General features: G+C 40.5%; 3 protein-coding genes across 3 annotated transcripts; all 3 read left to right on the forward strand.

Annotated features, from left to right (window-relative positions):
- Positions 1–7,696: 7,696 nt before the first annotated feature.
- LOC147882370 (putative pentatricopeptide repeat-containing protein At3g01580) lies at positions 7,697–11,204 on the forward strand. Its single transcript, XM_087401094.1, has 3 exons — positions 7,697–7,916; positions 8,053–8,120; positions 8,202–11,204. Exons 2-3 carry the CDS (start codon positions 8,066–8,068, stop codon positions 10,478–10,480), a joined length of 2,334 nt encoding a protein of 777 aa, XP_087257220.1. The 5' UTR covers positions 7,697–7,916; positions 8,053–8,065; the 3' UTR covers positions 10,481–11,204.
- Positions 11,205–24,544: 13,340 nt separating this feature from the next.
- On the forward strand, positions 24,545–25,126 carry LOC147882371 (protein RGF1 INDUCIBLE TRANSCRIPTION FACTOR 1-like). Its single transcript, XM_087400230.1, has one exon. The coding sequence runs from the start codon at positions 24,545–24,547 to the stop codon at positions 25,124–25,126; it is 582 nt and encodes a 193-aa protein (XP_087256356.1).
- A 13,447-nt stretch (positions 25,127–38,573) lies between these two features.
- LOC147882372 (oxygen-evolving enhancer protein 3-1, chloroplastic-like) lies at positions 38,574–39,964 on the forward strand. The gene is made up of 3 exons (XM_087400927.1): positions 38,574–38,953; positions 39,274–39,569; positions 39,657–39,964. Exons 1-3 carry the CDS (start codon positions 38,662–38,664, stop codon positions 39,753–39,755), a joined length of 687 nt encoding a protein of 228 aa, XP_087257053.1. The 5' UTR covers positions 38,574–38,661; the 3' UTR covers positions 39,756–39,964.
- The last annotated feature ends 32,125 nt before the right edge of the window (positions 39,965–72,089 follow it).

A 72,089-nucleotide genomic window follows, 5' to 3' on the forward strand; every position in this document is an offset into this window, starting at 1 on the left:
CGGTCTGCGCCAAACAAAAGAGCAATACGTTGTTGAAAGAAGATCTTGCGGCTCAACACGACATGAACTGATATATATCAAGGAGTTTGAAGGGGCTGATTAGGTCAGATGGGTAGATTCCGAGGAAACATTGCACCTCCTTCATAGACACCTTTATACTTAGCTCAAAACACTCTACAAACTGTCATTAGACACAGAGGCCTATAACTTTCAGTAGAGACATGATATCAAAGATTCAAGTACACAAAGAGATGCCCTTGAGATGAGCTTCGCGCTGATATAAGTTTCATTGAAAACAAACAGACGGTTGAAGAGATATGGACAGTTTACTGGAAGGGGGTAAAAACTGTTATGAAAACAGACTGTCAGATACAAAGACTCATAACTTTTTGCAGCAGTATTTGATTCAAGATCTAATTATATAGGAACATGCGGCTTGAAGAGAGCTTCGTTCTCATATAAATTTCATTACAATCGGACTACCGAGCAGAAAGTTATGAGCAAAATACTAACAGGGGGTCAAACTGTCATGAAAACTACCCTCCACCCAGGCTAATTTCGCCTGAGCAGGATGCTCCCTCAAGACTCCACCTTCATCAACGATCCACCCCTCATAGATTTTGCCTAGAAGAGGGGAAGAAGTTTGTATAGTGGCTTGGGAAACAAATGGACCATGTGTGCACAGTGAGCAGCCGAATAGAAAGAACTTTTAAGGCTTTGAAAGAAAGAAAAGGGAAGAGACACTCTAGAGAGAGAGAGAACCTGAAGTGACCTTCATTACAAATAGAGTGAGAATCCACCTCAACAATACAAACACAAGGGAGAAGAAGAGGCTTCATACATACAAGAGGGAGCGGAAGCTCCAAGACTACTCATAGAGAGAGAATAAACTAGAGAGACAAGGACTCAAGAGTCTACATAAGAGAATATCTACAAGAGGAAGAGAAGGCTCATGGAAGAGGAGGCTCATGGAAGAGGCTTGGGGAGACTAGAACTACAGCAACATAAGGCCCAATGATGGAAGAGATTCTGCTGAACAAGGGAGAGGAGGGCTCCTTTTATAGAGATTTTGTTACCCTCCTTCACCCATTTACAATTGCTGCCTGTAGATTCCTTTCCCCATCAATCACATAAGCACGTATGTCACCATCCATGTCCTTTTTGGCTACTCTTGCCATGTGTCCCATCAAAAGATGCTCAAGACTCTTAAAATATTGAGAAAGTCAAGAGTCTCCTCACATGGAGCCCATAGGGACCCTCTCTTTTCCACATGTCCACATCCTTCTTATTCCACATAGGAGTTCTAGAAGGATTCCTCTTGACTTCACACTCCTTCACATGCCTTCCACACGCTTGGCATGTGGCCTCTCTTATATTATTAGAACACATGGACATGAGCCCACCTCTTTATATGACTCACTCTTCCTATTTTCTAAAAAACTCATAATATCCCATACACAAATAACTCTCACCCCATACCAAGGTATTTATAATTCATACCTATAGTATTTACAATGAGCCATTCCACTCATCCTCTCCATCCCATACAATATCATAGAAAATAGAAATAAGTGAGAGCCGCTAGGCTATCACTTGATACTCAAACTCTTATCAAACATAGAGAAAAACAATACCAATGCCAAATTAAAAATATTTGGTGTCACAACACCTCCAAAATCACAACACAAAATGCAAGGAAATCCATTAAGATCCAAAAAATAGCCACCCATGAGCTCCTTCCCTCTCTTCTTAGATCAAGTGCCCTGAATCGTCGCTATATAGCAACGCTTTGCCCTGTTTCGTCACTATATAGTGATGCTTTTAGGGTATAAGTATATAGCAACACTTTTAGGGTATAAGTGTCACTATATCGCGACCTTTAGGGTATAAGTGTCTCTATATAGCGACCTTTAGGATATAAGTGTCGCTATATAGCGACACTTTTAGCGACCTTTAGGATATAAGTATCGCTATATAGCGACACTTATACCCTAAAGGCCGCTATATAGCGACACTTTTAGGGTATAAGTGTCGCTATATAACGACTGACTAGTGTCGCTATATAGCGACGCTAGGGGACTAAAACCCGAAACCCCGCACGACACCGTCTTTCACAACTCTATTGTGAGAAAAGTGAAATTCTCTCCTCCAACGTTATATTTGGTGATCTCGCTTTCCTCCTCTATTCCCCACACTCCTCACCCCTACCAAGCCCCTCTCCCATTGACACTTGTGCTCCCTCTCCACCCTCCTCTCTCTCTACTTGTGTGAAAGGAAGTTTTTCAAGGTGTGTCTCTTTAAGCAATGTAGGTTCATTTTTTGTGAGATTTCATTTTGTGAGTGTTGAAGCATGTTTCTCCTTGCATTGCTAAGCCTATGTGCTAATTTTCATGCTTTATTTTCAGAGATTAAGGACAAAAAACGAGATTTGCTCTTCTCTTTTTGGTATTTCTCTTTCTCCTCTTTCCCTTCCTTTCGGTGCTTTCTCCTTGTTTGTAGGCTTATGCTTGTCTCCTCCATCCAATCCTTTTGGAAAGTTGCTGCATGAAACATTGTTGACCGGGACTTTTCCAGGTAAGAAAGTGCTTCCTCTTTTTTCCTTTTTTTGTTTTCGTTATTTGCATTGGCCTGTAGCTAGTGCTTTAAGTGCTAGCTGCAATGATAGGCGTAGGAACCCTTTCTTCCCCTCTCTTCTCTTGTTCCCTCTTCTTCCTCTCTTTTCTTCTCTTGTTCCCTCCCTCTCTTATTTCCTCTTCTTCCTCTCTTTTTTCATTCTCTTTTCCCCTCTCTTTTTTCATTCTCTTTTCCCCTCTTCCTTCCTCTTCCTCCTCTTCTTTTCCCCTCTCTTATTTCCTCTCTTTCATCCTCTTTTCTCTTCTTTTCATAAGCATATGCATTTGCCTATGCTTATGCTCATATCCTTATGCTTATGCATGAGCATATGCTCATATGCTTTTCCCCTCTCTTTTTTTCTTCTCTTTTTCCCTCTTCCTTATCTTCTTTTCCCCTCTCTTATTTCCTCTCTTTCATCATCTTTTCTCCTCTTTTCATAAGCATATGCATTTGCCTATGCTTATGCATGAGCATATGCTCATATGCTCATGCATAAGCATATGCATATGCTTTCTCTTTTTTTCTCTCTTTTCTTCTTTTCCCCTTTCTTTCTTATTTCTTTTTCCCCCTCTTCCTTCCTCTTCCTTCTCTTCTTTTCCCTTCTCTTATTTCCTCTCTTTCATCCTCTTTTCTCTTCTTTTCATAAGCATATGCATTTGCCTATGCTTATGCATGAGCATATGCTCATATGCTCATATGCTTTTCCCCTCTCTTTTTTCCTTCTCTTTTCTCATCTTCCTTTCTCTTCCTTCTCTTCTTTTCCCCTCTCTTATTTCCTCTCTTTCATCCTCTCTTCTATTCTTTTCATAAGCACATGCATTTGCCTATGCTTATGCTCATATGCTTATGCTTATTCATGAGCATAGGCTCATATGGTCATATGCTTCTCCCCTCTCTTTTTTCCTTCTCTTTTCCCCTCTTCCTTTCTCTTCTTTCTCTTCTTTTTCCCTCTCTTATTTCCTCTCTTTCATTTTCTTTTCTTTTCTTTTCATAAGCATATGCTTTCTCTCTTTTTCTCTTTTTTCCCCTCTTTTCAATCTTTTCTCCTCTCTTTAGAAAGGGTAATTTTGTAACAAACAATGTTGTATATCTTTAACATGTATATGCTTCTATCGCTCGACTCGTTTGAGTGATTTTGTATCACCCTTTTCACAAAGGAAATTTTGTAACAAAGAACATTCTTTTGAATTACCTTAAAAAAAACATTAGTGGGGCAAAACAGGGCTTGCTGTGGCCCTATTTAGCCTCACTAATGTTTTTTCTTAGCTTCTGTTAATCGTCGCTATATAGCCACATTTACTAGTGTCGTTATATAGTGACGTTTACTAGTGCCGCTATATAGCGATGTTTATTAGTGTCGAGCTATATAGTGACGCTTATATAGTGATCGTTCTTTTTCGATGCTAATAGCGACATTTTTGCTCCCGTCAAAAAAAAACTTTTAGTGTAAAAAAGGTCGGTATTTCCGTCGGAAAAGGGCCTGTTCCTTGTAGTGTTGGCATGACTTATGGGATAGGATAGAAAGAACTTGGAAGAGTGAAAAGGAGCTGAGGGGAAGGTTCAAAATCAATCATTTTGACTTAATCCTGATCAGAGAAAGACAAAACCTTTGAGAAAATGAAATTCTAGTGTGGATGGAGGGTAGGAAAAGCCTTGATATCAAAGAATTTAGATGGGTGGGTAGAAATTAACTATATCTTATACCTATCATAGATGAATGTCAAGACAAGTCTGCTTACCTATCTTAACTAAAAGTGGTTGAGAGCCTCCCCCATTACTCTTGAAGGGAGCATCCCCCAGATTAAAGAATTTAGATGGGCGGGTAGAAATTAACTATATCTTATACCTATCATAAATGAATGTCAAGACAAGTTTGCTTACCTATCTTAACTAAAAGTGGTTCAGAGCCTCCCCATTACTCTTGAAGGGAGCATCCCCCAGATTCTGTATAAGAGACCAGTTCTTCCAAGTGATCCACGAAGTACCACATACAAAGAGTAGCTTGTCCTGCAATAGGAAAAGGAGAAGATGGCCAGACAAGCAACCAGTCTTCCTCCACCTGCATCTACCAAAGACCACCTGGTGATGCTACCTTCTGCCTCTCCCATTACCCATGATGGGAGCATCCCCCAAGTTCGGTACAAGAGATTGGTTCTTCCCATGGACTCAAGCGGTGCCTCTCACAAAGTTCTAATGTAAGCATGGAAATAGCATTTTCACACTGTGAACCTGCGACAACACCTCGATGGAAAAGTTTTCCAAAATACATGTCTCCTTCTCCTCCCAGTACACTTTTAGTGTTTGTTATCTTCCAATCAAATATGGTCATAGCTAAAGAGGAGATTTAGATTCAACATGCAGTCAATCTCAAGTTATATCTTCCCATTTTGGTGTATTGGGGCAGAGAACCTTTTGATGTAAAAAGTATGAGCTTTGGATTTATTAATATAAACCCTCATTTTTTAGAAAAAAGAATTGCCTACAACAATGAGGCCTTTCTTACAAGAATTAGCCTTTGCTGAAGCCCAATATAGTAGCTACCAAGCTACTCCTATCAAGTAATTGTAGTAGCTTTGCAACTAGGGTGTTGCAAGCTTTGCAAATATTATACTTCATACATACCTTCGTGTTACTTACTAAGGTGTAGAAAAGGTGCATGACTACCCTCGCTTTAGTAACACTCTACATCTCCTATCATCTTATGCTCATGGTCTTGCAAATATGATGGTTACTGATGTAGAGCTTTTAATCTACTAAAAGGTTTCCATTGTATTGGCACTCAATTGTGTGAACTTCTCACATGCATTTTTTTCACACTAGCTAGATCTTTCATGGCTTGAAGAATCAAGATTTTAATTTGCTAAGCTGAGAGGACAACACTTGTGCTTTTGTAATGCCCATAAGGTAATGGTAATAAGACATTTTGAGTTTTGCTACGGTATTCCTTAAGGATTAGACTTTTTGTCCCACATGGTTATTTTTTGTCAGTTCATTATTGGGTTGCATTTCATGTGCTTGTTTTTGTATACCTTTAAGTCTTTTTGAGAAATAGGAGTGTTGCTTGCACACTATGCCAACTCATTTCATTTGAACTTTTTGGGACATAGTAGTCTTTAGGCAAAAAGTTATTAGATGGCATAGGAAGGCCACTGAACCTAGCTGGGTCCTTTGTACAACCACTTAATTGGGCCCTAACACATGGATGGGACTACCATGGGGTTAGGATAGAATCTATTTGTCATCATTACTCCCATCCTACACCAAGTAGCATAAGATGGGTTTACGATGGGAACATCCATTTTTTCTCCCATTGCCTCAAGACCCATCAACCACATATGAAATGATGCATGTGTCACCTCCCATGTAACCCATCCCCTGGTTCTTTTGTCTAGATCACTGATTCCCCACCCTATTTCTTCACATATGCTACGTGTCTTATGTCATAGGGGGGGGGAGGGGGCTATGTTTATTCCCTTTTGATGTGCAAAATGCGCCATGGAAAATAGAAGGGAAATAGCGTGGACCATGGACAAGAGCACTCCATGCTCTAAACCTTAGGGTGCTATTTTGTATATCCTTGAGGACCATTGGATTTGCAATTCTGTTTATAGCCCTCTCCCATTTTTTGTCAGATCATTATTTAATGAAGAACTTCCAAAATATGCTCTTCCAAAGAAAAAACATCCAAGAAAGCCATCTTGGTCTCTCCTCTTTTTCCTCTCTAGCTTATAAGTGAGGCTCCCCACGTTCTTGCTAGGGATATAACTCTTGCATTAAAGTGCTCAACTCGCATTGCAAAAAAAACGGGTCTACATGAAGGGTTACTCTAGTTCTAGAGAAGGATTAATGAGACTTGACAACTATTCCCTATGTGTTACCTACCCATCCTTGCAGGTTGTTTTAGCCAATCAATTGGAGAATCAAAGTCTTTGGGCCAATAAAAATGCTTGGGCATTGCAATGCTATGCTAGCAAGCCTTCAAATGGAGTTGTTGGTTTGGCATTGTAGAGCTGGGAAAAAAGAGGCTGCAGTAGTGTAGGTGCTATGTGCTATTTCCACGCAGCCCAGATGCATGTTTGTGTGAGCATCGATTGGAATTCATGCAATGTTCATCATTGGCCTCTGGAGCATGTGGGTCCTACAAAATTTGTTGGCTTGTCAGCAGCAACAAAAGAAGGCTTGGAAAAAGTACTTCAAATCTTTGACAATACTCATAACTCCAACTTGAAATTCATACAGGATTCTTGGCCAGAAGGATGCAAAGCACTACAAATAAACAACTCCACTCTACGTCGGATCGTCTGTAATACAAAATCCAGTCTTCAATAATTGCCACATTCACTTCCATGCAGGAACTTCACCAGAAGAGCAAAGAAAGAATAGGATTTCAGATGCATACTCCAACATTACATCAGACTCCACTTGTTTTGATCACTTAGCAAGTTTTTGACAGTGAAAACTTTCATAGTTTTGCCAGTTTCAGACGATGCATACTTTTCATGTCACACCATTACTAAGTTTGCATAGGATTACAGTGAAAACTTTTGAAATCTCGTAATGTAATCGTTGGTAACAAGGTTCCTTTCAAAGTTTGTATCATGTATTCTAATTTCAGTAATTCCAAATAAATTTCCTCTCATATTGAATGTTTGTTACTTCTGTCAAGACTCAAATTTCGACGAACATAAATCCAATCTCCCTTTGATATAATGAAGAGTTCGTTAATAGTTTCCATCGATAAGACTCCTCACGGACACCAAAAAAACTCATAGAAAGCACGTATATCAACAATAAGAAGCACACATGCAAAACGGTGCACAAAGACAATAGAATGCCATAGCCAAAGCACATAGCTACACACCACTCATAGAGAACATGCACAAAACCAACACACGTAGCCAACGTAGAAACAAACATGGCACACACAACTAACCCCAAGGGTCCACATAAACCAAGCAACCCCAACCGGGGTTGCATTTTCTGGGGACGGTTGTGCCCCGAAACAAGGTGCCGGCCCCTCGCCGGATTTTGGGCCCCGAAAAACGCTCCCCCGGCCCATTCTCCTATACGTATGCACGTAGTCCGGCGTTTGGGCATGTGGTCCGAATGGCCACCTGACGGCACCATCTCATGATCAACGTTTATATTGTCGTAGTCGTCACCCGGCCATAACGAAACTATATACAGCCCTATCCCCTGTAACCCAGGGCTTTTGCGTAGCGGAGATCCACACTTCGCGCATCTGCGCAGTCAATCAAGCCCTAACCTTCTGATGGCTTCTGGAGCTGTGGCGGAGCCTTCAGGTATTGGCCGTATTGACAACATCCGCCTAAGATTTTTCTCCGTCTTTGATGGGTAACTCAGTTAATAGAGGGCTGTTCTTACTTTTATTAATCGCAGCAGACACTTAATTGGGTTCTTTGTGGTCACCCTTCGCAGTTGCTGAGTTATTATGGAAGGACTACTTCACGGATCCCTTCCGCTGGCGGTACAACCGAGAGAGCAAAGTAAGTGTGCGACTTTCTTGGTATATCCGTAGATTGGCTAGTCTGACGCTTCTTAACAACAGACTAACCCAAAATCTACAGATTTCAAGCATAAGGTTACCAAAGAAGCGCTATGGAGAGACGGCTTGTACAATCCCGGTTGGGTTAAAAATACGCTCGAGAAAAGCCTCAAAGCATCCACTGGTCAGTCCCAAGTACGTGGTTTGATGGAGGATTGTGGCAAGGTCAGCTTCAGGTGTGGAGTAACGATGAATGCATGTGATGTACAAGAACTGAATAAGAACAGTGGCCGGAAAATCCTAAGCTTAGAGGAGGCACTCATTTCTATGGAACAGATGCCCCAGCTCCCTTCAGCTCAGAACCTTACATGCATCTTGCATAAGTGCAGAACAAAGAAAAGTCTAGCGTATACCAAGCGCTTTTATGCCTACCTGTGCAAAAGTGGGTTGGAAGATCATAGATCTCTTGGGAACTACCTTGTCCCAATGTTGGTTCAAGTTGGAAGCATGTGTGACGCTCAGCATGTTTTTAACAAGCTGGTACATCGGAATGTGTATTCTTGGACTTCTCTCATCTGGGGTTATATTGAATGTGGGGATTCAAAGCATGCCCTCGACCTCTACTGGAATATGCAAGAGGATTGTGTACCCCCTAGCAAGTATACCTTTGTGGCCGTACTGAAGGCTTGTGCGAGGCTGAAAGATGCAGAGACAGGCCGAGAGATACATGCTGAGATAGCCAGGAAAGGGCTGGAAAGAGATGCGTTTGTTGGCAACACCTTGGTGGATTTGTATGCCAAATGTGGCTTGCTTGCAGAAGCACGTGAAGCCTTTGACAAGCTGCCAGTTCGAAATGTGGTCTCGTGGACTGCATTGATCACAGGATATGCCGAGCATGGGCTTGTTGAGCAAGCGCTTATCTGTTTCAAACAGATGCAACTGGAAGCTCTCTCTGCAGATGCTGTCACATTTGTGTGCTGCTTGAAAGCTTGTGGCAGCATAGGAGCCATAGACAATGGCCGAGAAATACATGCCGAGATTTCCAGAAAGGGGCTGGAAAGAGATCTTTCTGTCGGCAATACCCTGGTGGATATGTATGCCAAATGTGGCTCGCTTGCAGAAGCGCGGGAAGTGTTTTACAACTTGCCAGTTCGAAACGTAGTCTCATGGACTGCACTAATTGCAGGATATGCTGAGCAAGGGCTTGGTGAGCAAGCGCTGTTATGTTTTGATCAAATGCAATTGGAGGGTCTCTCTCCAGATGTTGTCACATTTGTTTGCAGCTTGAAAGCTTGTGGTACTATAGGAGCCATAGACAAGGGACGAGAAATAGACATCCAGATTTCCAGTAAGGGGCTAAAAAGAGATCTTGTTGTTGGCACCACGTTGGTGGAGATGTATGCCAAATGCGGCTCGCTTGCAGAAGCACGGGTAGCATTCGACAGGCTGCCAGTTCGAAATGAGGGATCGTGGAATGCACTAATGGCAGTATATGCTGAGCACGGGGTTGGTGAGGACGTGCTGAACTGTCTCAAACAGATGCAAGTAGAGGGCCTCTCTCCAGATCCCGTCACATTTGTATGCAGCTTGAAAGCCTGTGGGAGCACTGGAGCCATAGGCAAGGGCAGAGAAATACACGAGGACATTGCCAGAAGGGGGCTAGAAAGAGATCTTTTTATTGGCAGCACCTTGGTGGATATGTATGCCCAAAGTGCTGCACTTGAAGAAGCACAGGAAGCGTTTGACAAGCTGCCAATTCGAGACGTAGTCTCATGGAGTGCACTAATGGCAGGATATGCCCAACTAGGAGAAAGTGTCATTGTTTTCCATATGCTTGAGAGGATGAAAGCAGTAGGGGTAAAGCCAAATGAGGTCACATTCTCTATTGTGCTTACTGTTTGCAGTCATACAGGTCTCGTGGTTGAGGCCCATAAGTACTTTGAGGCCATGAGCAAAGATTATGGCATCACTCCCACTATTGAGCATCATACTGGCATGGTTGATCTACTTGGCCGTGCAGGCCAATTAGACAAGGCGGTAGCGATGGTGAAGAAGCTGCCTTTCCATTCTAATATTGTGGTGTGGCTTATAGTGTTGGGTGCTTGTCAAAAGTGGGGTAATGTGGAGCTTGGAAGACTGGCCTTCGAAAATGCAGTGCAATTGGATGAAAAGGATGCTGCAGCTTATGTTTTAATGTCTAACATCTATGCAGATGCTCACATTCAGAAGGAAGAGAAGGTCAAGGCAATGAGTGTGAAAGAACACGCATGGATGGAGCCAGAACACAGTTGGTTGACTGACAATAGCAGGATTGTGCATTCGGTTTTGGTGGGGGATACACGACATTCTCTATATTTCTAAAAAGACATTTCCCTCCAAATGAGGAGGGGTCTATCCCAAATTTGGCTTCGGCGTCATGAGCCATATCCATTGAGGCAAAGAAAAATGGGTTGTGGGCACAGCGAGATCCCGCCTTCATCAAAACACCCCAGGAGACACCTGTATGGGTGGTCAAGAATCTCCGGGTTTGTAATGACTGTCGTGAGGCCAATGCAATGGTATCAAACATTGAACAGCAAAGTATCCTTGTCAGAGATGCAAACTGCAATCAAAGACTCTGCTCATGGAGACTATTGGTGATGCTATTGCATCTACCACAGCCAGTGTCTCTCATGTGAAATGTTTCTGCTGGAATGATGGAAAAATTGTTGAGATGTATTCAGAGGATGATGAAATTGAGTCTGATCGTGATTTGTGCTACAGTGAGTTGCGTTTACAGATGGTGAATCTCCTAAAAACAAGGTGGTGTGAATTCTTAATCTGCAGTTTTTGGAATCAAGTGTATCTGCGAAGGCAAGTAGTCACTCCCAGGTCTCTAAACCTTCCAAGGAAAGGGAATGTGTGGGTGATACTTTTGTACATGACACCACCCCATCTTTATATTTTGATGGAACATGGAAGAGGAAGTACTTGAACTGTATGAGCTTGGCATGGTGGCTATTTGTTGGTTCATAGGTCCACCCTTTTCACAGAGACATTTGTCTTACCTTGCAAGGCTTACAGTTTTTTTTGGTATCAGTCAGTTAGTTGGCCTCAACTGAACTTTCATTTGGATTTCTTGAATTTGTCTGAGGCACTCACAATTTGTACGACATATGCCTGTCAACTTTTTTCCTTTTCTTCAGTTATGAGAATGAGGTTGAAGAGTTGTCCACTATGCAACTTGCTTGTGCTGAGCATAACAAATAGTCTCTTCAAAGATTATGGTCTTTGGACATCAACCTTGCAACTCTCTGCTTTGCTCTTTTGCTTGCCAATCAGTGCATTAGATATCTGCACTTATTGAACAGCCTCTCCATAAAGACACTTTTTTTTTTGGGACATGAGCCGGGCCGTCATTCTTGGGCCCTCGTATGTCTCCCCGAGTATGCTAGAGAGAGCAAGGATCCACACACAGCAACACAATTTTACTATTTTGAAGGTAAACATACAACACACCTATGCATATGTTTTCCTATTGCATATGCATTTCTTTCACCATAAGAAGTCCCCAATTGAATCCTCATGTCAATCCTCATGTGAATTAAAAACGTTCAAGTCGTTACGATCGAGACTAGCATGTACAAAATCGGTCAAGCATGCTGGACAAATTAATGTATATGGGAATGAGGGATTAAGAGCCTTGGAGCCTTGCATGTCTGTGCGATAACTATGGTGTGTGACTACCTCTCGTTTAGTTTGTGTGTGGTAGGAGTGATTGATGGTAGGTGTGATTGAGACGTGGAGTGTTAAGCAACTACAATCCCCACTTTAGGGGCAAACATACCACCTATCAGCAATCCCTATTTTAGGGGCATTAAGGCCAGCCAAAGGCACAAAAGGCACCAAACAGGCCAGCCAAAAGGACAGCCAGCAGGGCCAAACAAGTGGCCAGAAAGGCCAAAAATGGCCGACCAGAACTGGCCGACCAGCTGGCCAGCCCACCGACCTAGGAACTGACCGACCAGCTGGCCGACCTTCTGGGTCAGGCCTATAAAAGACTCCCTACTTCCTCACTCTCAAGGACAGGACTTGCAGCTGCTCCTCACCATCTCCATCCTTTGCTGCAGCCCCTCCTGCTCCAGAACTGGCTATTAAGCCTGCCCCAACTCATTCTCTGCCTCCTCTGCTCCAATTCTGCCCCAACTCTGTCTCTCTATTCCTCTCCTCCAGATCTAGCCCTGGACCTCCCGTTGCTGCTCCAGATCTGCTCCTGACTGCTGCTTGACAAGCCTCCACATCTCCTCATCCTCTGTTGCTCATACACCTTCAAATCTACAGCCGGATGAGCTCCTTTTCTTCATCATCTTCGTCATCATCAAGCTACACGGAGGACTGTGTTTCGCTCCCTCTGCTGCTATCTTTTCTACAGTTTCTCTACATGGAATCATCTTTCTGATTCGCCTCAGCCACGGTCCTTGAGACACGACGACTTGAGGTTCTTGTATTCAGTTTTTCATATTACCGACAGGCACTATGTTTTCTGAGTTTCGTTCTTCAGTTGTGTTTGAGTATCGTCTATTTTGATCGCTCCACTGCAAACCCTATCGTTCCTCTATATGGAGGCATGAATCAAGGGGTGATGCAGAGATTCAAGGAGGGAAAGGTGGATTTTGAGATGCTTTGCAGATCAAAGCAATGATGCAATATACATGTAAAACCTTGCTTACGAGGCTCTCAATTAAATAAACTGGGTGAGTGTTTTGTGTAATTGACGTGCTCTCTTCAACTCTGCATGTCTCACTTGTATACTGGCTAACTAAGCTCTTCTCTAGCCTTGTCTTTCTAACAATTTATATCTGACACTGTAGGTTAGTGTTTCTTTTCAGCTGCACAGGCTTAGTAGGTTAGTCGCTTTGGGTTAGCCTCAGTTGATGTGAGTGTTGAGGTGGTGACTGTATTAACATAAGGAAAGCTGCGCAGGGGAGCTGGTCATCTTCAAAGTGGGCTACACCAAGTGAAAGCTGGTCTCAGCTTCAGCAGCATTATGACCAAGAGCAGCTGGAGCTCTTGCATTCCTTTGTCTACCTTAGATTCACCCCCTCTACCTTCCTTTTGCTAGGAAAAGGAGCCAAGTTGAGTGATTTTTATGTGTGTTTTAGTCTGGTGTGTCCTATAGATGCCACGTGTCATATTGGGAGATATCCCACATGCATTTGGTATTCTAGCATCTAGTGTCTAGATTATATGAGGGTGTACTTGTGTTGTGTATCACATCATAGGAGTCATCAAGCTTTCTCAATGTAAGTCTTTTGTTGATTTAGTTCTTCCATTTCTCTTTCAATTCTTTCCATTTCCATTTCCATTACTTGCATTCTTTGCTTTCCTCTTCCCCTTCCTACCCTACCTCCTCTACCTACTCTATGCTTCAACATATAGTATCAAAGCCAGCTCTCCACAATTGTCTGGCTCCCTCTACCCTAGCTACTCCCGCTGCCCGCCAATCCCACCCTCGCCATCCCGCCTCAGCCTTCTCTCTGCCCCTGCCTCGTCTCTGCCTCCGTTGCCTCTCCGCCCTCGGCCTCCTCTCCGCCTTCTGCCCCCGCCTCGACCCTCGCTTCTCGTCGTATCCTCTCCATCTCTCCTTCATCCCTCGCTCCGCCCTTTCGCCTTCCTCACCATCCCTCTCGGCCTCCTCCTCACCCTCCCGCCTTCTGCTCTGCCTCTGCTCCCTCCTCGCCCTTCTGCCAACCGCTTTGCCTTCTCCCCCTCTCTGCCCTCACCCCGCCCTCCCTCCCCGACTCCACCCCCTCCCCCCTCTCCACCTCCACTTCACCGCCTCCTCGCCTTGCTTTTGCCTTCACCCCTGCCTCCATCTCTGCCCTTTTTGCCTCCTCTGTCTCGTCCCCGCTCCCCTCCGCCTCCCTCTTGTCCTCTTGCGCCCCCCTTTCTTTACCCCCCAATGCTTTTCCACCCGCCTCATCAGGCTGCCCCCCGCCTCCTCGTGCTTCTTTTTTTGCCTGCTTTCCTTACCTCCTTTCCCCTGTCTTTTGCATTCACCTCTTCTTCTCCTTCCCCTACTTCACTCGCAGTAGGAGCATTTGTGTTTGTCAGGAGGAGGAAAATCTTGGTGGTGATCTTTGGTTTGGCTAGAGGGGCTCTATGGTAGCACCCTCGAATCCCACAGCCGTTAAGGTCCATTCTCCTGCTGACAAACAACAGGTACAACAAGCAATTCAATCCCTCCAGAACAAGGTGATCGTGGGCAGAATTGTGGGCCTCACACCCACAAGGCGACAGGTGCGAGAGTGGATCCAGGCAAGCTTGGCACTAGAGGGTGACCACATTCAGGAGGCCACCATCTATGGAAGAGATGTCTTCCTTATCAAGCTGAGCTTCCCCAATACTGCCTTCACACTTGTGGAGCAGAGCCCCATCCTCCTTGGACCGCATTTGGTGTACCTCTTTCCTTGGTATCATGGCTTTACGATAGAGGACATGGACATGACACACCATGTTCCCCACGTCCTGGTTACGCTCTGCTTCCCAGGACTCCTAGAGAAGTATAGAGCCATCCTCCCCTCCATTGGTCGGGCATTTGGCACCATGCACGAGTCTCCTCCAAATTCAACCGCAACATTAGTAGCAGATGACGGGGTCCCCAGGATCAGACTGGTGGTTGAGAGCCCAGAGTCTCTCCCTGATTTGATTCTTCTAGAGACCCTTGAAGGGGGTACACTTCGCCAGCAAGTGGAGATTTTTGGGTTACCAGGTCAGTGTCTTCGGTGCAGACAGATGGGTCACCTAGCTAGAGATTGACCCCGTGGCCATGGCTGAGCACCTCTCCCCCCACCCCCGCACAACAGGCAGAGTCAGCAAGCAAGAGTCTAGCACCCCCTCAAACAGGAGTAGCAAAAGTCTCAGACCTTCTGGGTGACCTGCTCAGAAGGGGACTGGACCTAGATTAAAGAGAAAAAGAGACCAAGCAAACAATCCTACAAGCGCCGCAGGCAGAGGGCCAGACGCAGAGAGAGAGAGAGAGACAGAGACAGGGTTATCCGAGAGACACATGAGGAGGAGGAGCAGAGCAGGAGCCCTTACGTGGAGACCCATCTCCCCTAGTGGAAGGGGCCACCGCCCAGCCAAATGATCCTCCCGTGTTGGAGGTTTAGTGTCTGCATTCACCCTTGCATCAGCAGCGAGCCCCATGAGCTCTTGATGCGGTGATGGCGGACGTTAGTTAGGCAGCGGTGGATGAGGAGGAGCGGATTTAGAGCCTCGACGAGCCTGATCAGTAGGGGGGCTTGTGGTCGCCCCTATTCCCCCCCCTCCCCCTCTTCCTCTCCACTCTCCCCCCCCCTTCTAGGTTCCCCCTGCCGCCCCCTCCCCCCCCTCACCCCTCTTGCTATGATCACTCTCACCATCCGCCCCTTTCGCTCCACCTCCCTCCCTCCTCCCTCCCCCACCACCCCCCTCTCCACCTCCGTAGCAGGTTCTTCAGCCTCCCTCCCCTACTAGCAGGCAAGGGTAAGACGACCTTCCCTTCTGTTGCTTCATCATAGCACCAGCTCCATTCAAGGAGGGAGCCAGAGGGACGGGGCTCGTCATCCTGGTGAGCAGTCCCCAACCTCCAGCCTGGGTGTCCCTTATCATAGGACTTCTGAAGGTTGGGATCCTAGATCTATCTGGAGATTTAGGACTCTTATCCTTTACCGCTCAAGGTAACGCTTATGGTCTTGTAGCCTCGGAAGGGGGGTTTGATCAAGTGGGCTCTCAGACACATCCCATTTGGAGATTCTAGTTTGCCTCCACAGGGTTGGAGAAGTGGTCCCCAGAGGTGTTTGATCATTAGGCGAATTTTGGACTTAAAAAGGGCCTCATAAGGAGTGGATTAGCAAAATGGATTAAGAATGAATAAGGTCTATAAAGGGTCCCATCACCCCCATATGAGTCCAAGAAGTACACCTCCCTAGGTTTTGATGGTCCCAAAAAGTGCACCTCCCTCTCCCACTTGGAGGATCCCCACCATGTGCAAGAACTCCACCCTCTTTGTACCCCAAGGTGGTCCCCGCTCCTAAAAAGTATCTCACGGGTATTACTCCCCTAAAAATTTAAAATTTTCAAAAGTGCCAAAAACGACCTGAAACCCTTTCAAACCTTCCCCCAAACCATGCATATGCACCCAAATCTCTTTCCAATCCTTGAATCCTTCTTCTACTCACCACAGTCACTTTCCAATGCCTCAATTCTTCTTCTTCTCACCTAATGACTTTCTAACCCTTGAATTCTTTTTCTTCTCACCATAGTTATTTTTAATCACTTTTCTAACCCTCTCATGGCTCCATTGCAAGATTCTCCTATAATGTGGTGCTTGGTAGTTGATAGTGTAACAACAAAGCTATTTTGTAATCTAATTTTTTAAATTACTTTCACTCAGTAACTCAAATCTATTTTCTCACACCTGTCATTGTTCCATTTCAATGTTACCAACAAGAAGTAGAAGTATTCCCTGAGTTACAAGTGCATGTGACAAAATGTGTTCTTGGTAGGTTGCGGTGGAGCAAGCAATCAATCAAAGGGTGCAAGCTACATGGTGCATGAGGGCTACGTCTAGGGATTATGAACTACCTTCTTTTTGCAGCTTATTGGATAAACATTATTCAAATCTTTTCAAATGTGGAAGTAATCTCGATTGGATTCCCAGGAACTTGAGCATGGATGGATAGACCATTGAGGCAATCAAAGGTAGAGGGAAGAATCTTCTTCAACGTGATGGAAGTGGTCATTCTTTAGCATTTACCGCTATACCCATCAACATTTATCTGTCTTGTATGTGCTCTTTTCCTTTAGAGGACACCTATTATATTATAGTGTGTCCTTTTGTAGACACTATATTTTGGCTCCCCAACGGAGGTTGCTTGTACTTGAATCCTTCTTCTACTCACCACAGTCACTTTCCAATGCCTCAATCCTTCTTCTTCTCACCTAATCACTTCCTAACCCCTGAATTCTTTTTCTTCTCACCATAATTATTTTTAATTTTCTTTTCTAAGCCTCTCATGGCTCCATTGTAAGATTCTCCTACAATGTGGTGCTTGGTAGTTGATAGTGTAACAACAAAGCTATTTTGTAATCTAATTTTTTAAATTATATTCACTCAGTAACTCAAATCTATTTTCTCACACCTCTCATTGTTCCATTTCAATGTTACCAACAAGAAGTAGAAGTGTTCCCTGAGTTACAAGTGCATGTTGCAAAATGTGTTCTTGGTAGGTTGCGGTGGAGCAAGCAATCAATCAAAGGGTGCAAGCTACATGGTGCATGAGGGCTACGTCTAGGGATTATGAACTACCTTCTCCCTGTAGCTTATTGGATAAACATTATTCAAATCTTTTCAAATGTGGAAGTAATCTCGATTGGATTTCAAGGAACTTGAGCATGGATGGATAGAACATTGAGGCAATCAAAGGTAGAGGGAAGAATCTTCTTCAACGTGATGGAAGTGGTCATTCTTTAGCATTTACCACTATACCCATCAACATTTATCTGTCTTGTATGTGTTCTTTTCCTTTAGACGACACCTATTATATTATAGTGTGTCCTTTTGTAGACACTATATTTTGGCTCCCCAATGCTTTCTATGGTGTTTGATATTATTTCATTCTAAAATAAATAAATGTTATCATTCTCATGAAATAAAGTAAAATCATATTCTATGTTGTTTTATTATTGTTGTTTTATTCTTGCTACTTGTTGAAGTTTACCCAAAACTCAATTTCAAAAAGGCCTCTTGGCCTCAATGTGCATGTGGGTGTGCAATTGGATCAAACAATGTAAGTTTGGACCAAATGTGTGCTTTACCAAGAGTACTTTGTTGTGTTTTATGACATTACTTCTTGCCCCTAATCAGCACCTTCCTGGTGATTAGCAAGTTTCAATGAACACCAGTACACCCCATTAGCCACACATCTATACAAAAAATAAGTTGAGCCAAGAAGAACAAGTATTGTGTAAACAAAGAAAGGCAACCACTTGAACTAGGCTTCAACAAGATTGAGCTCCAAAATAGTGGTTCCCAACAAATAAAAGAGAGAAAAGATGATTTGGAAAAATATTAGGTAATCTTGACCCCCAAAAAAAGAAAAAAAACTATTTGGGGCATGGAGAGACATTCCCCCCAAAAAATTTTGAAAAAAATGGCCAGATGGCCTAGGTGTGAGCATGCGTGACTTTGGGCTAGTCGAGGTCCCCGTCTCACCCAAAGTCGCGCTTGCTTACACCTGAAGCCATTTGGCCATATTTTTATTAATGTTTTTTGGGGGGATGTCTCTCCTTGCTCCAGATAGTGGTTCCCAATAAGTAAAATAGAAAAAAAGTTATTTGGGAAAATATTAGGCAATCTTGAGCCCCGCCCCTCCCCCCAAAAATAAAAATAAAAATTGGGGGACCACTATTAGGCATCCTTGATTTGTTGGGAACCAATATTTGGGGCATGGAGAGACATTCCTCCTCAAAAATTTTGGAAAAAAATGGCCAGATGTTCCCAGGTGTGAGCAGGCGCAACTTTGGGCCAGATGGGGACCAACAAATAAAATAAAATAAAAGTTATATGGAAAAATATTAGGCAATCTTGAGCCCTCCCTCCAAAAAACCTATTTGACGGAACCAATATTAGGCAACTTTGATTTGGGGGAACCAGTATTTGGGGCATGGAGAGATATTCCTCATCTAGCCCAAAGTCGCCCCTGCTCACACTTGGGCCATTTGGCCATTTTTTTCAAAAGTTTTGGGGGGGGAATGTCTCTCCATGCCCGAAATACTGGTTCCCAACAAATAAAACATAAAAAGTTATATGAAAAAATATTAGGCAATCTTGACCCCCCCCTCCAAAAAACCTATTTAGGGGAACCACTACTAGGCAACCTTGATTTGGAAAAATATTAGACTATCTTGACACCCCCCCCCCAAAAAAAAACCTATTTGGGGGAACCACTATTAGGAAATGCGCGACTTTGGGCTAGACGGGCTCCCTGTGTGGCCCAAAGTCACACCTACTCACACCTAGGGCTATCTGGCCAATTTTTTTCAAAAAAATTTTTGGGGGAGTGTCTCTCCATGCCCCAAATACTCGTCCCCAACAAATAAAAGAGAAAAAAAAGTTATTTTGAAAAATAGTAGGCAATCTTGAACCACTATTAGGCAACCTTGATTTGGGGGAACCACTATTTGGGGCATGGAGAGACAATCCCCCCCAAAAATTTTGACAAAAAAAGGCTAGATGGGCCTAGGTGTGAGCAGGTGTGACTTTGGATAGACGGCATCCCCGCTTAGCCCAAATTCATGCCTACTCACACCTAGGGCCATCTGGCTTTTTTTTTGGCAATTTTGTTGGGGGAATGTCTCTCCATGTCCCAAATGGCGGTTCCCAACAAATAAAATAACAAAAAGGTGAATTGGGGAAAAATTAGGCAATCTTGACCCCTTAGTTCCAACCAAGTATGCAACCAAATATCATGCCTACATGTAGGTGCAATTGATTTGATATAGCAAGTTCTCTCTCTTTTTTTTAAATAAAAAGAACACTGGGAAAAAACAGCCGTGTTTGGAGGCCCATATCTTCTAAATAATGCAAGATATGAAAATAATTCATAGTATAACTTTTAACAGTCTTTTGATTCCCTACAACTTTTATCATCATCTCTTTCTGCCCAAACTCGTTATCTAAGGCTTCAATTTGAATTTAGAATTGGGCACACAAACCAAGCCAAGAAAACACTTTAGAGTGCCTTTTTTACATCTTCAGGCCATTATTTGCCCATCTGAATGGTGGAACCATGTTACAGTCTATTTTTTTGATGGGCTCATTTTGTATGGATAGTGCCAGCCCATTTTTTGTAACAATAATATTTTCGAATGGCGGACACGCAATCTCCAACTCAAATTATTATTGTAAAAAGGCCGAAGTACTCCATGTTGAATTTTTAAAAATGCAATGTTTGTTGACAATTGTTGAATTAATTGACGTGGATGCATTGATTGTTGAAAATTATTGAAGTAATTAATGTGGATGCATTATTATTGTCATACTTTAAAGTGGAATTGTAAATAATGCAACGTCTACTCCACTTAAACAGGGTCCACTCGAGGAACTTTAATAAGAGATCATAGTTTGCAATGATAATTTTGTAACATCCTCCAGTCAACTTGCAAAACTAGGAATAAGTGCAATTACTGAAGTAATTATTATGAGCATAATTTGAAGTGAAAAAAAAATTCAATGTTAGTTTCACCATATTCACCCTTTGCAAAATCAGTTTCACCATACGTCAATTCAAAATTAAAAAGGTGATTTACAATGCCTCAAAACAGTAATGTTAAACAAGTCCCAAAATGGTAGCAACAAGAGTTTGCAGGGCCCTTATCTCTTAGTCCCTTGCATTTTGAAATTCTTCCATGCACATCACCTAAGAAATGCAACCTCCTTCTTAAGCAAGAGCCAATGTATGTATGATGACATACATTACATCTCCACTGTCCATGTCTTGCCCCCTCCCAACGTGGTTTGATGATTATAAACATGGTAATCTACCTATTAAAATAGGTGTGGGATGGCAAATCGCCTTTTCCCACGTCCTTCTCTCTCCTTAGTAAGCATCTATTTGCATTATGATCATCCACAATATCATGCTCTATTGACGGATACCGTCATTTTACACACTAGTGTAGAAGCAGCTAGCATCGCTTACACAAGTACATTAAGGTTGCAAGCAATTGGATAATATGTTCCGAGTTTGAACATTGAAGTAAAAAAATTATAATACCATCCAAATACTATAGCAGTACTTCCAATTGGTATGATATCCATCAACAAAATTGATGACATCAATGTACGTCAATTTTATTTTAACATAACGTAAGCATGATTGTACCATCTAGATGCTCTAGCATAATTTCCAATTGATATGACATCAATTAACCAAATTGATGTGGATGTCAAACAAAAAAATGCTTTAGCATAATTTCCAATAGGTATGACATCAATTAACAAAACTGGTATGATGTCAATCAATTAGCACAATATTTAATAAGTCAAAATGTAAGCATGATCAACAATGTATATAGTATTTCAAGCCTGGGAATGATTGCTCATGAGTGATCATAAAGTTTCCTCATCCAGGAGGAAAAAGAGAATAAGAGAAGAGGGAAAAAAGAGAAGGGGGAAAAAAGAGAAGCTCATGCTCTCATGCTATGCGGAAATAGAGAATAAGAGGGAAAGGAAAGAGAGAAGGGAAAAGAGATGAGGGGGAAATAGAGAAGGGGGAAAGAGAGAATAAGAGAAGGGGGAAAAAAGAGAAGGGGGAAGAAGGAAAGAGTTTGTGAGGGGAAGAGAGGGTTCCTACGCCCATCACTGCAGCTAGCGCTTAAGGCGCTACCTGCAAGCTAATGCAAATAACAAAAATAATAAATGGAAAAAAGAGGAAGCACTTACCTGAAATAGTATGTCCCACTTGGTGTAGTGGACTGGCCCTACAAAAGAGAGAAAACAACCCATTTTTTCAAATAAGATGTTAGTGGAAGGAGGAGATTGCAAAAGCAACTTCTTGAAGGGAGGAGATTGAGGAGACAAGGAAAGGAGGAGATTGAGGAGACAAGGAGAAAGAGAAGGAAGAGAAATACAGAAAAAAGAGGTGAGTTTTCTTTCTTTCTTGAAATCTCATTTTTTGTTTCAATCCTTTCAAAACAAGCATGAAAACTAGTTTACAGGTTTAGCAATACAAGAAGAAACACTCACAAAACTAAAGCTAACAAACAAACAACCTACATTGTTGAAACAAACTCACCTCTTGAAGAACTTCCTTTCAAGAAACCAAAGAGGGAAAAGGATAGAGAGGGAGTACAAGAGGTAGGAGAAGGCTGAGGAGTGGAAAATAGAGTGGGAGGTTGCTTGAAATAGGTGGGAGGTCATCGAAAATAGGTGGGAGGAGATATTGGCTTGCTTACTTGAGAGATTAGGGAATAGTATGAACAAAACGCCGCGCGTTTAGCGTTTCGGGTTTTAACCCATAGCGTCGCTATATAGCGATGCTTATTCGTCGCTATATAGCGATGTTTTTAAGTAAAAACGTCGCTATATAGCGACGGAACAGAGCAAAAGGTTGCTATATAGCGACGCTTACAGTCACTTTTTTGATGTGGCATCAAAAGAAGCTCAAACATGCTATTTTATAACTGTTAATATCTCCTCTTCATGCTTATGTTGTGATTTTATAAGTGTAGATGGAAGGGATGAGTGGAAGCTCATCCGATGATGCGCCAATGCCCGGGAGCACGAAGTGGATTATAGAGAGGTTATATTGTCATTGCACTCATTGCAAGCGAGAAGTACGACATCAACGTCGTATTATCATGCGCCACTTGCGGATGTATGGGGAGGAGTCGGAACCAGTACCCCCCGTTGGTGTGGCACATGTTGATGGATCATCGGTAAGTCAAAGCTATTTAAGTTCGCAATCTTATTGTATATGAAGATGTTATATTTACAAGAAATCTTAAAACAGGATGAGGAGGGTGACGAGGGTACACATATACCTTCTCAGTTTCAGCAAGACTATAGTCTCCCGGATGACGACGAGGGTATGGTCAACATGATGGATTCCATTTTTAGGGGCACTACATCCCACGTACACGTGATGTCAGAGTCTGAGGTCAAAATGCGAGAGTTGCAATCAACACAATTGTATGAGGGTGCTAGGATGTCTAAACTATGTGCTTGTCTCTCAATCTTGAATCTACAAGTATAGTATGGGTGGTCGGATACAAGTGTCTCGGCCTTAATGAGGTTAGCCCTTGCATTAATTTGACTCATTATTTGGATATTGTTTATTTTGAGAATCATCACTTGGATAGTGTCTTTGTCATAGGTTGCTCCAGAAGATGTTGCCTACACCAAATACCATGCCTGCATCAAGAGATGAAGCGAAAAAGATGCTAACAATGGTGGGTATGGATTATGATACCATCCATGCTTGCCGTAATGATTGTATTCTCTTTCGTCGTGAGCATGGAGATTTGGCTAGTTGTCCAAAGTGTGGGGAACAATGATATAGAGATGACTTGCAGGGTGAGCAGATACCGGTAAAGATCTTAAGACACTTTCCCATCATTGCAAGAATACAACACATGTTCTGATGCAAATCCATAGCGGAGTTGATGACATGGCATGCATCTCATCGGTCCACTGATCACACATTGAGGATTCCCGCAGATTGTGCAGCTTGGTAGCACATAGATAATCAGTGGCCGGACTTTGCGAGGGAGCCACGCAACTTACATCTTGGGCTAGCCATGGACGGCATGAATCCTTTCAGGTTACGCTCGACATCTTGGTCGACATGGCCCATAGTCGTGGTGAATTACAATATCCCACCATGGCTAATAATAAAAAACGGACACCTCATGCTTGCACTACTTGTGCCAAGAAAGTACAAGGCAAAAAACATGGATGTGTACATGACACCTTTGATAGAGGAGTTACAGATATTATGGAGAGGAGTGCAGGTCTTTGATATTTCCAGAGCTCCTAGACATACCAATGATATTTTGGTCAGGGGTATCTTGATGTGGACCATGCATGACTACCCAGGATATGGAGAGTGCGTAGGTACGTGGTTGTGTCTTCACATGTACAATGAGGGATTATGCTTTTTTTACTCTCTTTTGCACGCATGTCTTTTGTACTAACACATTCATGCACATGTGCAGGACTTGTTACAAGTGGGTACCATGCTTGTCCTATTTGTGGACCGGCTCTAAAATCGCTTGCACGCTACTCCAAACATATGAGGAAAAATGTTTATGAAGGTCATGCTCGATACCTTCTGCTCGACCATCTCGCATGTGGAGGTCAGCTTGATCCACCACCATCATATTTGAAGGCAAAAGATTGGATTCAAGCTTGGAGGGCGAATGGAGAGGAACCTCCTCCTGGTATGAAGAGGCTATCGATCTTTCATGAGCTTCCTTATTGGGGTCAGTTACAAATCAATCATCTCTTGGATCCCATGCATATCTTCAAGAATGTGGGGGCTACTATTTGGGCACACTTGGTTGGTTCCAAGGACTCAAGAGGAGTGCGAGAAGACTTGCGTGCTATGAATAGGATGTCTCGTTTGTGGCCCCAAGTGCATGCTTCGGGAAAAGTTGTCCTCCCGAAAGCAACGTGGATCCTCTCTACGAGGGAGGAGGCAGTGGTCAAGGTAGACATTGCCTCTTTTCAAACACCGACAGGGTACATGCGTTGCTTGAAAGGAGCATTTTCAAAGGACAATAAGCTTAGTGGCCTCAAGTCCCATGATTGGCACAAGGTCTTACAAGTATTCTAAGTAGAATTAGTATACCGATAAACGTGATGCGTTAGCATAATTATTATTATGTTATATTGTTGACATGACTTCATTATTGCTACACTGCAGCGTCCATCCATCCGCCCACACCAACCATTTCTACATCGACTGCACCTCAGGCCCCCTCTGCCATGCCTGCCTCTATCAACATTGCGGCCACACCACCCTCCAAATACGGAAGGCCTCCTGTTTCCCCGCCATCCGATTTGCTGACATTCACACCTTTCTGGACATCTTCTCTATCCAGAGCTACACGATCAACAATGCCAGGATCGTGTTTCTGCTAGAGCGGCCTCGCTTCAAGCCCCAGAAGCAGCCGTGCTACAATCAGGGCACCTTCGACTGTATCACCTGTGAAAGGAGTCTAGCGAACGCAAGGGGTTATTGTTCCATCGTATGCAAACTCGTCCATGCGGAAACCCAACAGCACCACACAGATGAGGATTTGATGGCGGCTACTCACTATGGTCCCATCCCAAAGAAACTGTCAAAGCAGCTACATTTCAACACTGAGAAAATAATAGGAGACGTTGGAAGCGGCCTGGAGCACGCTCCTGCTCCTCAAATGCCCAGACTTAATACAGAGTCTCCGGCCAGGGCACAAGAGGAAAGGAACTCCCCATAGGTCTCCGTACAGTGATTAGCGGCACTGTAGCACCCACCCTCATTGTTTCGCCATGTACATATCAATGGATAGCCCTACAGCTTGTGCTGTCCCCAGAACTCGAAATGATATAGGAAGGAATCAAGGATCTATTAGTCACAGAAGTGTGAGTGTATCACGTCCATAAGGTGGGTGGCTTTTGGAAAACCTGGGATTCGGGAAGCGATTCTCTTTCTGCTTGAACAGTCTTTATCGCTTTTGATCGTTGTGGTTCTCTGTGCTAATGCACGTAATGCTATGAGTCTTTGAGATTTATGCTACGACATCCAATTCAATGTAAACATTCAACTACATATGCGAGCCACCTTCTAGATTTCAAAGCTCATTTCCATTTTGTATTACAACCTACTAGTGCTTGGGTAGTAGTTCTCTTATATTGAGAACGTGAGCACCTTGTTCCGACCCTATGCATCCTATGAAGCAAATCCAATCATCAATCGAAGCTGAATATCAATCTTTTCGTGGATTCCTCAAGTCGACTTTGCAGTGCTGCCAAATGACAGCCTAGCAGCTTGGTCACCGTAGGGATGCAAAACAGATCACAGGCATCCGTAAAGAAACCCATCCCTGCAATGATGATCGCAGTAAAGTGGTACCATTGAGTCTTGGCCTTGTCCAAAGCAGATAGAACCTCCAAATGTCGTCTGTCCGTTTGCGAACACCTGCGAAGGGAGAAAAGATTCAGATGCAGGTTAATCATGGTGGGCAGCGAGGACAAATTTACAGATGAAAAGGAGTTGAAGGCATTCGGGTTTAAAAACCATAACCAATACTTAACCGGTGCGTTATTATGATTAGCTAAGTACACTGGGGGATGTAAAAGACATTACTTTTCAAATGCAGTTAAAAGTAAAAAGTAAAAAAAGCCTGTGCGTATCATTTTTTTTTTCTTATTAATATGGATTTAGAAAAGCCTATGATCTCGTTAGTTGTTCTTTTCTCCAATGCCTCTGCCACAATCTTTCTTTAACCTATTAACCACAGACACCTTGAAAAAAAAAGAGAGGCATGTGGCAGCTTGGAGGAGAAGAGCCTGCCATGTGTCACAAAGAAGGAGCTCTTGGATGGAGGCTTGGAGGGGGGAGGAGGTGGAAAGACAAGAGGCAGCTTTAGGGGCAAGGAAGAGATAGAAGGTTAATGGAACGGAGAGATGGAGTGTCACCTTCAGGAGGAAGGAGGAGATGGTCGAAGGTTAATGGAATGAAAGGAGAAGATGGAAGGTCTCACGGCCATGGGTTAAGACTTAGCCAAACTTTCAAAATCCAATCCAAGGATGCAAGGTGAATTGATTCGCAGTTTAAGAATAAAAGATCCACCTTCAGATGGGGAGTTGTTGAGGATGTTCATGCATCTTTTCCCTTAGTTCTATAATCGTTCCAAAAGTTGGAGAGAAAATCGACCATAAACACTTACCGTCGAAAGCAAGCTATAAGAGAAGGGTGGTCCGCTCAGAGGCTTGTTCAAGTTGGGGTAGAATACGGTGACCAAAGAAGTTTGCCGCGTAAGATGAAAGGCAGCAAAGCAAAGAACCAAAGCACAAGTAATGCGAGAAGGTAGCACCACTATGATAAAAAGCCATAATGGATAGCTACTAAGATCTAAAGTAAACGGAGACACCGCCAAGGAATAACGGCTGGCCATCAAGAGCGCCAAATCGCCAAGGATAAACAAGGCAAGGAGGATGATAACCTCCCAAGCCACCTCCAAAATAAGTAAGACTCCACCGCCATTCCATCCAACTCCACATGGTCATTACTAAGCCTAGTAATCCCAAAATTAATCCTCATTTTATCTAGAACTCCATTAATTATTATCAAGCATATACTAGAGCACTCTAAATCAAAAGTTTAAAATATTATGAGTGTCCAAAGAGCAATTACTAATTTCAAACTCATAAATGAAAAAGTAAGTGAGGCAACAATTATATAAAAGCTAATACACTTATATATAAAAAATTCAAAGAGAGAAAATAAATATACACGTGAAGTTCTATACAATACCTACTTCAATACAAAAGAGATTAGGCCTAGAGGAAGGCAAAAGAAATACAAGGTAAAATTAAATTAAATCATACCGAGGAGCGAAATTTATTGTGGCACATAAGTATGAGTGTGACAAGGAAATTAGAAGAGAGAGAGAGAGAGGGAGAGAGAGAGAGAGAGAGAGAGAGAGAGACATAAGTATGAGTGTGACAAGGAAATTGGAAGAGAGAGAGAGAGAGAGAGTTGTGTGTGTGTGTGTGTGTGAAATATAGGTCTTCTTATCCCTAGTAAAATTAATTAAATGTAAATATATAGCATATAGGTTTTCTTGTTACTAGTAAAATTAATTATATATAAAAAGCTATAAAGTTTTACAAGTAAAGTTGAAGTTAAAAAGATAAAACAGGGGGGATTTATATAATGCAAAAAATGACACAATTGGAAAGTAGAAAACTTTAGAAAAATGAAGGGGGAGCAATTAATAGTTTTCTTCTCCTTTTTTTAAAAAAAAATCTTGAAACAAGAGCCAAACATAGAAGTGGAAAAAAGAGGGGGAGAAAAGGGGTTAAAACTTTTATTGAGAAAATTGTGTGTGTGTGTGTGTGTGCACGGTTGATGGGATCATACAACTTGTATGTCTTCACAATCTCTGCACCACGATGCAAAGGGCAGCAGCTTCTCCACCATCTCACCAGCAGCTTCAACTGAGCACATACGCTCACAACAAGCACTCCCGCCTTCTGTCGGGCGTCTTTAGGCAAACGCTTCAACAAACGCTTCATCAGTAGAGCAGCTGTGCTCCTTAGCAGCCCACAGGCCAACGAGTGCTCATCATCGATCTCTAGGCTACTCGACAACAGCAGCAATAGCCTTGACCTAAGGTTCTAGAGCGCCAAGGTTCTAGAACCTAAGGTTCTAGAACAAGTGCTTTCCTTGCTAGAGAAAAGCCAAAAAGCAACCTGCTTTTTTCACGAAAAAACAGTCTCGCTTTTAATAGATTTGGTGCTGCTTTTCTCCAGCCAGCCAAAAATAGCCAAAACGCGCTAAAATCAGGCCATACACTCCTGCCCAAAGCCAAGCGTCTGCCTCAATCATATCGCCCCTGTCTCTGATGCCCGAATCTCCTACACAAGCCATTCTCTGGCTTATGAATGCCCTCTCTTTCCTCCTACTTCTCAACTGCAGCAAATCTAGGTCTCTAGGGTAGGAATCTCATCCTTGAGAAGCTAGAGCGAATTCTTTCCCTAACCAGCCCACTCTTCCTTATACAACCAATCACATCAACAACCCAAGCGTGGGAAGTTATAGATCAGAAACAATCCATCCTCATATCTCTCGTTGAAAGCATCAAATCTTCTCATCGCCTACCCTTCTCAGGGAATCTCGATTTCCAAGCACGTAGCAACCGAGAGAGTACACACAGCCTATGGACGTCTATTTCTTCCACAACTCTCCCAATCATGAGTACGCATCATCAACCAACGATTCAGCCCATACATGAGCGGAAATTCAGATTTGCAATCTCCCATAGTCTAGCAATGGCCGCCCCAATGAAGCACTGCGCCACGAACTCTGCAACAGCATGACTCTAGCAAAGACGAAGACTCATAGCCAGCACATCAACGAGACGGAAATTAGCACAGCGAAACAAAATCTTCGCAGATTCTATCAAAATCTGATGAGGCTAACTCTGACATGTGCCACTCCACAAACCCTCAGAGGTGTGGATAAGGTTGGGTCAAACTGACCTGGGTAAGATTACCCTTTTGGATAGGGTTAGTTAACTTAAGTGACATGTGGTAGGATAAGGTCACACCCTTTAGTCAATTGTAACTAGGGTACAGTTAAGTTTGGATAAGGTTGGTTACACCAACCCCCGAGTCAAGTTACCCATGGTTAGGTCACCACACTAAGGGCTTGTCAACCAGTTGACACGTGGCATCCATGTCATCATATGCCACATCACCAACTTGCCATGTCATTAGTCTAATCAACTACCACATCATCACGGCCAGGTGGTAGTCCCCTGACAGGCACTCTTACCCCCTGGCAAGCACACACAGTCCACTGCACAAGAACACAGGTGCCACTTCACACAGTGCTCCACAGGCACTATCCCTTGCTAAGCATAGTGCCACATCATCACTACATATGACTCACAATGCCACATCATCATTGCATATTTTCAGTCTTTTTTGCCCCACACCTATATCAAGCCGTATCTCTTTATATAGGAGGAATTTGAGGGTGCTACAAAAAGGTGAAATGATCGATTTTTTGTGCCCTAGGCGCTCGTCACATCATGCGCACATTTTGGCACAAGTATCACTATTTTTTTTAGCCTCACCAACAAATCCACTTCCTACACGCACATCAGCATCTACATCAACGCATCTGACCTAGCACTCAAAAAGAACCAAAGAAAAGAAATTATTTGTTATACATTCATCAATCAACGGTTGGTATGGATCTAGATCAGAGTAGACTAGATCACCATAGAGGGGACGCTTTGAATTTCCCCAAGTTGCCAATCTAAGCCATGCCCAAAATTCTCGACTAGTTCCTACTCGGAGTCAATCTCGACAGTCACATATGGTTTCACATCATCACATTACCTGAAACCTGATATTCATCAGTTCAGTGAGCAAACTTCAGAGTGTTCAGAGCCATTGTCGATTGATCAGTGGACAAATAGCACATGATTTGATTTCACACACACATGCCATCATTCTAAAGCCTATTCATCTATTTCACAGCATTGTGCACTTTATTCCAGCCTTGTAAAGCCTCTTGGCTATTCCTGGCATCATTTTCCACAAGCCTTGTAATTCAGTTCAGATTATATATTGCAGTTTTATCTTCGTCGACAGTTCCAATTTCACGAGGATTTCACTTACTATAGTCAATGTTTTGTAGTTGATTCAAACAGTGATTTTCATGACAGTTTGAGTACATTTCTTGCACCATGTCTATGACTAGCAACCTCAATCTAGAGGCATCTTCTAAGCTAGACAACTCCAATTACGGCACATGGAAATACTGAATGGAGACCATTCTTGTACTTCTGTACAAATGGGAGTATGTGGATGGATCTACGCCTAGACCATTGGCCAATCCAACTAGCAGTAGCTCTACTCAACTTGTTATCACAGCACCAGCAAAGGGATCTCTAGCTACACCAACAGTTTTCGCACCCATAGCATATCTTGCCATTGCCCGAGCACATGAAGAATGGGATAAGAAAGATAAGTATGCATATCATCTGATCAAGCATAATGTGCAAGATGTCATGCTAGGGCAGCTTAACACCATCAAGACATCAAAAGAAGCATGGGATATGTTCACAACTCTCTATGAGTCAAAGGACACTTCCAAGATTCTCACACTAAGAAACCAAATCAACTAGAGTTTTCGCAACAGTAAACAAAACTGGTCATGCTTACGTACTCAGGATCAAAGGCTACAACAATCAACTCATAGCAGTAGGAGAGACTATGAATCCAGCAGAAATGGTTCAAGTCATCCTGAATGGACTAGGAGAGGGATACGAGAATCTAGTCCAAAGTATTGCCATTCAATGGCAAATTCTGACAATGGAAGGACTTCAGTCAGTCTTACTTGGTGAAGAACTCAGGACTCAAGCCATTCATGCATGCAAAGGTCATTCTAATGATCAGGCATTCATAGCTTCAGACAGAAGCAGAGGCAGAGGTAGATCATTCTAAAGAAGTGGTCACCATCAACAACAAAGTTATCAGCAAAGTCAACATCAGCATCAAGATTCACTAGGATTTGAAACTTTTATGCCAAAAATTTTAAAATTTCGCCAAGATTTATAGGTTTTACTTCAAAATTCAAAGGAAAATATATACAAGTGTACTGTATCCTATCGATATTGTGAAACTAAAAAAATGATCTCGATAAACTTTGTCAACATTTTATATTAATAAAAAAACATAGCTTCAATAAAAGCATCCATGAGCATCATCCTTAGCAACATCAGAATTAGCAAAGAGGAAATCATTCCAATTAAGGAAGATTCCAAGGACGAGGGAATGCATCCACCAACGTGTCAAACATTCAATGCAACAATTGTCATAAGTTTGGACAATATGAAAGAGATTGCCGCGAGAAGTAGTATGATCAAGGTGGTCAATCTAGCAATAATCGAGGGAATCTCTATGGAAGAGGAAATCATCGTGGTGGACATTCTAGAAAGTCACAGTCATTTTGCAAACGAACATGGGAATATGTTTCTTGCAAACGAGGAAATGTAGAAGATTGATACAATGTATCTAGAAATGTATCTAGACACTGATTGCAATACAAAAGAACATTTCAGCTATCAAGTCGAGCTTGAGTATGCAGACAGTAACAAATCCATTATCAATCCATACCAAAAGCCATAACATTAATGAGCTTCTGGATTTGTTTACAAGTGAATTTGTGTCTTTTTTGCTAGGATAGGAACAACCACTATTTGTGCTTTGAAAAAACATAGAAACTAGATTGCCATTGAGAAGGATCCTTTGCAAGCTACGCTCATCTTGCAAAGGGTCTATGCAATCAATGATCATCTTGGTGCTAACCAGGAAGTTGGAAAAAAATGTAGTAGTACAAATGGCACCCAAAATGTAGGTCAGAAATCTAATGTCAAGCTTGATGATCAACTCTATGACATTTAGTATGTATGACGTTTCATATGATGTAACACACATCTGGTGTAATAATAGTATAAACTTTCAATAAATATGTGCTCTCTTTTCTTTCTTTCATAGTATTCATGTGTCATGGAAATTAAGTCTTTAAAATTCTTGCTCATTTATTTTTTTTTCACTTTGTTCTTAGTAATTCAACAATAATAAATTAGAGTTTTCATCCATAAATGTATTAAGTTTGTAAGCTTTACTTCTTTTTCCTTTCTTTTATATTGTCTATGTGTCATTACAATCAACTCTTTTACAAATCTTGATTATTGAATATTTTTTAATTTTGTTTATAATGATGCTACATAATAAATTGAATTGTTGTTAATCAATGTATTATTAAGCAAGCTTTAATATATGTTATTAGATACTTTTAAACATTATAATTATAAATAAAGAATAATGTTTGTCTCCACACTTTCATACATCTTTGTTTTATCATTTTTAGGTAGGAGGTCTCCTAATCTAATGCTTTTAGGTTAAAAACTCATAGTTAAAACATCCACTTGATGAAAGCTTGCAAATGTAAAGTGTGTAAAGAATAAAGGAATATACTCAACTCTCTTTATAGGAGGGAAAAGAGATTAAAGTAGCACTGACTATAAATGCAATGAAGAATAATTTTGAAACAAATACTTCTTCTCATCGGGTTTTCATCTCAAAGAGAGGCTCCCTTTGAGAGTAGTTGTATATTATCTTATTATGTAGTTTGATGTTCATTAAAGTGTTCATCCTAGCTTGTATAGTAGGTCCTGAATTTTCTGGAAATAAGAATTCTCAAGAAAAAATTATTACCATGTACCCAATGTCATGAATATTAATCTATTATAAAAGAATATGGATCACAAAGTGCATCTTATAAAAAAAACTTGTTGATAAATTATCAAGGATTTTAAATATATATATTTCCTTTAAAAGATCCCATATAAAAAAAGCAATGTTTTTTTTAATTTTAGGATTTCTAAAATTATCCCCAAAACAAAATTCTATATAAAACTAATATGTTTTTAAATGGATAGGTTTAAATTTCACCTCAATTTTAAACTTTGGTTGAAATCTAGTACTATTTTCAAGGAATCTTAAAAGTGGGCAACAAGCAATAGTCTTGAAGTAATATGAAATAATATTCCCATCATAATGGAGGCCTTGCCATGTCAATTTTAGGTCACACAAACATAATGGTGGGTACTCCACGCTAGGAGAGTTCCACCCTCCTTTTTGGGAGTTAGCCCCTTGACTTTAGGAGGCTTCATAGATCTACCCTAAATGGAGCTACTTACCTAATAATTCTACCATTAGATTTGACCACTTGCTTTAGATTAAATGGAGCTTATTGTTTACTCTACATCCTTACTTGAGGGATCTCACAGATGCGGGGTGGGGACCTTGATATATTCACCAAACAATGATCAGCTACATTTGAGTGGTTGGTAAGATAGATGGTGGTGACCTATGGAGGGGATTCCTACCCACCTTCGAGAGCCTATATTAGTGATCCTTGATTTTAGCAAAAGTTTTCAAAAAGAAAATCAAGATCCTACTATAGTATATGAGTGATTTGGTTTATACACTGCTCGTCCTCCTATTATCTTGATGTCCATTATGCACTTCTAACTTGTATTGAGTGTTTCCTCCTCTATTGTCTGTTCTTGACTAATACAGTTGCATTTTTTATCCATTCTTGTGTTTTGTTAGTTGGTTTGGGTTTTGGAGAGAATCTTTGAGTGAATGTTTTAATTAGAGTATGCATCATTGATATCATAACTTAGTTTTGGAAGAAGCGGTGCACATCCCTTACTCTTCCCATATCCTACACATTCCATCCTTCTCTCTAAAGTTTTATCTCTTTCCATAGAATCCCACTTCTTTGAGTTCCATAATGTCCCAAAGGAGGAGGCTAAAAAGTTCATCAAGAGCTAAATAATTGACGAATAGGAATGCTATGCTCCAAGAACAACTTCAAGATGGACACATTGCCATCCAAAATAAAATTTCTAAATTGGAGGAAAAGATGGCTTCAAAGATGAGTGACTTTGGAGGGAAAGATGGCTTCAGAGATGAGTGAATTTGGCCAAAAAATGTCTCAACAAATTTCTCAAAGCATAGATCAAGCTACTCAAGCTTTGTAAGGACTAGCAAACTCAAATCACAATAGTGGAACCCACTTTGGGGCTCTAGGTCCTCATAGCCTAAGGTAGTTCTCCTAGAGGAGGGTATCATCACTCTTAACACTAGTTTGGTAACTAAATAGGACATAAAAATTCCCTTTTGATGTTTTGAAAAAAAATTCACAACTTGATCTAGATATAGTTTTTGAGGATTCCCTCTTGAGCTTAAGGTAGACTCATAAGACTATTTGAAAAAATACAAGGAACATAAAAAGAATCATGTTACAAAGTCCCCACACAAAAATATAGTTTACACAATTTTTCTTCTTAAAAGGATTCAAAAGAGGTTTTATAGAAAATATTGCTTTCATAAATTTGAAGGAACCATAAGTGTTCTACATATAAGCATTTTTTGTTGGTATCACTCATTCATGACTAGAGACACTCTATAAAACTAATTTAGGCCTTTGAATGTTCCTATGATATCAATAAGCAACAATCAAAATAAACTTTGAATTTGATGTTTTACACCTCATATTAGGTCCCCTAAAAACCATTCTACTCCATAATATCATATGGAAGACATATGATTGAGTTTATATTTTTTTAGTACATGTTAAATAATGTGCAAAAGATCAAATTCGCTTAACTATCAACATTCACAAAAATTTAATTTGGAATCCATAAATCGTAGTAAGTAGATTCTCCAACTCCAAAATCAATCTAAACATTTGTGTTATAGTTATTATTGGACTATGGGAAACAAAAACTATGAGAAAACTCATTCTAATCAAGAAATATGGCCATTTTATCTAAAAGTTGAGAAATCAGCTTAAAATTTTAGTGATAACTTGACCTAAAAAGTATGATTATTCCAAATCCAAAAGAAATCTAAGCATTTTTATTATAGTTATTATTAGACTATGAGAACCAAAAACTATGAGAAAACTCATTGTAATCAAGGATGATGGCCATGCTATCTAAAAGTTGAGAAAAGAGCTTGAAATTTTAGTGATAACTTGACCTAAAAAGTTTATGTAAAATCATAGGTGTGAGTTCCAACCATAATAATTCCAATTTTTTTTAGCACATAAGTATTAGGGTCAATAATCAAACCCCAAAATACCTTATCAACACCTTAGAATAATTCTAGGAAGTGGCTACATTAACAAGTCATAAAAGTGTCTTAGGACTTTTTTTTGTCCTTCTATCAAACTAGTGTTAAGGAATCTTAGGCTCCCACCTATCTAAATGCTTTATGGTGGATACATACCTAGACTTGTAAGCATTTGATGGAGCTCTTAACCCTAAGAAGTTATGAAGAGGCTTAACCTTTACTTTTATTCCCAAACATTCACTATAAAGAAGAAGCTTACACTTTACTTTTAGCCCCAATCATTCACTAAAAAGAAGAACCTCTACCTAGCCACCATCAAGCTCACTAAGGGAGCTTTGCATTGATGGGAATCCATCCAAAGTAGGATCTAAATAGGACTCCACACTCCCATCACCACATGGTATGATCTAGTCCAAGCCATGGAGAAGCAATTTATAACCCTTGTGGGCCACTTGTCTACAAACAAAGAATGCTACTACACACATGGTAATTCTTTAAGCAAAAGCGTGGATAGTTAGTCTCACAATACACAAAGAGCATCAAGTACTTTAGGGGGCTTCTTCCACATATCTAGCAAGAGGTTCATGTCTTCAATTCACACACTTTGAATCAACATTTTCTAGTTGTAGAAAGAGTTGAGAGGAAGCAATCCAATGAATCTATAAATTTCAGCAAATCCTCTCCAACAAAACCCCCTAACACTAACCTTAATAATAGCAACATCAGCATCATAAGGGAGCCAAGAAGTGGCTTCCCCTAGAGGAATATACTAAGAAAAAGTCCAAGAACATTGCAGCATTGTGAGAAGCATGATAGCAATAAGAATTAATGTAGAAGAAAAGCAAGTGTTGCTAGAACCCATTCTATAATCAAAGTAGAGGAGTGGATAGAGGTAAATCATAATATAAATCCAACGATTGGAAATTTCTCTCAAGGTTGTGACCCTAACCATCCTAAAATTCACATCCATTTTGAAATTGACTCTTTGGGGTTCAGTGTTCAAGCTCACTATTGTGTTCATGTGATTGATCTCCATTGCGTCCATGCTCTCTTACACTATCGTGTTCTAGCATGCCCTTACCCTTGCACTCTCTACCCTTGTACTCCCTCCTCCTCCTCCTCCTTCCTCCCTCCTCCTCCTCCTCCCTCATCCTTCTCCTCCTCCTCCCTCCTCCTCCTCCTCCTTCCTCCTCCTCCCATCTCCTTCTCCTTCCTCCTCCTTCCTCCCTCCTCCTCCTCCTCCTCCCTCCTCCTACTCCTAGTCCTACTCCTACTCCTTCCTCCCTCCTCCTCCTCCCTGCCTCTCCTCCTCCCTTCTCCTTCTCCTCCTCCTCCACTCACCTCTCTCCTCCTCCTCCTTCCTTGTCCCTCCTCTCAACCCTTCCCCCTTGAATCCGCGAAGAAGACTAGCTCTCCATTCCTCAACCTTGGACTCCTAAACCTTGTAACCCCCTCTGAACCCTACAACTCCTAGTTCGCTCTCTCAACCTTGTCCCCCTTTCTAACCCTAAAATCCCCTTCTAAACCCTTGAACTCCCGTGGAGGTGTGAGCCTCCATCAATCATTATAATCAAGCCCTCTTTCTCACCCATACGTGCATGAGATCTACTTTCCATGCTTTAGCCTACACCTCTCACCGAAACACGACTTGAGAACCTATGCTACACTTGTGAACACCTATGCTATAATGAGGAACGACATGACTATTGGTGACCAACACCCTCGGAACCTGGAAAAATAGTGACAACAATACACCATGTCATGGATGAGCAAAGGTCAAATTTTGAGGGTTGTTGAACAATGACTTGTCAAGTTTTCTATTGTTGCTTTCCAAGATCAAGTCCTTGGTGATGTAGTTCCCATGGATTATGGAGTATTTTGGGCAAGCCTTATGAATTGGACAAGTCACTAGTATATATGGACTAAGTTTCATTAATTCGCACGTTTTTTTTAATTCAAAAAAAGCGCTTAAATTTACGTTTTTTACGATTTAAAATGTTTCAAACGCTTTTTTCCATTTTATTGGTATGAATAACTAGCTATTCGTATGAATAACTTTATTCATATGAGTAACACAGTTTATTCGTACGAATAAAAGTAGTATAAAAAAACAACCACTCTCATTTTTGGTATTCGTATGAATACAACCACATGCCTTCCTTGTTGCCACCTCAACTACTTGCTTGCTAGCCCTGCTACCTCCTGCTTGCTTACGGTACCTACCAACTCACCCACCTTTCATAGGTACCTTCTTCACCCTTGTTTGCGACTGACACTCATCTCTCTTGCGAGAGATGTGTTGTAGTCTTTCGTTATTAATTAATGTTTGTTTTGTTTTGGACTGGCACTCATCGCTCTTACGAGAGTTATGTGATGCAGTCTTTTTATATTAATTAATGTTTGTTTTGTATTGTATTTTAGTGTCCAGATTGACACTCATCTCTCTTGCGAGAGTTGTGTGCTACACTCTGTTTTTGTTAATTAATGTTTTTTTTGTATTGTAGTCTTTTTAATGTTTGTTTTGATTTATGTTTGAGACTGGCACTCATCTCTCCTATGAGAGTTGTGTGTTGCAGTTTCATTTTTATATAAATTATTATTTTTTATCTGAGACTAGCACTCATCTCTCTTAAGAGAGTTGTGTGTTGCAGTCTCAGTTTGTAGACATGTTTGTTTGTAGGAACTCTTGGGCTGGCACTCATCGCTCTTAAGAGAGTTGTGTGTTGCAGTCTAAGCTTAATGATGTTTTCATATATGCTTATTATGGCACTCATCCTCCACTCTAGCTACGACATGGTTGCCCATTCCATCTCCTCCAGCTGCTACACTGATCACACATTGGTGACAACAAAATCAGCAATAACCTGATGACTGCCATATGATATGGATGACCTTAGGGCAGGTTCAGACTAGGTGCTCGGACACCCTGCCAAAAAAAAGATCAAGGGCCGCTATCTTGCTTGGACTAATCAACGTAGCGGGCCTGAATGCTGAAAGAAAATTATAGGCTGCCCAAGCGATGATGGGTGGTTGAAATTTTTTATGCGCAAATTGTGTTTATTGGGTATCGGACTTGATCCGTGGGCTCCAGAGCCACTGAAACACTAAGTCAATAAACATTGGTTTGTAATTAAGAGAGCTCACTTTATGTTAAAACTTTTCGTCGGGTGGTGTGAACGGCCACACCGACAGGCATGTCTATTGTCTCATGCACGCCGACGGGCTGTCCGGGCACCTAATCTGAACCTTGCCGATGTGAACCACCACACCGACGGACATGTCATGCACACCATGCCGTGTGGGCATCGAGCCGGAACCCTACCGTGACCAGCTACCATACACCAATCCTATGAGGGCGAGGGGGAGCTGTTGAAAGTTGGGGGGGGGTGAGAGAAGATGGGGGAAAGGAGATGAGTGGGGGGGGGGGGGGGGGGGGATGGTTGGATGGGAGGATATCTGGCCTTATCCTATCAGGATGAAATGAAAAGGAAAGAAAGAGCAAGTCATCACACAATGTTGTGAAAGGAATAGAGGCTTTCATCTTCTCCAACTCTCTCACTCGAGCTTTTGGAGCGTCCTGGCTATGGCGACCTCATCTGCAACCGTGGCTATGGCGGGCATCTCCTCCCCTTCCCTCCCCCCTTCTTCCCCTTCCCCCTCCAAATTCGTCTCCCTTAAGCCTTCCTTCCTCCCCTCCATCCGTTCCTCCCTCCCCCAACAGCTTCCTCCCCTCTCCGACCAGCAGCCCGCTTCCCGCCGTGCCTTGCTCGGCCTTCTCTTTGCTTCCGCCCCTGCCGTTTTGCTCGCCCAGGACGCCCTCGCTGCCGCCTCCAGCATCAAGGTCGAAGGTCCTCCCCCTCCGTCCGGTGGCCTTCGTAAGTCTCTCCCAACTCTTCCTTCATGGTCTCCAATGTGTCCGTCGATCGGTCTTGTATGCCTTCGGATTTGATTAGCGTCTGGGAGATCAGACTCGTGCTGCTAAAGATGTCTTGGTCTCTCGAAGGTGGATTCGAATTGTTTCCTTGAGCATCTCATTTTTGTTGCGCGTGCAACGTTGTGATGCTTAGAGGGACAGACAGTAGGCGTCACAGATAATGGGTGCCTTTTAGTCTCGCATTGCAATGAAAGTATGTAAAGTAGTATGTAGTTTTTCTATGATCAATTGCTCAGTCCTGACGCTCCTTCATTCCTGCAGCGGGGACTGAAAATGCCGATCAAGCTCGTGATACAGATCTTCCTTTGAAAGAACGTTTTTACCTTCAGAAACTCTCTCCTGCGGAAGCAGCTGCCAGAGCCAAGGATTCTGCCAAAGACATCGTTGGAGTGAAAGCCCTCATCGACAAGAAGGCGTGGCCTTATGTGCAGAACGACCTGCGCCTCAAGGCCTCATACTTGCGGTTCGATCTCAACACAGTCATCGACTCAAAGAACAAGGACGAGAAAAAGGCCATCAAGCCTTTGGTTTCCAAGCTCTTTGACACCATCAATAATGTAAGTTCCCCGACCTTTATTCTGAGAATTCTCAGTTCTGAGGCTATCCATCTTGATCTGACTGATGTCCCTCTGTTCTGTTTTCAGCTCGATTATGCAGCAAGGAGCAAGAGCGTACCTAAGGCAGAAAAATACTACGCGGAGACAGTCACTGCACTGAACGACGTCCTGGCCAAGATCGCTTGAAGGCTTCACCTGATCTTGCAGTTTCTTGAATTGCAAGCTTGTACCTTAAATCGTTCTCCTACCTTAAAAAATTTTAAGGTTCCCCAGATGGTGTCTTCTTTAGCGTCCCAATTTGTTCGTTAATACTTTGCTCTCTATGAACTGAGGTCTTGTAGACGAGTTCTTCCTTCATTACACCATCAATTTTAGAGGCGCTTCAAGTCTATCAATCTGAGCATCCGCTTTCTATCTGAAATGGTGTTTTCCAACCTAACATCATATGAGTTATTGAAAATGGCTATGGACTTTATCTCTGCATCCCAAATGTGATGTATATGCGTTACGCTTTGATACTTTTCCTCCTGTCTTTTGAATAAGATATATTATCTTAATCAAGGTACTATGTGATACTGGTTGGTGAAGTGATTGTACCTTTTCTTTCTCTTAAGAGAACAAGGCATCCGCCTGCTCACCTTCACTAGTAACGATTGTTATCTGCTCCACATGTTGGTGGAGGGCGTCCTTATGCCTGTATCATACTTCAATGGAAAGAGGAGATCAAAGTGACAGTTATTTAACAATTAAGAGGCTTGAGGTTGGTAGTGATTGTGATCTTAGAGAGGGGATCTCCTGATTCTCCTGGAAATGCTACCGATCTATAAACTTTTTAAGCAGTTCTTATGCCTACAGTCTTGTCTCGAAATAGGGTAGACCTTGATTACAGCTATATAGCATGGTAAGTAATCTAGTCTCAACCAATCTACAGATTTCTTCCACTGCAGAAACATGAGTTCAGGCAGAAGGGTAAGGAAGGGGAGGGAGAAACTAGGAGATGTGCAAAAAACGAAACCAGTGAAATTGCCACGACTAAGTGCTCTAGAAAATGGGGGTGCCCTTTGCCAAATGAATGTACGCTTGAGAAGTGTCTCCCTTCTTACATTCAAAAGTGACTTTTTCCCTTCTCTTCCCTATATCCTTCGTTTTAAAGTACGTGTTGTGAATGTCTCAAAAGAGAAGTGTTTAAGTGAATATTGATCATCAGCTTTTTTGGAACCGTGATATACAATACTCTAAGATAAGATCTTCAATTTGCAACACTTTGATGCGCTATGGGATGTTACTGTATGTAGACCCTCATCCATAGGCTGCTACTCAGCTATGCCTCCCATCGGTCTCATGAGTGATTTGGTAGGTTATTCCTTCAAGAAGTTGTGAAGGGGGTCTCTTCAAATGTGGAGCCGACACTCGGTATGGGTATGGCAGATATAGTTCAAGCACCCGTTGGTTTATGGAGTTTTAGCATGGTGAGTTGGAGGCATGGGGTTCGAAGGCAAATCTCGTATGCCTAGGTCCGTCAGGGTCTTGGTATTTTTCCTGCTCTCTAAGTTTCCTTTAAAGTACAAAGCGTCCTTACTTGAGAAGGCGCCGAGTAAAGGAGGAGGGGGGAAAGAGTTCTCCACGAGATGTCTTGGTGGGTGTAAGCGCCTCGCACAGCTAAGCTGGTTCTCAGAACAAAACAAAACATGTGGAAATTGGAATAATTCCAAGGGAGGTGCACTAACAAAACCCCTTTCTTTTGGACTCAGTGATTGCATGTTGTTTTTTGCCTTAGGCCAAACTTTTTCTAAGGTCTCTCTTAAATGGTCAAAGACATGCTTGTAGAAGTGAAAGATAACCTAAGTTTGAATTATTGAGAAATTTAATAATCCTTGAAAATATCTAGTCAATTCTACAACACAATTTACAACTATCAGTTTGCCTTATCTTAGTTATACCTCTTGGGGAGAACGAAAGCACACTTCCACATCAAAAAGCAAGTAGCCCAAGATGGAAAATATATGACCAATTGGAAAACCTCAAATTTCCATGCGTATTTTGAAAATGAGGACCTTCAAAAGGTGGTTGAGGGGGTTTACACTATGACTTGTCGCTCAAATAATAAATGAATCTATGCCATGGGTGGGATGAGTAGCCAATCTTACCCGTCCATCACCCTTGGGCATGCCCACGGGTGAGCTAGTATGTAAACACCCTGAGTTCAAGGACATGCATTTTTCCTTGATTAAGGTGCTATAACATGGTCAAACAAACAGCCAATTCTTTTCAATAGAAGCAAAATATAGGACGCTCATAATGGGTGTATGTGAGTCTATATGACTTAGAAGAATCATGTTAAAAACATATTACTTAGATGATCAATAAGCTCAAACACTAGCCAAAAATCCATCATAGCATTGCTAAATAAAGTAGATTAATGTTAGAGAACAATTCATCAAATAATTACCTTGAAACATTGTGATAGCAAAGATAATGTTGTAAACATCTTCACCAAATCTCTTTGGAAAGAGCTTTTTGAGAAATGATAACAAGCTCTTGGTTAGACTCAGAGAAAAGACATTCCTAAAGGAATGTCGTGGAATGCAATGTTCCACACTTCTTCCATTCTTGATAACTATCATTTTGAGGGAAGGCCTATTTCATTATGTTAATATTGAGGCAAGGTGTCGAGGATTCATCTCAACATCGTGTGTTCATATGGTGCATAGCACATAACAAAAAGAGTGCTAAAAGACACAAGGGTTAGAAACCCTAGCCCTAAAGAGTGTTTTCATTCTTTAAGTAGTATAGTGTACAATTAGTCATTGGGTGTGTGCTCTCTAGCTATGCCATCTCTCCTTATGTTCACTCTCCTCTCCCTCTCTCTCCTCATATTTGTTTAGGGACATCTTGCTAGTGACCTTGTGATGCTTAGTCTTGGACTTGATGCATTACTATTGAGAGATGGTCTTATGGCATGACTGAAGGCATATACTTGCTTGTCATAAAGACCATATTAGGAAAAGTGGAGCAATCTTATAAATTTGGGACTCTCTGAATTGGTTGAGTAGTAGGAGAATGTGCACTTTATACATCTTTTGCTCAATGGGAGTTAATTAAAATACTCTCCTTTTGCTTTTGCATTTAGCAACTTCTGGCACTATTTGTCATGAATGAATGGAATGCTTCCAATAGTATTAAAATAAAGGCATTTGTGTGCATTTGAATGAGGTAGGATCGACTTTGGTTGCATACTAATTACTCTTATAAATCCTTTTGCGATCAATTTCCATGATTATGATGTGCTATATATATAAAATGTGCATGATAGGTGCTTTCATTGCAAAATGTTGCATGCATGAAGTTATTGTCATGTGGTGACCACAATAAGCCTTAGTATTTATATGCTTTAAATGTTGACCCTCGGAAATCACATGAGAAGAGAGGGTGAACATGGCCAAGATGGCAACATGAGAACATGGTGTCAATATGGCAAAGAGTGGCAATGTGTTATGTCAACCATATTTGCATAAAGATGAGGCGGGAGATCAAGAGGGCTTGACAGTGCAACGGTGGACAATTCATGCCTAGGCAAAATAGATCTAATATTTAGAGGGATGCCAAGAGAGGTTAAAAGGGTGAGAACCTTGGAAATGACACTTAGCATCCCAAGGAGGAGTCCACAGGCATGCACTGGGCATGGGGGAGACTTCTAGAGAGAGGCTCCACAAAGGAAAGGCAAGAAGGATTTGAAGGGAGCACTCTGGTTAGTCGTGGTCGGGTGAAATTGTGCATGAGAAAGCCCTCTGGGTCGTAATATTGGTATCAGAGCTTCGTATGTTTCGTGTGGGTTGGCCGAGAAGCTTCAATCGTGAGTCCAAGATCTTTCATGTCGAACTCTGCAGATAAGTCTTGTTTTAGTTTTCTGATGTAGCTATCCTTGATTCCTGTCACAGTCAGATCATCTACATACAAAAGTGCAATGAAGACACTCCCTATCGCAATAATGCAATAGATCCAAAATCTCTCTTTCTCAAAGAAAATCTCACAAGAGAAATGGAAATGGACGGAAATTCTCCACTAACGGAAGTGAAGATCACTCGAAAGAACTCTCTCAATCTTTCAATCCCTCTCACTCTCTCAAGGATCACAATACCTCAGCGGAAGGCAAGGGAGCTCTGATACCATGACAAATATGAAGAGGGGAGAGGGGAAGAGTGGAGATGAGGAGAGAGGGCATAGCTAGAGAGCACACCACAAATGACTAACTATACACTAGATTTAGTTGAAAAAATAGAATATATAAAAACCCATTTAGGGTTAGGGTTAAGGGATCTAACCCTTTCCTTTATAGCACTCTATAAGGTTAGTGCTATGCACATATGATCACGTGATGGTGCTATGCACACATGATCACATGATGTTGAGCGTGAACTCTCAACATGAGGTGCACATCTACATAAAGAGACCACTCACACAGAGTTTTGGTTTATTTGTAATTGGGTCCAATTCGCCCTCCTATCGCACTACTTTCCTATTCAATTTGGTATTCCTTCATTGTGTGGTCTCTTTATTGAATGCTAATCATTTATCGTACTCTTTCGCATGATTGCATTGGTTGAATGAGGTTCACATATACATAAAGAGAGCACTAACATATAGCTTAGGGAAATCTATAATTGGGTACAAATTTCCCTACTTTCCTTAATACAACTTAGCATTCCTTCATTGTGTGGTATATTTCTTCAATGCTAATCCCTCAACATGTCTTCATACATCTATGGCCACATTACAACAAATGAATAGTGTAGTGACTCAAATTTTCCCATACCTTGTAGCATCTATAGCAACATACATAGGATGAAATAGGTTGCAATAATGAGTACCCAAGTAGACCAAGGGAAAAATACCAGCAATGTTTGGCGATCATAGGGGGAAGTGTTATAAAGAGTAGTGTAGGTCAAGTGGAGTGATGGTCAGAAGTCTCTAGCCATGACAGCATAGTTAGTGAGCAAACAAGTATTCATGCTAACAAGGCACAATCTATGCCAATTTTTTGGATTGATATCCCAATTTAGAGTAGTGATATGGGCATCAAGTGAAGATTTGCATCTTATTAGATCCTATGCATCCATAGATGTCTGGATGGAAGAGTAAAAGGCATTTATTAGAACATTCCAAGATGGAGCAAATATAACACGATCTAAATGCTGTCAAAGGTACACTGCTCAATAAGAAAAGCACCTTAGACAAGGTGGAATGGATTGACAAAGACAAGCACCTTAGACAAGCCAGAATGAAGCAAATACAAACCATCCTTGTTCGTTGTGCATGCAAACAAGAGTACCTACAAAGGGTGGTAAAAAGAATCAAAAGCAATGGGATTATGAACTTGCAAAGATAGATCAAACTAAGGCACTAGCGGATAGGGATGTTCCAGAAAAAGATCCATCATGGAGTCCAATTCTTGAAATTCCTCTTGAGAGAGTACACATTTGTGCGCTTCGTGCTATTGTGAGAATAATTGAAAAGTTGGTGCATCCATACATCCTTGATGCATATAACTTGAAGACCCAACAAGAGAGTGAGAGGATGATTACAAGAATTGAAAAGGGTCTTTCAAATATGGGACCACTCTGGGCAAGTAAATATTACAAAAGATGAGAAAAGATCAGGAATAATAGGTAATGTTCCTTGTAAGCTTTTTGCAAAGAAGAAGAATGATAAGTTCAAATGTGCTAATGAGTTTGATGTATGGAGAAAGTTACAAGTTTGATGTATGGAGAAAGTTACACAACGCCTGTTGTGAATGAGGGGGGAAGGGACAAAAAAAAAAGGAAAAGGCTTGAGTGTGGTTAGCTCTTGATAGCTTGGTACCTTTACTACTACAAAAGAAAAGATTCGAAGATGATGATGCCCATCGTTTCATCAATGCTGTGAATGACTTTAGCTAGAATATGGAGATAGCTTGGGGAAAGAATCATTTCACAATGTACATGGTAGTCTCTAACTTGGACATTGATTATGGAAGCATCGGAGTGTGGTCCACTTAGGGCATGGAAAGATCGCATTGGCAAGCACATTGTGCATATAACAAAGCGACCCAACATGGGGGTGGTAGAACTAAGTCAAGCCCGATGGTTCAATAGGTTCCATGGTGGTACAGGCATATCGAAATAAGATCAGCTGAAACACTAGCAGTCAAAGAGTTTTTATGTCCCATGCAGTGCAAGATGTTAATGCGGAACACCAAAGAAGAATATACAACTTATCAAATGCAAGATAGAATCATGCAAGGTGGCATGCAACCCATCATAGACAAGGACGTATATGGGTGGAGATAGATGAAAATGATGGTGTAGACTCTTCCAATGTGGATGCCCATGCATAAGTTTCAAAATTTCTTTGTAATTTTAGTTATGTGATTTGCAGTAAAGACAACATATAATGGCCATGAATTGCAGTACGAATGAGAAATTTTGAGTTATTGGATGTTAATTATAAGTATTTAGCTCAAGGTTGCACCAATTTTATTTTTTTAAGAGTTTTTATTAAAAACAAGTATTTTTTAAAATTAGGGTTTTGGGCCCTATATAAAAGAATGGGCCCTCATTTTCATTTCATTGTTTGAAGAGCTCTCCACTCCCACACCATCTCCCACTTGCCCCTGACATTTCCACCCTTTCTTTCACACACTCTCTCCATCCTCCATGGCCAGGGCCTAAGATCAAGGCAGCAAGGAGATTGACACATCAAAACTCACCTCCAAACTCAGAGATAGAGAGTGATAGCCCCTCTCCTCTCCCCCCAATGATCCCCGTCAAAGGGAGAAATTGCCATTCCAGAGACTAGAGAGGGAGCAAGGGACAGGGCCGTAGACAAAGGGACAGAGGAAGCACAGGAGGATCACAATGCAGAGACTGATGAACTTAGAGAGTACAAAGGAGCATGAAAAAGAGCAACAGCGAAGGACAGAGTAGAGGAACAAGTCAAGAGCAGAGAATTAGTGTTCACGCCCACGGGAAAGAGGATAGCCACCTCCATGCCCTCCACATCCAAGAAGAGGCCCTCCACATCAAGGGCAAAATGGCCCTCCTCTATTGAGGAAATACATGCTCATGCCAAGGACTGTGGCACTTCGGGAAATCAAAAAGTTTAGAAATTCTATCGATCTGCTCATCTCGATGGCAAGCTTCACAATGGTGGTACGCAAGGTCATGCAGGACCTCAACAATAGTCCCATGTCTCGGTATTATAGGCATGGAATTGTGGATGCTCCATGGCATACTTCTAGAGATGCCTTGCTTACCTTGCAACATATAATTGAGGCCTACTTGGTAGACATCATGGATGACACCCAGCTGGCTACAATCCACAGGAAAAGGGTCACTGTGACCCCCAAAGATATGCAATTTATTGTCCGTCCTAGGAAGCCCAAGTGCACTTAGGTTTTTTGTATATACGCCTTGGGTGAAAGTTAGAGTTCATATACTCTACCTTTGGGCATCAGTTTTGTGTCATCATCTTTTCAATATAATAAAGTGTCTTTTTTTGCATTGTCTTTGTATGTGCAATCTACAATTTACTTACATGCAATTGCAATTTACTTACATGTAAAATGAAATAATAAACAACAAATTTCAATGGAACATGCAAAAGGAAATAATACTCAATTTTACCTACATGCAAAAGGAAACAATATTCCGTAAAAAGTAAGAAAATAATTTGAAAATTGTATTCTTTATTGACATAGAGTGGTATTACAAAGAGCATCCACTTTAAGGCACAAGTTACTCTAGCCTATGGTTCTTCTTTCTTGGTTTAGGTCCATTTTTTGCTTGCTAAAGAAGAGAGGGTTGCACAATTTTATTCTCTATAGCTTGGGGATCCATAACACTAGCTAGCCCTACAATAGCTATGATGCTATGAAGAGGGCCAGATCGTGTGTTTGAGAACAAAAATAAACCTACACTACGCCTAACCAAAACAACATGATCCACAGTAGGACGGATGTCCTTCATCTTCACCATCCAACTAAGGACCTTGAACTTCATAATATTCAACTTTCCATCTGGTGTTAATTGCCGATGGAAGACCAAAAGGTGTTAAGCCACTCTATTGATGTAGTGGCCAATCGAAGCCATCCCCCCACTAGAAGACCCTCTGGCTCCACCCTTGCATCCATCATATTCATCAACCCATAAGATATCCTGCAACCAACACATTATATCAAAACCCTAAACCATGATTCATGATTATATAAATTAGGAAAACATCATTTTTTAGGAATTAATAAGAATTAGAACTTTCTCACACAAGAAAAATAATCTACATTATGTGACCAGGGCCTAGCTTTTGTAGGCCATTGAGACATAAGTTACCATGTCATGACTTTTATGTAAAAAAAACCTTGCAAACCCTAAATCTAACATCGTGTGACCAGGGCCTTGGTCGCATGATGTCATATTTAGGGTTTGCAAGGCCCTGGTTGACGATGTCAGATTTAGGGTTTGCAAGGGCTTTTTTAACATAAAATTCATGCACATGGTAACTTATGTCTCAATGGCCTCCCAGAAATGATTGTTTTAATCGATTGATTTTTTTGTGTGAGAAAACCTTAAACCTAATTGTATCCCCTATTTGGATGTATAAAGACCCTAAAACTATATTTTCCCTATGTGAGAAAACCCTAACCCTAATATTTTCCACAAAGGGAGTGTCTGGGGCAAGTGAGAGGGGGTTGTGAGAGTAGAGTTTAATTTACTCAATTTCAGGTGGTAGGAATAGAAAATATAAGTTAGGGTTCAAACCCCAACCAAATTTTTTTCTTTTAAACCCAGGCTATCCTGCATGCATACCAGGCATGTGTATGGATTTTCAGCCCAAAATATGCCCTAGAAGCATGATATCCAACATTGTGTGACCAGGGCCCTATTTTGAAAAAACAAGATATCATTTTTCAATACAGGGCCCTAGTCACACAATCAGGTATCATGCTTCCAGATATCATTTTTCAATATAGGCACCTAGTCGCACAATCGTGTATCATGCTTCCAGGGCATATTTTGGGCTGAAAATCCATATACATGCCTGGTATGCATGCAAGATAGCTTGGGTTTAAAAGAAAAAAAATTGGTTGGGGTTTGAACCCTAAATTGTTGAGATATCGAGCTCCACTCGTGATATGCCAAGGTGACCGTTGTGCATTTATGTCATCGACTTGTTAGCTGAAGATGCAGTTGGTACACCGCCCATGAATAATAGCTAGATGACATCTATCTTTATGTACTCGAGTTAGTGGCTCAGTTAGTATGCCACCTAGGTTAGTTGAGTTTGGTTTGAAACCCACATATAGGGTTCATCTATTCCTTTTGTATTGAGAGAGAGAGTTTTTTTGGCTTTCACAACTAAGAAGAGGAAAACTGTTTTTAGCCTCCACCTTTGTGTGTATTCCCCCATTGTGTATGTGACAAAGCTGCAAGTGAGACGCCTTACTTCTCTCCCACTCTCTTCACATGGTATCAGAGCTCGATTCATGGTAAGGAGCTCAAGAAAGCAAACCAAGTTTGCGGTGTCTTGGTAAGAGAATCAATGTTGCTTTCCTTTTTCGAGTTTGGGAGCAAATCTCTATAGGCTGCACAGCCGAAAAGTGCAAGAGTGCACTATCTCAGATTGGGACGCCCTTCACGGTGCAGCGAGAGGGTAGTATATGCTATGGGCAAGGGCAAAGCCCTTGGTGACATTATTTTTTTGATTCGAGGCCATTTTGGGGCCCATTTTGGTGGTGGAAGTTTCCACAAGCACTTAGAAAGGTGCCATGTTTTTGCTATGCGACCACTGTTTCGTAGGTCGGTGAAAAGTTACCATAGAATTTGCATCATATGCCTATGCACAGAGATATTGGGAGTGATAGAATCATTCTTATTGCCTATTGATGCATAATCGTCACTAGGAAGTGACTGTGTGGTCAAATACCACTTTCGTCAGCTTTACAGAATTGCCCTTGTGAGGCAAAAGTTGTGTTTTTTGCAGTGACAGAATATTTTTGCAATGGTCTGTAATAGAGCACAAAGACTAGGATGAAGAGGACCCCAAGCGAAAGGAGGAGTTACTATGGGCATATAAGTCAGTAGAGTCAAGCAAGCAGTGTGTAACATAGCTCCTTCAGTAGGCTTCAAAGATTATATTGAGTGCTATATAGTGGATATAATGTACATAGCATTTAATATGAGCTATATAGCTCATATTATATGATTAAAAGATTAGACAAAGTAAGATATTAGAAAAATAATGTATAGCACAAAGTATGAACTATATAGCTTCAAAGAATACATTAAGTTCTATAAATCAAAGATATTGTATGTAGCAAACAATATGAGCTATATAGCTCAATTAATGCCTGAAAGGTTAGACTAAATTCTATATGGCACTAAAAATTGTTCAATAGCATAGAATCTTGACATATTATGAGTTATATAGTGATTGCCAAAATCTTCCATTCTACCTTTGGATCCAGATTCTTCTATAAATTCTCTAGAAACATACCCAAATGATATTATGATTAAAGAATATGGAGCCAACCCATTCAAAAGGGTACTTTATAGTGAAAAAGGCATTGAGTTAGCAACAAAGAAACAATGATACTGGTTTCTAGAATGAGTTTTGTTTCTTGCCAAATACGACTACATCTCTCGAGAAAATTATGCAAAACTAGAAATCCAGTGAATTGGGTACAATTATTTTATGGCAGAATTATGGGTGAAGTCACAAGGAAGGACAAACGCTCGATCCATAGCAAGATTTAGTCTATTCTTTTTGCACTATTTGCTCGTATTTTGAATTTGCCTTGGCCTCAACAGTGCATTCCAAAATCTTTTGAAGAAGAGGCTCTAGTAGAATTGCACGCACTCCAAGGAGGTCTTTGCAAAGATAGAGTAGGTATTTAAAGCATTTGGATACAAAGCAGACAAAATTGTAAAGAATAAGGGAGAGAGATAGGAGACTCAAGTTCAGCTTTCTTCACAACACACAAAAGAGAGAGGACACAAGGTTGGAGGGTGAAGCCTTTCTTCACTTTTGCACACAACAACAATACAATAGAAGAGGGAAATACCCTATATGTCAAAACCTAGAATACGTGGTTCATATGTGAACCCAAATTAAAAACATACGTGGTAGTCTAACTACACCACGAGTACAACTAACATAGGCGGTGACATAAATGATAGTCATCCAGGAGATATATCGGGGGTAGAGTTTGATATCTCAACACTCCCCCTCAAGCTCAAATCCATCTCACGTACACCAAGCAAGCTCCTAAATCTGCGAAGCTTCTCGGTACCCAATGCCTTCATAAAAATATCAGCCACCTGCTCCTCAGTGCTGACATAGACAAGATCAATCTCACCAGCTAGAACCTTCTCTCTCAAAAGTGATAATGCACCTCAATGTGCTTCGTTCTAGCATGATAAACTGGGTTATTAGCAAGCATGATGCTGCTAATGTTGTCACAATGAATGACAACTGTTGCATGAATTGACTGTCCCATATCTGCAAGTAGCTTCCGTAACCAAGCTACCTCACATGCAGCCATTGCTGCACCCCTGTACTCAGCCTCTGTGCTCGACAAGGCAACTGTTGGCTACTTCTTGCTGCTCCAACTGATGGCACCACTCCCAAGGGAGAACATAAAACCACTAGTAGATCTCCTGTCTGAGACACTACCAGCCCAATCAGCATCTGTGTATCCATGTACCTGTAATGCACACCCAGCTTCATAAAACAGTCCATAATGCAATGTGGACTTCACATACCGCAGTATGCGCCTAGCCGCATCCAAATGTGGCTTCCTCGGTGCCTGCATAAACTGACTCACCAGCCCCACATCATAGCTCAAATCTGGTCTGGTTATAGTCATGTAAATCAAGCTACCTACTATGCGCCTGTACATAGTAATATCTTCAAGAAGCTCACCTGTCTCTGCATTGAGCTTCACATTCTGTTCCAATGGAACAGAGATAGGCTTACAGCCTGTCATCCCATATTTGGACAGCATGTCCAAACCGTATTGCCTTTGCAATAGCCATATCCCACTCGGGGATCTAATAACCTCAATGCCCAAGAAGTAACGCAGCTCTCCCAAATCCTTCATCTCAAATTTCTGCTTCAACAGCAGCTTCACTTCATTAATGTCTGCATCACTATCACCTGTAATAATCAAGTCATCAACATAGATGACTATAAGCACAATCCCTCTGTTTGTCCTTTTCACATAAAGTGAAAAATCTGAATTGGAAATCTGAAATCCAATAGTGACAAGATATTGCCCTATCTTGTCTGACCATGCCCTCGGCGCCTGTTTTAAGCCATACAAGGCTTTGCGCAACCTCCTGCATACAAAATCGGGGTGTAAATTATCCTCATAACCTTCTGGCTACATCATATAAACCTCTTCCTGCAAATCACCATGCAAGAAGGCATTTTTCACATCCATCTGATGCAAAGACCATCCCTTTGCAGCAGCCATAGCAATTACTGCTCTCACGGTTGCCATCCTTGCAACTGGGCTGAAAGTTTCCTCATAGTCAATTCCATATGTCTGCGCAAAACCTTTGGCAAACAATCTTGCCTTGTACCTGCTAACAGACCCATCAGCATTGTGCTTTACTTTGTAAACCCACTTGCAGCCAATAGCCTTCTTATCATGAGGCAAAGGCATCAAATCCCAAGTGTGGTTTGCATCCAAGGCAGCCATCTCTTCATCCATAGCTGCTTCCCAATTTTTATGCCCTGCTGCATCCTCAAAACATGTGGGCTCTGGCTCCTCTAGAACCTTGACCATATAAGCATAGTGATGTGCTGTATACCCATCATATCTCAGCCTGTCAACTGGATACTTAATACGAGTGGACCTCCGTACAACTGGATCAGTTGCAGGAGTCTTTAAATCATGCTTGCTTTTCCTTGCACCAGGTGTAACAACAGAAGGAATCCCAAGTTCCTCATCAAGGCTCATTTCAGAGCCGCTTGACTCTCCATCAACATGAGAGCTACCAGCAGACACATCAAACACTGGAGCATGGTCTACTTTTTCTTTTCCCTTATGTGATACCTGCACAACACTATCAGGGCTGCCATGTGACGATTCACTAGATCTCAATCTCCCTGTCCATGCATTAGATCCACTAGTAGAGGACTCTCTGGGTCCACTCAAGGCTTGAGATTGCTGCTCTGCATTTATTGCAGCATTCCCATTTCCTGCATCTGCATCTCCTACCATAACAGTTGGTGCATACCAGCTGCTCATTTCATCAAAAACAACATCTCTGCTCACTTGCATTTTGCGGGTGGAAGGGTTATAACAGCGATACCCTTTCTGGTGCAGAGCATATCCAATAAAGATGCATTTTTCTGCCTTTGGATCTAGCTTTGTTCTCTTCTCATCAGGAACATGAACATAAGCTATGCAACCAAATACCTTCAAGTGAGAAATATTTGGTTTTTGGCCTGTATACATTTCTTCAGGCGTCAAGCCATGGACAGCTGCAGTGGGGGTTCTGTTCATAATATAAACTGCAGTTGCTACTGTTTCAGCCCAAAAATAATCAGGCATGTTTTTCTCATTTAGGATCGCCCGTCCTACTTCTGCAATATGCCTGTTCTTCCTTTCTGCAACCCCATTCTGCTGAGGGGTAGACCTGCATGAGTACTTCCTTTGAATTCCCTATTCTTTCAGATATTCACAAAATTCTTCTGAAAAGTACTCTCCCCCTCCATCAGATCTTAGCACTTTAATATGCACACCTTTCTCTTTTTCAACCATGGCCTTAAAAGCCTTGAAATGGCTGAACACTTCACTTTTGTGCTTCATAAAATAAATCCACACCTTCCTAGTGTAGTCATCAATAAACGTCACATAATAATGGCATCCACCAATAGAAGCAGCTTTGGTTGTCCAAACATCTGAATGGATCACTTCCAAAGGTCTTCTACTCACCTTAGCATTTTTGGGAAATGCATGTCTGGCCTGCTTACCCATTTGGCATGCTTCACATACCTTTTGCATTCCCTCAACTCTGAATTTAGGCAAACCTGCAACAATGTTTTTCGTTTGCATAGATTTCAGCCTTTGTATATTCACGTGCCCAATGCGCTTGTGCCATATCTCAATATCTGCAATGACACCTCTCCCATGCGCAAACATAGCAGCTTTCACCTCAGGCATATCAACATCCAAGGTGAACATTCTCCCATTTTTGTTGCCTTTTGCAACCAAGCGGCACTTATTTTTCAAGTCTTCAACAAAGCATCCATCAGGATTAAATCTAACCTGTAGACCTTGCTCAACCATCTGGCCAACTGAAACCAGGTTCTTAGTGATTTTTGGAACATGAAGTACATCTGCCAAGTACTTCGTTTTGCCATCCTGCATAGCCAATGGCACTTTACCAACCTGCGTAATTGGGTGCGCAGTATCATCACCTGTTTCAACATAACCTGGCTTATCCAAATTTCTAACATCATGAAACCACTCACCATGACTGGTCATGTGGTTAGAGGCACCTGAATCAACATACCAAACATCATTGCAAGCTGCAGCATCTCCTGACATGGAGTTAACCATATGCTGCATCACAAAAAGGTGCTCATTTCTGTCGTCACCATGCCCACTTGATGATGCATAGTTGCTTTGCTGCAACTTCCCACTTTTGATGTCATTCTGCTTTTTATAGCATGTATTCTCCTTGTGTCGAGGCAAGAGAATCTGCAAGGCCTTTCACCTTCAAGGAATACTCATTTATATTCATATTTTTCCTTTGCATATTGTGCAACTCCTGCTTTAGCTGCATCTTTCGTGCTTTGGTATTTGTGCTATACAGCTTCACCAATGTATCCCATGCCTCCTTAGGCGTCTCTACATCCTGTATATGCACAATCATAGAATCTGAAATGCTAACAGACAGCCAATACAGGCATTTTCTGGCTTTTTCATGCCATTCTTTAAAGGCCTTCAATTCAGCAGGAGTGGGAGCAGCACCCAAAACTGGTTCTACAGTTTCACCACTGATGTACTCCCAAACTCCCTTTCCCATAAGGAAGTTTGTCATCCTGATGCTTGGAAGTTGTTCTTGTCAAGCTTCTCACTGACAATGGTAGACAGATTCTCAGACATTTTACAAATCACGAATTGCAACAGCAACCTGTAAACACAGCAAATGCCTCACAAGGGCAAATAGCAAAACTTCTGCAAAAAGCCTCACAGGGGCAGATCTGCAACACTGACGAAAGTGGTATTTCACCACACAGTCACTTCCTAGTGACGATTTTGCATCAACAGGCAACAGGCATGAATCTGCAACTCCCAATATCTCTGCACGCAGGCATACAATGCAATTTCTGTGGCACTTTTCCACCGACTAGCCGCACAGTGGTCGCACAGCGAAAAACAGGGCCTTTTTCTGAGTGCCTGCGAAGAACTTGCGCCTTCAAAACGGGCCCCGAAATGGCCTCAAATCAAAAAAATAAAGTCACCGAGGGCTTCGCCCTCGCCCGCAGCATATACTGCGCTCTCGCCACACCGCGAAGGGCCTCTCAATCTGAAACAGTGCACTGCTGCACTTTTGGCTGTGCTACCTGCAGAGATTTGCTCCCAAACTCGAAATAGGAAAGCAACACTGGTCCTCTTACCAGGACACCACAAACTTGGCTTGCTTTCTTGAGCTCCTTACCACGAACAAGGCTCTGATACCATGTAAAGAATAAGGGAGAGAGATAGGAGACTCAAGTTCAGCTTTCTTCACAACACACAAAAGAGAGAGGACACAAGGTTGGAGGGTGAAGCCTTTCTTCACTTTTGCACACAACAACAATACAATAGAAGAGGGAAATACCCTATATGTCAAAACCTAGAATACGTGGTTCATATGTGAACCCAAACCAAAAACATACGTGGTAGTCTAACTACACCACGAGTACAACTAACATAGGCGGTGACATAAATGATAGTCATCCAGGAGATATATCGGGGGTAGAGCTTGATATCTCAACAAAAATTGCAACCCCCATGGAAGACTAGAAGAAAGGCTTGAATGAGCCATCAAGTTTATTGGACTCAAAGAAGGGAGAGAAGGGAAACTTTGCCCCAAAGAAAACTAGAAAAATGTGAGGGTAAAGACAACCCCGAGAAGACCAACACCATGGGATAGCAATAAGTTTATAGAAGGCAAACTTCAAGACCTAGCAAAAGAGCAGAAGACACCAATTTTGGAGGATAATCCAATTCTGGCATTACCACCAGTGCAATAGCCGAGCTAGTTCAGCACACTTGAGAAAGCTAAGAAGATAGTTCACCACCATCAAAAGGTGAGATGGCTTTAGATGAGCAGTCCCAAGCAAAGGATGAGCCACTTGAAGATTTAGCAGTAATCACTTTTGAACAAGTAGGTCGGGCTCTACATGTTCCACCAATAGGTGGAAACAAGATATGTGGGAATGCACAAAGTGTACAAAGGGTGTCGGCAATTGAAACAGGGCAATGATATCATCTAGCATCAAATTGATTGCTTAAAAAGTATCTAAATTTTAAAGAAGAGGAATAGAAGATCATGCAGGATGACTTTATAGAGCAGGAAAATATTTTGGAAACCTCAATTCAGGAATTTAAGGAGAAATTGTAGTAGAAAGCCCAAGTGGAATCCAAATTAGAAGCCTGGCCCACAGACATTAAGAGGAATATCTCAGTTGAGTTTGAACAACTAACTAAATAGAATAAGGAATGTATGTGGAAAATATAATGACAAAGGAAGAACTGGCAGCCTTACAAGTGGTGGAGGAGAAACCAAAGTCAATATTGAATGAGAAATTAGTATTTTACGATTTTGAGAATTTAAAAACCAACGTTATGGAGTACATGGTAGGGAGCTGGGCATAGATACAAAATATATTATTTCACTTGGAGAGGGAACCCTTGTACACATGGCAACACTAGAGGGAGGTAATATCATATTGTAGAAGAAAGTCTAGCAGCTCCTACAGAAGGAATTTACTTGTTAGAATTCAAAACTCTTACTTGGAAAGCTTACCTATGACAGATTCTTTCCTGGAGGAAAACTCCCTAGTAGGTGGCACAAGATGAACAGGAAACATCTTTAGTAAGATTTACTTCTCCATTTAAGCCATTCCTGGTATTTTCAATTGATGCTCAACAAAATGTTCTAGAAATCTCTTCTAAAGTTGTAAATACAATAGAAAAGATAGGCGCATAAGAGCTAGTGTAAGCTATAGATATAGATGCTATAGAAGCTTTACTTACGGCATCCAAAGCCATTGTGATAGATGAGGTTAAGAAAATAGATGGTGGTCTAGAGATCTAGGAGGAGATAATTCAGGCATTGGATGAGTTAATAAATAAAGTGGTGGACCAAGGCAATTGTGATAGATGAGGTTAAGAAAATAGACGATGGTCTAGAGACTTGCAGGAGATAATTCAAACATTGGATGAGTTAATGGATAAAGTGGTGGATTAAGGCAATTCAATCCCTTAGCTTGTGGATGAAAAATCCATGACACAGTGTAGAAACCAGTTGTCAAACTTGTGGACTATTCATATTTGAATGTTCAGATGAAGGAAGCCTCCAAGTTAAATGACCATTCTAAAAAAGATGATACCATAGTAGATTTGTTTAAAAAAATTTGATACCACAATAGTAAAATACGCTCAAGGACTTTTAAACAAACCTAACAACATACCTTAATTTCTCTTACGTGACTTTTGAATTTTCTAATTATTATTACCATTTGATTTTGAAAGCCTGGTAAGAAAATTCTACTTAGAAACATAGGGGAAAGCTATGTATTAGGATGGCCGGCATCTTGGTATTCCACCAAGCTCTACTGACATCCAACCACATAGTCTTGGACTCATGAGATGTTGTGCCAAACAAGGCTCATCACCTATATTGTGAAGGTAGAAGATGCAATCTCCTGATCACGCTCTCATGGGATCAAGTTAGCAATTCTGTTCCAAAATTACTATTCATCGGGATATGCTATATTTTACCCCAGATTAGCATTCAAGATACATACTTAGCAGAAGTTATGTTTTAAAATCTGAAAGGATGTAGGTGAAACATTGTAACCCCTTGGAACAACTTTCTCAAGATGCTAGAAGTGTGCCGATAGAGCTCCTCACTCTTGCACTACTCCTTGTGGGAGAATTGCATAGTAAAACCTTCACTCGTGCAACTCGAGTGCCTATTGGATCATTACAATGGGGTTTCCATTGAGAAGAAGGGGGTGAGAAAGAGAGAGGGGAGGGGGAGGGAAGAAGGGAAGGGGATGCAGAAGGAGAAGAAGGTGAAGGGGGATTGTGGCAAACACCAAAGGCAAACAAGGAGAGCAAGCAAACCTCAATCTCAACACATGAGCAAGAAGAGAGCTTATATTTCTCAAAGGTTGCATACAACAATGAAGACTAAAGTCAACCACTTGGCCTTTTATACATGTCACCTTTTGAAGGGAGGGCCAACCCTATTCATTGTGGCACTCTCTCTCTGTTGTTACAACCACTTGGGCCCATATGGCACCAAGGCATATGCTGATTCTCTCAACCTTCTCGTTGTCTTCAAATGGCTCTTGTGTTATCCATATACGGGATCCAAATGGCTCTTTGTTATCTTTGCCAATTTGGGTGATCCCAATGACTTCTTTGAAATTGAGCCATTTGTGGCTCAAAACCCGTAGGGTTTGGATGGGCCAGATCCATTAGCATGCTCAATGGATGTTAATAGTCACCATGGCTAGCATTGCCTCAAGTACAACAGTGATATTATAGCCACTCGAATCAAGGCACTATACATATCCCTATTCACAAGCAGCATCATTAGAGTAAGGGCACCTCTTTTACTATGTGTATTTTGAGACAACATAATTAGAGATGGAAGACATATTTTATTTTACTATATTTAAATTAAGGATGCATTGTATTGTTATAGAAAACTCTACTTTCTTTATTGATGCAGGAAGAATATGGATTAAGAGTTCCATAGAAACTTGGCTTGATAGATTTAATGCTTTATGAATTCAATACATAATTATTTTAATAATTCATCATTTTTTACAATGGCCAACCTTGGTAGAGTGACTTGGCATAACCTAAGAGGGATTTTCTCAGGTCATTATATACCCCTTTTCGTTATATATCCTATCATATTTATCAATTTCTTAAATTTATTTGGATTTTCATAAACTATCTCAATTTAGTAAGGGGGTGAGAATAATAAGGGCCCTTTTAGAATATCATTTATGGTTATTATTAGAAGATTTCTTTATTGTAATATATAAAGAAATTTTGAATATTTCTCTATGGTATGGAAATACTGGGAAGATTTCTCTATGATTATTATTGGAAGATTTTTTATGACATGGAAATATTGTTGCACTCACAATTGGTCCTAGACATTAGTCATTTCAAATTCACAGTGAATTTTATCAAGTCTTTCTTAGGGATTTTTTACCAAGTAACAAGGGAAGCTCATCTAGAAAGTGGATTAGATCCCATATATTTGGGGTTTGCCTATAATCCCTTAGAACTTTTTAGCATTCATAAGCATTTCTTTAACTTTTTGATGATATATATAGTGTATATGATAAGTATGATATTGATTGGAATCAAGGAGTAATATTGGCAAGAGTCCAAGGTTAAATAGGGAGGAATATCTTTTGAAATGTTATTTGATTACTATACTAAGAAACTTGGGACTAACTACCTTTTCATGAATATTTATTTTACAATTTTCTCATTGATCGATCAAACATGCCTAATGGTTCGTGTTTGCAGGCCTAATATGTTCAAAATCATGATTAATTGAGAACTGATCAAAGCACAACAGGGCCTTTGAATTATCCATATACTCCCTTGGGAATTGCTCTAACATTTTATAAGAATTTCATTAACCATCCAAATACCAACCTATGAATACTTTCTAATATTAGAATGCCAAGATTTGATTATGTTGGTCTAAAGAGCTCGTGACATGGACAACATGTGTGCCAGCATTGAAGCCTGGCTACCATAGTTGGAATGAATTGTTCTAACTTGCATTTGGTTGTGATGGTGCCAGGTGAGGTGGCATACCTCTCCATCAGATTCACATAGTTGATTCTTTGGCATGATTTGATGGATTGGAGAAAAGACATTGGCAACTTCGGGGATTATTCTACAACAGATTATCTCCAACTATTGTATTTTAGGAAAGACCTAATTGTTTGTCTTTTTTTATAGTTTCTTAATGGATACCTCCCATTTGTGACTATTTAAGTTGATGCCAGCTTTAGCAATTTGTCTGAAGGGGTTGAATAGGAATGGAGTACTCCCACTTGTGTTTTGGAAATGGGCAATAGCACATGGGAACCTGGTTCGCTTGGACATATTGTTGGAGATGAAATTTGTCTCATAGTGAAGTAGGATAGATTATTCACTAGGATGAGCACACACTCATATATCGATTGTAAGATAAGAAAAATAATGCAAGTAATGGATATACTTGTAAATGTAGGTTTTAGGCCTTATTTTGGCACTAGGACTATAAGATCAGCTCCTTCCCTTAGGTGCCAGGCTTAACGCTTTGATAGCATGTAGTTATTGGATACAAACATGGCCCAAGGTTTACACGGATTATGAGAGTATCCATATTCTTTTCACTTAGCTTTTATGGAATGAATAATCAATTGTGGGAAATATTACTTGCCATGAGTTTTAAGAAAATTCTCCAATTATCATGGATAATTTGTTATTATGGTCAAAGTTTATGATTTTATTATTAAAATTTTACTTTTAAGCCTTGATACGCATAACCTCAAGTGACTGGTCAAAGGCCTTTCACTTCCTACATTCTACAGATGCCTCGACCGACTAGTATTTGATTTTACAGTCATCTACAAAAAAGGTTGATGAAGAAGAGAAAGAATTGCTAAAAACACCCCGAGAAGCACCATAGCAACTCCGATGGTCTACTAGGGAAAGCATACCTCCAACCAGATTGACGTATGCTCGGAAAGGCAAAGCAATTGAGGATGAAACTACCAACTATGCTCTTATGACTACCATCATGGCTACAGAAGAGCCAGTGTACTTCGAAGATGCACTAGACAAGCCAGAATGGTAAACTACTATGAATGAAGAAATGGATTCTTTGTACAAGAATAATACTTGGGAATTATGCGACCTTCCACCACGAGAGGCTCTCTCATGGTTATGAATACTTGGTTACCCCACACTGGCTGGTTGGGGAGGGGTTATACTTCTACCTTTTAATGAATACTATTATAGATCTACTCCCTTGAGTTATGAGTACTATCATGACCTTCAAGAAACCATCGGCGTTCTTGATGGTACCTGTAAGGCCCGTTTGCACTCATCCTAATGGTAATAGGATATGTGGATGTAATGAAAAAGTCATCTTTCTTCCTTATTATGGATTTGATTTTATCTAGGACAGTAGTCCGACCCAATCCATTATGATAAGTGGATTGCGGGCCTCACTTGGATTGTGCGTCAGACTTGCGAGAATGCGGTCGGTGGCAAAGACACACACACACACATCCCCTTGGTGATCCTTGTGTTCTTCCAATTATTTATGTGTTACTACATGACTTGGGGTTCCTCGAAATTATTATTAATGGAAGGGCCATGATTTATGAATTGATGGAGACCAATTTCGTATCCCTAACAATGACACGAGGAATCTTAAGGGGTTACCATTGATACATATTGAGCTGATTGTGTCAAGATATATAGTGTGATGTATATTTTTTGTTATTGGGAGCAATGGACCACTTTAGAGTGGATGAGAGCTATGGATTGATTAAAAGGAGGATGGGTAGGAAATATGGAACAATCACATAGTCCTAGCTGCAGTTTAATGAGGATGATTAAAGATTGGTACTTGGGGGTGAAGAGGAAAGTGGACACATGCCGATTTTACTTTCCCCCCTTCTTTTGTATTGGGACTCTTGCCCATTCACCATACTACACAAGCTTATCCCCTCGAGAAATGAAAGAGTAGCTGGCTCTTGGGGAATATCCAAGTGGTAGGCTCTTGGGGACTGTCCAGATGAAAGGCTCCATAATCTAAGTGACTTTTCCCTGCTAGATGATGGACTTGAGGTAAGAGGCGTGAAGCTCTCATCTGCGGCTAGGGACGTCTTCTTGGGTTGGAAAAACTACTATTGAGGAAACTACTCCAGTATTATGAATTAATGACCAACAAGTGGGTTGTTGTTGTGAGACTAGCCTTTGGTTATTGCCTTGAGGCCAAAATAGCTTTATTTGTAGTATCCCCTGCTTATCTGAAGAGGAGGATTACCAAAAAGTGAGCGGAGAAAAGCGAGCAGCCCCAAATAAGCGAGCAAGATTAAATAGGTTTCAAGCGAGCGAGAACCTCATCCAGCATCTTATTCCCCTCAATATCATTGGAACAATTGATGTGATCATAAGCAAATTAAACATATTCCAACAATGAAGGCATGCCTGAAACTCACAATTAACTTCTCTTTCATCCCCATACTATCAATTTGAGTTGTTGTGGAGAGGTAGAGACATAAGAATACATAAAATTTGCGATAAAAAAAGCAAACACTACTCAGATTGAACATCCACATAGCAAGATAATGATAGATCACAAGGTAGAATATATGACTGAAAATATGTAAACATGATCATGTGCTACATATACATATCATGTCTTTTATGCTTGCAGAAGATCATCCATACATTCGATCCAAAAACATGGAAACAGAACTAACTATGCCAAAAGAAAAAAAACACATTTTCATCATAAGCATTAATTTTGCTTAGTGAAAATACCTATGTAATTTGGACAATACCATGCTTTAAAAAACTTAGGGAGCCAAAAAAGGATTTTAGCCCTCCATAATTCTATTATGACCAATGTCTGAATGATAGTTCTATCGGAACTAGAAATGAATGCATCCAACCACTATGTTGAGTGCTCATCCAGTATCCTGTAGACTATTATGTTAAACTCAATACGTGACCATAAACGCAAGCATAAGAGGATCATGATTCAAGTGAAATAATTGGCCGACACTCTGTAACTAGTATCCTACTGCATCTAACAAAAAATATGCACCAGGCGTTAACAAGCTTCTATTTCCACCCCTATAAGCAAACTCGTATCCTGTAGTATGAAAAACTTTAAGGAAAACATTGCACTTAATGCATCAATTAAGCCAGTGACTACTCATGATGCACAATCGAACAATCATCAAGGAAAGTCTAGTCAAGCAAGTTGAAGCAAAAAACCAAATATCTATTTGGATCTATGCCGTGGTGTATCCGCCGACCACGAGTAGCAAAAAAACCTATGAAAAAAGCAAAATAGGGATTATGCCACTCTACCATGATCACTTCCATGCTACAAATAAGGGAATACATAGTCGTTTTAGGGTACTTTTAGGGTTCATTCCCAACCACTAAAAAGAGAGCCAATGCTATCTATTTGTATTCATAAAATCTTTATGAACATTATCATGTTCAATATAAGGATAGGACCCAGCTCAATGGGTAGTCTTAAACAAATATAAATACTATTCGAATTTTAACCTTATGCAAAAGCTTTTTTTTAAACACAAAGTAAAACTTGATTATACATATAGATGGGAATCAGGTCACCATTGTAAGTATGTATTTAGTAATTAAGTTGAAAATATTCCCTTAGAAAAATAGCTCAATCAACATAGTACCCATATTATATATCCAAAATTTATAAGATCTCATTCATACCATTAGATTGTTTTCATCACTTGTCATGAGTACTAACCTCAATTGGCATTATGTATTTGGGTCAAAATAGTTTTTAGTATAGGATATAATGGAGCAATACATTTATGTAATATCTAGTGATCATAGTTTTTAATATAGGATAAAATGGAGCATAGAGTAATCTTGTCATTCAAAAATGATAATATACCTTCCTTGACCATATACAAGTATCATGCATTCATAAAAAAAGTTAGTCATAAACTACAATATAATGTGCCCATAATGCATGTACATTAAATCTTCACATGTTAGAATGTGAGAAAGGGAATAATTTAACTATGAAATCAGGGATCAATGTAGGAAATGGTCTTCTATGCACACATATATGCTAAGGGTCCATCTAATACAATATTGGAAATTGATGTGAGTATAGGTGTATGCATCCATCGGTGATGTATATGAGTGTATGCATCCATTTGTGATGTATATTGTTGTACTAATCCATGGTGCTTTACCGCTTGAGTTGTTTGTAGCCCAATTAATCACAACAACGTTGTATTTTTTAAAAGAAAAATGCCATAAAAATTTCATGCTGCAAAACACACAAAAAAAAAAGGCATTTGTAGCATTAATCCAAGCATTTCCTACAAGCAATCTCCATCCCTCCCTTTCCTGCATACTCTTTTGGCCACCTCCACCCTCTTGTTGCCCTTCAAGACTGCCTCTTGCCTCCTCGTCTCCTTGCTTCCTCACCTCCTCACCTCCTTGCTTCTTTGCCTTCTCACCTCCTTGCATCATGCTTGTTGCTGGCAATTCCAAGGCTGTCCCTCCCCTCATTGGCTAGCTCCTCTACTCCTCATGTCATCCTTCTCCTCATTTTGGTGTCTCTAATGAATAGCTTGGGGATCTTGTTTTTGGAGGGGGGAAGCATAAGAATGGCAACACCTTAATGCGCTGTCATTTTTTGTGCTTTTGCCACCCAAAAACAAGACCTGCAAATCCCTTGCTTAAGCTTGAATGAGCCTCTTGATTTTGGGCGTGTTAAGCCATTTTTGACCATCATACCCCCAAAATCAAGAGGCTCATTCAAGCTTAAGCAAGGACTTTGCAAGCATTGCAAGTCCTGTAAATGAAATCAATTAGATTAGGAATTGGCAAACTCAATTTGGGAATGGTCAGAAATACTTTGTCTTTGAATAATGCCTTGGATCATGGGATGGGGTCCCATGAACTTGCTGCCTGTGATGACAAATGGTTCTGCCCTCAACTAAAGGTGATGTGTGTAGTAGTAAAAGGATAGCCCTCATGGAATCTCTAAGGGGTCTTGATTTTGGCCATGATTTGCACATTCTAGCACTGGAGCCATACATCAATATCCAACACTTGAGGCATATAGTGGCTTTGCCCACGCAACGTTTCCAACTGCAATCCAAGCATCAAGCAATCTCATATTCTATATCCAGAGACATCATGAGGGGTAGAGCCTCTTTTTGGTAGTCTCACTAGCAATATGTATTGAAAAAAAAATGTATTCAATTATTATATTCTTCCTTGCTATATGAATGCTCTTAATGCATCCAAATTGTAGAACTACTTCAATACTACTTCTTAGTTATATTGTATAGTAACCTCCATATGTATGCTCGTGAGACAACAAAAAGAGACCTGGCAACCCAAAAATGATAGCGCATTGATGCGCTGCCATTTTTGGGCTACCAGGCCTCTCTTTTAATGTCTCCTGAACATAAGAACAAGCACTTGTGTTCCTTACCTTTCTTTCCAATGGGGGTCTTGATTTTGGGGGTGTATGCCAAAAATTGATAAACAACATTATTTGATGCATATAGCTTTATTAAATCGATAAAATAGGCATGAAAACATCTAAATTGGCTCTTGCCATTTGATTTGATGTATGACATGAGCCCATTTGGATTTGTAATTCCAAAGATACAGGGTCTTACTTTTAGGGCTTGAATGCCTGAAATAGGCAGCGTGTCGATGCGCTACCTATTTCATACATTTAGGCCTCAAAAGTAGGACCCCATGTAGGACCAAATGAGGTCCTACTTTTGAGGCCTAATACATGAAATGGGTAGCACATTGACAAGCTACCTATTTTAGGGATTCAGGCCCTAAAAGTAGGACCCCGTATCTTTGGACTTACAAATCCCAATGGGATCATGTCCTATATCAAATCGAACGGCAAGAGCCAATTTAGATGGTTTTCATGCCTATTTTCTCCATCAATCAAAACTGTATGAATAAATATATACATCAAGATATGCATCAATATATGCATCAATATATACATATGTATGTATGTATGTATGTATATATATATACATACATACATACATACATACATGTGTGTGTGTATACACACAAACACACACACACACACACATATATATATACACATATAGATACATATGTATGTATATACATACATATATACATACAACAAAATGGGGGTCTTGATTTTGGGGGGGGGTATGCAAAAAATTGATAAACAACATTATTTGATGAATATAGTTTTAGTTGATGGAGAAAATGGACATGAAAACCATCTAAATTGGATCTTGCCATTCGATTTGATATATGACATGACCCCACTCGGATATACAAGTCCAAAGATATAGGGTGCTACTTTTAGGGTCTGAATGCCTAAAATAGGCAGCGCGTTAACGCGCTGCCTATTTCATGCATTTACGCCTCAAAAGTAGGACCCCATTGGCAACTTTCAGGCATTCAGTCCCTAAAAGTAGGACCCCGTATCTTTGGACTTACAAATCTAAATGGGGTCATGTCATATATCAAATCAAACGACAAGAGCTAATTTAGATGATTTTCATGTCCATTTTCTCCATATATCAAAATTTTATGCATCAATATATACATCAATATATACATATATGCATCAACATATACATACATACATACACACACACACACACATACACACACACACACACACACATATATATATATGTATGTATGTATGTATGTATGTATGTATGTATGTATGTATGTATGTATGTATGTACGTATGTATGTATGTATGTATGTACATGCATATATATACATACATACATACATACAAACATCAAAAGTAAGACCCCATTGGTTTCCCATGTCATGCATTTTGTTGTCTCATGAGCATAAGAACAAGCACTTGTGTTCTTTACCTTTCTTTGCAATGGGGGTCTTGATTTTGGGGGGGTATGCCAAAAATTGATCAATAACATTATTTGATGAATATAGTTTTAGTTGATGGAGAAAATGGACATGAAAACCATCTAAAGTGGATCTTGCCGTTTGATTTGATATATGACATGACCCCATTTGGATATGCAAGTCCAAAGATACGGGGTACTACTTTTAGGGCCTGAATGCCTAAAATAGGCAGCGCGTTAACGCGCTCCCTATTTCATGCATTTAGGCCTCAAAAGTAGGACCCCATTGTGTTGCCAATGGGGTCCTACTTTTGAGGCCTAAATGCATGAAATAGGCAGCGCGTTAACGCGCTGCCTATTTCAGGCATTCAGGCCCTAAAAGTAGGACCCCGTATCTTTGGACTTACAAATCCAAATGGGGTCATGTTATATATCAAATCAAACGGCAAGAGCCAGTTTAGATGATTTTCATGTCCATTTTCTCCATCTATCAAAATTGTGTGCATCAATATATACATATATGCATCAACATATACATACATACATATATATATATATATATATATATAGATGTATGTATGTACGTACATGCATATATATACATACATACATACAAACATCAAAAGTAAGACCCCATTGGTTTCCCATGTCATGCATTTTGTTGTCTCATGATCATAAGAACAAGCACTTGTGTTCTTTACCTTTCTTTGCAATGGGGGTCTTGATTTTGGGGGGGTATGCCAAAAATTGATCAATAACATTATTTGATGAATATCGTTTTAGTTGATGGAGAAAATGGACATGCAAACCATCTAAAGTGGATCTTGCCGTTCGATTTGATATATGACATGACCCCATTTGGATATGCAAGTCCAAAGATACGGGGTACTACTTTTAGGGCCTGAATGCCTAAAATAGGCAGCGCGTTACGCCAATGGGGTCCTACTTTTGAGGCCTAAATGCATGAAATAGGGAGCGCGTTAACGCGCTCCCTATTTCAGGCATTCAGGCCCTAAAAGTAGGACCCCGTATCTTTGGACTTACTAATCCAAATGGGGTCATGTTATATATCAAATCAAACGGCAAGAGCCAGTTTAGATGATTTTCATGTCCAGTTTCTCCATATATCAAAATTGTATGCATCAATATATACATATATGCATCAACATATACATACATACATATATATATATATATATATATATATATATATATATATATATAGATGTATGTATGTATGTACATGCATATATATACATACATACATACATACATAAAAATTAGGACCCCATTGGTTTCCCATGTCATGCATTTTGTTGTCTCATGAGCATAAGGACAAGCACTTGTGTTCCTTATCTTTCTTTGCAATGGGGGTCTTGATTTTGGGGGAGGTATGCCAAAAATTGATAAACACCATTATTTGATGAATATAGTTTTAGTCGATGGAGAAAATGGACATGAAAACCATCTAAATTGGACCTTGCCATTCGATTTGATATATGACATGACCCCATTCGGATATGCAAGTCCAAATATGCAGGGTGCTACTTTTAGGGCCTAAATGCCTAAAATAGGCAGCGCGTTAATGCACTCCCTATTTCATGCATTTAGGCCTCAAAAGTAGGACCCCATTGTGTTGCCAATGGGGTCCTACTTTTGAGGCCTAAATGCATGAAATAGGCAGCACGTTAACGCGCTGCCTATTTCAAGCATTTAGGCCCTAAAAGTAGGACCCCGTATCTTTGGACTTACAAATTCAAATGGGGTCATGTCATATATCAAATCAAACGGCAAGAGCCAATTTAGATGATTTTCATGTCAATTTTCTCCATATATCAAAATTGAATGCATCAATATATACATATATGCATCAACATATACATACATACACACACACACACACACACACACACACATATATATATATATAGATGTATGTATGTATGTACATGCATATATATACATACATACATACATACAAACATCAAAAGTAAGACCCCATTGGTTTCCCATGTCATGCATTTTGTTGTCTCATGAGCATAAGAACAAGCACTTGTGTTCTTTACCTTTCTTTGCAATGGGGGTCTTGATTTTCGGGGGGTATGCATACATACATGTGTGTGTGTGTGTACATACATACATGGATGCATGCATGCATGCATACATACATACATACATACATACATATTGATGCATATAGTTTTACTAGATGGGGAAAATAGGCCCCACTCCGATTTTTGTGGAGAGACACAACTAGACAAATAGAGCAAGTCCAAGGGGTTGCTAGGGACACCCCCCCAGCAAATGGAGATGTCTGGTATGCAATTTTAGCACCAATTTTGGGATGTAAGCTGCATAGTCATGTCGAAAAAAAGTTGTCAATTCTTGCATTAAATGTAGGGTGGTGAATATATCCTATTCTGTCATGGGGCCGGAGAAGACGGAGGCAAAAAATTGAACCTCCAAAAAGACTTCTTTTACCGGTCTATGGGGACCGGCTCTTACTAGTGTTGAGAGTGGACAAGACAGCTACCGTTGGTGTGATATGGGAATCTCCCAGTCTGCAATTTTAGCACCAAGTTTGAGATGTAAACTACATAGTCAAGTCCAAAAAAGTTGTGTCAATTCTTGCATTAAATGTAGGGTGATGAATATATCCTATTTTATCATGGGGCCTGCAGAAGACGGAGGGAAAAAATTGAACCTCCAAAAAGACTTCTTTTACATGTCTATGGGGCCTAGCTCTTACTGGCATTGAGAGTGGACAAGATAGCTACCGCTGGTGTGATATGGGAATCTCCAAGTCTCAAGTTTTGGGGTACATGAAATTAGATCATGCTAACGGTAACTCTAAGAGGTTCCAAAGGTAGGCAACATTCTTCATCATAGCTAACTCAAATGCAAGGCAGTGAAAATGCTAGGAGAGTTGCTAGGTAACATTGATTTTGGGAAGGGATACGATGATACTTTGTTGTGTTATGTAGGATATTAATTTCCATTAAATTTGGGACATGTTAGATATAACTTCATAAAATCCTAAGTCATGAAATTAATACATTACAAGTTCAAGCATAAATAATAGTCGTGAAGTTAATGCATTAAATATTCAAGCCTAAAGAAGAATTAATCAAGACCTAATGCACCGTACCAGAGACTTTGGCCTTACCCTCATTCCATAGACTTGCCAACATAAGGCCAAAATTTTCATTCTTAAGAATATGTGAAAAGACCTTACATTTGGCCCACTTTTGGCGAAAAAATTTCATTCTAAAGAATAGGTGGAGTGAAATTGTGTTTGATAAATACAAATCAATGCTCAAGTTTGGACATAAATAAAGGTATTTTTTTGAAGATATTGGAACACATGAGAGAAATAATATTGAAGATACATGAATTTTTAGACATACTATTAAAGACAAATGAGCATATAATGGATGAAATCCTATTGATGATACATGAATTTTCAATAGAAATGTTATTCAAAGATTTGATGGATTGAATGTAGCTTAAATACATTATCCCTTTTACAAGGGTGTTTGATTTTGAGGCTTGAAACATAAGAATGAATCTGTGTTGAAGCCTAGTGGTTTGTTAAGGATATGTGAAACTTAAAGTAAAAGTACTTACAATGGAAGGGATTATATTAAGATCCTATTAAGGACATGTGAACATATAGTAGAATAATTCTACATAAAATCAATGGATCAAACTTAATGGCTCAAAAGCAAAAAAGGATGATGGTGCAACCTAGGGGCTACTCTACGGCACTATGGCAGCAATCTTTGTAGTTACTATCAAAGGTAATGTAACTTTTTTGTCAAGGAAAGAGACGCGAACCACTCCACATGACCTAGATCTGTATGACCTAGGTTGCACCAACTTGTTTCTTTCATGGATAAAAAGCGACCCTTAGGTGATGCTATAGAACTCCCTTTTTTGGTCCATTATTATAGCACAATTGGGGCCTTTTGACCTAATACTAGCTACCCATCAAATATCTGTTGTAGATGTTAGGGGTAATTACCAAACTACTAGTGGTAGTTTTATCACCACCATTAGTAATTTTATTTGAGTGTTCCTTAATGGTAGTTCTCCTACTACTACATACAATATTACCAATAGTAGTCCTAATCCCAATGATAGTACACATAATATTATTACGACCATCCAACTTTAATCATCATTATATCTATAAATGCATATATATAGGTCTATCTATATCTATACCTATTTATTCCTCATCCAATATGTTTGCATTTATTTTTGGTGCTTTGATTACTTTGAAACTAAAGATAATGTGATTTCATTATTGTTTGCATTCTTGTCAAACATGAGGAGCTGGAATGCATAAGAGATGGGAGGCACATTATAATTTCTGTGCAGATTTGAGCCATTGAATAGCCTATTGATTCTGATTGTTTTCTTTCTTATTAAATCCTTAATTTGGTTATTTCACACCGAACATCGCCATATCAATTCATATTTTTTTTGTTCTAGTAATGTCCTATCGCAGCATAGTCTAGGGTTGATCATACAAGATAAATGGGTGCTCACATTTAATATACTTTTGAGAGTCAGAGGATAGTGGATGTAGACTACAAAATCATCACTTTGAATAAATTTGGCAAGATTCTTCTGATAGAAGGAATAATTTCTATTGCACTAATGATGAAAGAAAATTATCAAAAGGTTGATACAAGGCTCAAAATCACACTGGTGCTACTAGGCTTAATAGTCATAGGCTAGTAGTAGTACTAGTGTATTTACTGAGTAGTGTGCGTGCCTCTCCTCATTAAAATTCATAGTCTTCAAAAATGTATAATACATAAGTCAAAATATTCTAATTAGTTTTATCATCCTAATGTTGAAACTGACTTAAATTCATAGTCTTCAAAAAGGTATAATACATAAGTCAAAATATTCCAATTAGTTTTATTGTCCTCATGTTGAAACTGACTTTCTCTTCCTTCATCTCCTATGAGCTTCAAACCTTTAATCCATTAATCTCTCAAATAGTAAGAATGGTCTTGTATTAAGAGGCGATGATATCTAAAGTGATCTACAAATACTAAGAATGGTCTTATATTAAGAGGTGATGATATCTCAAGTGTTATACAAACCGTAAGAATGGTTTTGTATTAAAAGGTGATGATATCTCAAGTGTTCTACAAATAGTAAGAATGGTTCAAGTGTTCTACAAAAGTATTAGGTACCTCTTAGTGGCTGAAGGGAAGGAGTGATGATATCTCAAGTGTTCTACAAATAGTAAGAATGGTCTTGCATTAAGAGGTGATGATATCTCAAGTGTTCTACAAATAGTAATAATGGTTTTGTATTAGGAGGTGATGATATCTCAAGTGTTCTATAAAACTATTAGATACCTCTTAGTGGTTGAAGGGAAGGGGTTGGAAGTATGGGCAAAATCTCTAGGAACTACAGGATGGTTGCAAGAACAATTTTGAATGTCATAAATGACACTTGGGTTTTTCAACATATGGGTGAACTTTCATGGTTGATAACACTTTTAATAAGAAGAACCATTTTGAATGTTATAAGTGTTGATGCAATCCCATGCTATGAAGT

The sequence above is a fragment of the Dipteris shenzhenensis genome, chromosome 29 (assembly GCF_047967505.1).
Source record: "Dipteris shenzhenensis isolate YYH24624 ecotype China chromosome 29, Dip_SZ_1.0, whole genome shotgun sequence".
Lineage (NCBI taxonomy): Eukaryota > Viridiplantae > Streptophyta > Polypodiopsida > Gleicheniales > Dipteridaceae > Dipteris > Dipteris shenzhenensis.

Bases quoted from the DNA above. Each gene is read 5' to 3' on its own strand.
- LOC147882370 (XM_087401094.1), top strand. From the start codon at position 8,066: ATGGAAGGACTACTTCACGGATCCCTTCCGCTGGCGGTACAACCGAGA. The intron at 8,121-8,201 runs GTAAGTGTGCGA...CAAAATCTACAG, and splicing joins GGTACAACCGAGAGAGCAAA to ATTTCAAGCATAAGGTTACC.
- LOC147882371 (XM_087400230.1), top strand. From the start codon at position 24,545: ATGACTTCATTATTGCTACACTGCAGCGTCCATCCATCCGCCCACACC.
- LOC147882372 (XM_087400927.1), top strand. From the start codon at position 38,662: ATGGCGACCTCATCTGCAACCGTGGCTATGGCGGGCATCTCCTCCCCT. The intron at 38,954-39,273 runs GTAAGTCTCTCC...TCATTCCTGCAG, and splicing joins CCCTCCGTCCGGTGGCCTTC to CGGGGACTGAAAATGCCGAT. The intron at 39,570-39,656 runs GTAAGTTCCCCG...TTCTGTTTTCAG, and splicing joins TCTTTGACACCATCAATAAT to CTCGATTATGCAGCAAGGAG.